Below are 72,089 nucleotides of genomic sequence, written 5' to 3'. Positions count from 1 at the left end.
TGGGATACGTGTAGGTTTTTTTTTTTTTTTTTTTTTACTTTGTATGTTATTATTAAGTTTTAGATCAAGTCATTACACTATATGTGGATTGATGACTACCACAACACTAAACCGAATAAGCCAGGTGAATAATTTAGTATATGAATTTTGTCTTGGATCTTAAATCTAATGGCACATTTGATATGTTATGATTTTCTCATCGGTTGGGATACTAGGCCGATATACATCCATTCAGTTCAAATTTCATTCATGCTTGAAGTTTTGTAAGACGTAATATTTGATAAGGAGCATGATAAGAGACAAGTATTTGACCATACGAATTATGAGAATATGAATAGTATGATGTGATTGGTGATACATATAAGTAAATGATAATCTTTTACGTATAGTAATATGAAAATACAACGGCTTCTTAATACAACGTACATATCTTTTGGACTAATACTTCTTATGGCACAGGTATTTGATGCGACATAGACCTCCAGGTTAAATCTGTTTCCTATATACCTATTCTGATTCAACACTTTGTAATAATTATTTTACTGAAATGTCCTGCTATGTCATTTATATATTTGTCGTTTTTAATTGACTCATCCATTTTTATATGTTTTGCATATAGGTGGGATGAACTATTGCAGTACTGCTTCTAGGGGATTTGATCATCCAATTTAGAATACCCGCCCTGACTACAGTTTAGGTTGTACTTAGTAATACTTAAGCACACATTTTAATTTTTTTTTAATGATCTGTATTACTAAAGCATACTCTTGATTTAATAAGTGCATAGCGTGGTGGATGCTACATATGCACTTAGAAATTAATTAGTTATTAGGCACGTGACATACTGTGATATAAATTGAACCAAACTGATATTCAGATTGTAACTTAGCGATAATGAGTTTCAAATTTTAATCAGTTGAATTTGAGTTTGAGTTAGTCTATGCCATGTGTACAATTTCTTAGTGCCTGCTTATCAACAGTCATATACTGCTGGAGTATCAAATACCTCCTTTTTTATTTATATTTTTCTACATGTCTCGGTTCGATCGGGCGGAATGTAAATGTGTTAGGTGATTGGAACAGTCCAATTTCTGGATGATGACATGATACAACACTCCAGTCAAAATTTTGTAGGGTACTTTCATGTTCTATGTTGGTATAAGAGGGGGCAGTAATTCAAACCGTTGAAATGGTGGGCCTCATCCTTGGGGTTGGAAGATCTCAACTCCTGAGTATTTGGCTGTTGTTTCGGTCAGAATATGAACAGTCACTGTTTTACTTTTGTAGCAGTTTATTTTTGGGTCCGCTTATTGAAGTGTTAGGTTTGTTTTTGTCCTTGGGTGCGTAGACCATTCATATTGGTGCCATGTTATCAAATGGACCATCGCCCCCTTTTAAAGACACGTGAGACTCTTTGATAACCAGGCAGATTGATAGATGATACACAGGCCCTGAGAGATTGTACGCATGGCATAAAAGCAATTCAAATTGAAGTGGTCCCTACTCTGGAAGTATCATGAACAAAACAAAAAATTTTAAAAAATTTTAAAAAAAAATTTGAAGGATCCGGCCATGTAGGACTAGACTAGAGAGATCGACCAAACAAGGGTGAGATGGGATCCTAAAGTGGGTTTGTGCAAGATCCCATGTAGTTCAGGCAACCACCCAAACAAGACAGAGTGATACTGTGGGATGGGTTTGTGGAAACCACCGTCCAAACATCCCATGGGATTTGGATGTAGCAGGTAGTATATGATCCAAAGCGATCCAAACACTGGGACTCAGAACCCATGGAAGCCCAATATTCCTGCAATTCTGCGACAAAACTTGACATGGGTAATAGATGGGTTTTTTAAAACCCATCCCACCTAATTCCATCTATGACCATGCGCCAAACACCCCCTAAGCAGGAACCACGAATCCACTCCCCTTGTTATTGGTTTAATCACCAGCACGCGTATTGGGTATTACCCGACCCATCTCTAGCTAGAAATGGGCATGCTCACCTATGCACCTATGCACATGTGCACCTTTTCACACATGTCATTGGAGTCTAATCCGAACGGTCCATGTGATGCGGAATCCCATGAAATCCTAAGGGATAAATTTTCACCCTGATCTAAAATTCTTGTGGGCCATAGAAAAGAGAAATGCAAATCAAGGGAGGAAACTGTTTTCATTTTTCATGGCCACCAAAGTTTTGGATCAAAGTAAAAATTGGGCCCAAGGGGTTTTATGAGGTGTTACTTCACATGTACTGTTCAGATTTTGGGGTCATATCACATTTGATGAGTTCTCAAAAAAGTTTGCACGAGTTGCTCGTGGGCAACTCAACATTCGGCTATATATATCCGATGGGCCACAATGTTGCATGGGTATCATCCACACCATCCATACATTTTACCATATGATTTTATTGTAAAACAAAAAAAAACAAAAAAACAAAGTAGATCCAAGGCTTAAGTGGACAACACACTAGGGATTAGTTGAATTTTTTTTGAAGTCTTGGATCAAACTGATATTTTTCATTTCCCTTCATCCAATCCATGTGACCTCATGAACATATCGGATGGAAATTACCCATTATGGTGGGCATAGGAATGTTTCAATGGTTCATGTGGTTAACACCGCTGCTTCCTCTGGTTTACTCCACTTGAGACTTGGATCCAAAATGATATGGAAAAATGAATGGATGGTGTGGATGAGACCCATGAATAATATTTTGGCCATCCTTCCAAAACATCACCACCACCTTACTGGTGTGTTGACGTCACCAAGTTCCATGGGTCCCATCATGAGGTATGTGTTATATCTCAGCCATCCTCCATCCTTCAATTCAGTGAGCTCTTCGAAAGGCTTGAGCCAAAAAATAAGACACATCCAAAGATGTAAAAAGCAACGGGGGATTGAGCTTCCACCATTGAAACTCTTTTGAGGTTCACAAAAGTTTTGGATCAACATGATATTTCTTTTTCCTCTTCATCCTGGTCTTTGTGATCCTATGAACATATTGGATGGAAAATAAATGTTATGTAAGCCCTACGAATGTTTTAACAGTAAGAATCATTGCCTCACTGCTATTTGTGGTGTGTCACAATTAAGCATTGGATATGAATAATTTTTGGGTTCATGCTCTAAAATGATCTTGTAAAATCGATAACGGACTGGATATAATAAATACATCATTTTGGGGCCATGTAACTTTCATCTCCTTTCAATTCGATAGGTTCAAGTACCCATAGGTGGTGAAATTCCACTACGGTGTGCCTATGTGAGGGTGTGTGTGCGTGTGTAAAAAAGAAAAAGAAAAAGAAAAAAATTGGATTGCATACTAAGTTACTCAGTTGGCTCTTATCATACTAAGTAAACTCAATTGGGCGCACCTTGAATGTATGTGGTCTATCCATGCCATCCATTCTTTTTTCCATCTAATTTAAGGGGTTGAGCCCAAAATTGAAGCATATCTAAGGATCAAGTGGATTATACCACATAAACAATGGGGATAATGATTTCCACTGTTGAAACCTTATTAGGCCCAACAGTGATGTTTATTTGTCATCCAACCTATTCATAAGATCATACAGACATAGATGAAGGGAAAACAAAAATATAAGATTGATCCAAAACTTCCATGGCTCCCAAGAATTTTTCAACGGGTAGACGTACAATTCAACTGTTTTCTGTAGTGAGGTTCATTTGAACATTGTATATGATTAATTTTTGGGCTAAAGCCCTAAAGTTATCTAGTAAAATGACTAGATGGAGCGGATAAAATATATAAATCATGGCGGAACTCACAGAGTCTACTCGTTAAGTGTGGTGACGTAGTCCGCATCCGCGGCCGAGCTCGTTTTCATATGACACATAAGCCGATTGCGTTTAGGGCCTGTTTGTTTTTTTAAAGCCAGTGTAAATATACTGGAAATGGGTAATTATTAAGGTTTACTATTTTTGAAAATTCATAGGTATTTGTGCCATTGAAACTAGTTTAAAAGAGATAATTTTAATTTTTTGAATGGTACAATAATATATATGATATATCCGTTCCGTCCATCTATTTTACTACAATATTTTGAAGCATGAGAAAAAATGAAGCAGATACAACACTCAAGTAGCCCACATCAAAAGAAACAATAGCCTCACAAAGTTTTTAACGGCAAGTATTTGATTCCCTTTTTCGTATGGTGTGGTCCACTTGAGTTTTGGATATGCCTCATTTTTTTTGCTCATACTATAAATTCAAATGGCATAATAGATTAACGGTGTGGATAAGCGAAATGCATCACAGTGAGACCCATATATATTTTATAATGTTTTCGGTTTCCATGTCAAAAAAGTAAGTAGTCAAATCAGGTACGTTATAAATACATGGAGAAATAATTATTACTCTTTTATCTGGTATTTACCAGTGCACTGGAAAAATAAACAGGCCCTTAGCGTACTCAATAAACTCTGTGAGGTATACCATGATTTATGTATTTTATCTACTCTGTTCATACATTTTATCAAATAATTTTAGGACTTGAGCCAAAAAAACGAAACATATATAATATTTAAATGGGCCACACCGTAGGAAACAATTGAATTGAACATCTATTATTGCAAAATTCTTGAGTGCCACGGAAATTTTGAATCAAGCTTATATTTATGTTTACCCTTCATCGATGTCTTTATGATCTTATGAATAAGTTGGATTACAAATACACATCACTGTGGGACCTAGCAAGGTTTTAACAGTGGAAATCATCATCACCACTGTTTACTATGGTATGATCCACTTGATCTCTGGGTATGCTTCAATTTTAAGCTCTAGCCCATTAAATTAGATGGAAAAATGAATGGACGGCATGTAGATAGACAACAAATATTCAAGGTGGGCCCAACCGAGTTTACTCAATATGATAATAGCCTACTGAGTGACTCAATATGCTATCCACTTCCTAGCTTCCTGAGTTACTCAAGTATGCTCTTATCATACTAAGTAAATTTATTTGAGCCTACCGTGAATGTATTTGTCTTATCCACTATGTTTATCTATTTTTTCATATTATTTTAGTGGTTGAGCCCAAAATTAGGTATATCTAAAGCCCAAGTAGACCATATCATTCCAAGGAAACGTGGGAATAATGATTTCCACCGTTGAAACATTTCTATGGCCCACAGAGATGGTCATTTGTCATCTAACCTGTTTGTAATGTCACAAAGATATGAATGAAGTGAAAACACAAATATCAGATTGATCTAAAACTTTTGTGACCCCCACAAAATTTTCAATAATAGATATTCAATTCACACTGTCCTGTGGTGTGGTTCATACGAGGTTTTGATATGCTTCATTTTTGGGCTAACGGCCTAAACTGATCTTTTGGAATGTATAGACGGAGTTGATAAGATGCATGAATGACTGTGGGACCCGCAGAGTTTACTCAGTACGCCTTCCTACCCGCACCAATCGGTGGTGGCTGGTACACCAGCCAATCCGCTTACCTCAGAGACTCCGTCCATTCCTAGCTTGGAACGCGCGGGGAAGCAGCAGCACCGAATCCGCGTCCTATTACGCGTGCCTCATGCCGTCATTTCCGTCACAAAAGCCGTACGAATGCGTGCTTTTGTCGCTAGCGAATGACGTTATTCACGTTAATAACGACCACGGAATAATCAACAAAAGAACCTCACTATGGTAGGGCATTTCTCTATCTTCCACGTGGATCCGCTATACATCAATCTAGGCCATTCAATGAGTGGTCCCATCATGGATGGGCCTTGTTTCGAAAATCATATTTATCATAATACCATGACCATGATTTATCTTCAATTTCCAGCTCTTAATCTGACAATTAATTCTGTTTTCTTTCCAACCGTCGATTTCAAGGCCACATTTTAGATGGAAATGATCGTCTTATCTATGACTTTCTTGAATAAATTTCCATCCGTAGTGGGTCCCATTAGATTGACTGTCCAGATTGAAAGATAACACTACCAGAGTGTAATATAGGAATATCTCTACCATATTCCGGCTCCCTGTGGCTCTACAGTATCATCAGATTCGTTACCGTTGGATCATCCGCCGAGAACGCCGAAGCATTTGGGAATCCAGTGCACGTCTGGCAGGCTCTGAAGGTTGCAGCAACTTATTCCCTCCTTGCATGTGGCAGATATGCATGTAAATCTAGACCATCCAAATTCTGGGTCCCATTGTGGATGGAGCATGAGTCGGAAGTTTCATGTTTCAAACAATCTGTACCATCTAAATTAATTTGCTAGGTTGAATTTGGACGGACTGATCATTTCCTCCACCCCTCCATCCGATGGTCATTAACTCGATGGTTGGAATTGTTTGATCCGTGTAATTTTTGGAGTTAGGACCACATTTTTCCTGTTGAGTTTGGCAGACATACATGCCACGTGTACAGGACAGTTCGATGGCCCACATCTTTGAACGGTGTACATGTGTTTTCAATCCAGATGAGACAAGCCAAGCTGAGATATCTGTAGGGGTGTATATCGTGTCGAGATGGCCTCGGCTTGAACTTGGCTAGGCTTGGTCCTCGAGCCTGACTGGCGAGCTCGGCTCAGTTCGGACAGTGGCTCGGGCCACTTTGAGCCGAGTTTGAGCCAAGATCAAGCCCACTTAGCCTATGCAGCATTTTCACAAACACTTGGATTGTACCTTCAAAATCTCACTGTATTTGACACAATAGCCATGGTTTCACAGGTATTTTATCAAACACCTTCTAAGTAACATAAAAATCAAGAAAAAAATAATATTGGTTTCATATACATACCTTCCTTGCCACCATCCACACTTCAATTTGAGTCATTTCATCAAACACTTGGTGAGCAACATCAATATCAAAGTAACCACACGTCACCTAATTGGTTCGATCCGAGTTCAATTCAAGCTAGGTTCGATCCGAGTCGAGTCGAGCTGGGGCCAAAAAATTAGCTCAACTCGGCTCGAACTCAACTTTGAACCGAGTCGAATCGAGCTTTTTCGAGTTGAGTCAAGCGAGTTAATCGAGCTAGCTCGATTCGTGTACACCTCTAGATATTTGGCTCCAATTGTAAACAGAGGTAAATGGGAAATAAAATTGAAGGTAAATTATTTAGGAGTAAATGGCTTTTTTAGTTGTCATGAGAGTAAATGAAGTTCATTTAAAATTCAAATATTCTATTTGGATGGGAGTAAATAGGAGTAATTAGAATGCATTCAAATTTTTTAATATATTTATAAGAAAATATGTAATATCTCGACTTAGTGTACTTATATGATATTTTACAAATTGATTTTAATGAGCCCATTGAAATATGTACTTTAACAAAAAATGAGAAAATTTTGAGCATTGAGTAAGTTACAAATGTAAGGATCACAAACAAACAACTTGTCAATGCTTTTTAACCATTCATTTAAATGGCCAACTTTTGGACAGTTTGGATCATTCTAATGGTGTGATTTTAGTGATGTAGCTAGTAATTGAATTGTTTTAGAGTACCATTAAAATGTCATGTGTATGGCGGACATGTATACAGCGCCACCTTAATTCATTTACTTATGCGACCCTCTAAGGGAGCTCAAAAAAGCATTTAACCCGTCATTTACTTCCAAATCCTTCCTCCTAGAGAGGATTTCATTTGCATGCCCATTTACTCCAATTTTATTTCATTTCTATGCATTTATTTCCATCCAAACACATTTCGAGCCTATTTTGTTTTCCAATAAAACAATAGATTGCAGTAAATGGGTAATGATTATTTACTCTTGTGATTGTGTGGTGACATCACCTACATATGATTGCAATGATGATTTTGCTACTTCACCTACAAATCACTATAAAAATTTATAGCTTTAACATGAAAATCTAATAATTATAATTTATTTAAACACCTAGAAATAAAAATGATAGCTCATTTACTTTGCATTTCATAGGAAATTAGAAAACCAAATAAGCCCTTTAAATACTATTTACCTCTATTTACTCTCAATTCCCCTCATTTACCTCCATTTAATTCCATCCAAACACCCCCTCACCGTAGATGGAAATTGGTTCGAAAATATGCATCATGTACAAATCTTAACCTTTCTATTTGTAGCCTACAAATAATCAGCTAGAGTGTAGAGAGAAATATATAAACGTGTGCACATTCAACTGCAAAAGTTTCCAACTTCCACGTATCTTATAATTGGCACTTCACTAAACGTTCAAACTGTGGGCCCCAATTTAAGTGGACCATTAACTATAGTGAATCATCTTTCTAGGTGGTTCGTTGACAGACACTCTCTAAATGGTTGAAATGAAAAAGAATAATTTAACTGTCTAGATTTAACAAATAAGTTCTCATTAATCAGAAGATTGGATTGTTAAATCAACTCGAACTTTTGAGGATGGTCTATCTTATAGTTTGATAGTTTAGAGCATGAATCAATGGAAATTGATGCATTTAGAGAGAAGCGTATGCATCAAATACACCAAAAAGTCACTTTTTTTTAAAAAAAAAATCACAATAAAATCATATGATTTCATTTCATATTAATTTTGATTATTATTGATTAGAAGTAGGGTTGTACACGAACCGAGCTAGCTTGAAAAGCTCGCTCGACTTGGCTCAATGTAGCTCGGATTGACTCGGCTTGGAGGACAACTCGGGATGAGCCAAGCTTCATATAACCCAGCTTGTTTTGAAAACAAGCCGAGTTCGAGCATAGTGTAGCTCGACTTGAACTCGGCTCAACTCGAAGCTCGAGATCAGTGCGACTTCAAAAAAAACTTAAAAGCTAAAGCTAAAACCTAAAAAACCCTACTCGGTCGCCCGTCCCTAAACCCTTACCTTTTCTCTTTCCCTTACCCAACCCGTCGTTACCCGCGCCCGAGATTTTCTCTCTCTCTCTCTCTCTCTCTCTCTCTCTCTCTCTCTCTCTCTCTCTCTCTCTTCTCACTCGGCCACTTGCCCGAGCCTAGCTCAACATCTGCCCGAATCGTCTCAACCGTATGTACGGCATGCACTTGACCACTCGCCCAAGCTCTCTCTACCTCAACACCCACAAAGGTACCTTTATCATCTCTATCTAATATTTTTTATATGTAATTTAATATTTGTTTGATTTGGGGGTGCGTCGGGTGGCTAGGTTGAGTCGAGTGCGGGTTTGGTGCTAGGTTGAGTTAGATGCGAGTTAGGTACTGGTTGAGTTAGATTGGGCGTTGGGTTAGGTCGGGTTAAGCGTTGAGTCAAGTTGGGCTAGGTGCAGTTTGGGCGTTGAGTCGAGCTGGGTTAGGTGCCGGCTAGGTTGAGTGTTGGGTGCTAGTTAGGTAGAGTTGTATTTTATAGCAAAAAATGTAATAAATTGAGATGAGAGCATACTCGACTTAACTCGAAGTAAGCTCGAATCGACTCAATCCACTAGCTCGCCTCGAAAGCTTTAGTAAACAAGCCAAGCTTCAATGTTAAGCTCGAAGGCGAGCTTGAGCTCGAGCTCGAGGAGAGCACGGATGAGTCAAGACGAGCTTGGCCCACCTCAACTCGACTCGGCTCGATGTACAACCCTACCCGCACTTGCTGGACAATTCTTACTCTCAATCGATGGCATCGAACTTAACATTCAATGCCATCGAACTTAACCTTCGATGCCATCGAAGGTGGCCTCGATGCCATCGAGAAAATCAGAACAAATGTCAATTTGTTGCTAGACAGTTTTGACTCTCGATTGATGTCATCGAGCAGGCCTTCGATGCCATCGAAAATTATTAATTTGGGCTATCTTTTCACAGAAGCTCCACACCTCTACTAGCTTATTTATCATATTTCTCTTGATTTTCTAAAGTTAAGGGATGGTCAATTAGGTATTCCTATTAAGCCTAAATCATCTAGAGGTTTAAGGTTGTTTTGTGTCAATGATTAGGGTCACCAAGGTACCTCATTTACCTGTTCATTGTTCCTTGATGCTCCTCCGTCTTCGCTTATGTATTTGGTCTTCACTTTCTAAGGGCTCAACCGACTACTTGATATAAGAACTCATGTGATTGACAAACAGGATGCAAAAATCGCTGCACTAACAAACCTCAGTCACCTTAAGGGTTGTGGGCGAATGCTAAGCCTGGATCTTATTGATCGTAGCATTGATATCCTGATACTCTTGCACGAAGTCCAAGAATTCATGAAGTGTGGTCATTTTGGTAGAGAGGGTTTCATTCAAGCGAGATAGCACTTAATAGTGACGAGAAGTGCAAATCTCTCAACTAATCTTGTGGAGATGATTTCAACAACTCATGAGCATATAAGATCTCATAATTCATCTTGGAGTTGCTGAAGCTTTGAGGAAGCCAGTGGGGACTCAGCCACGGTGATGTCATTATTGAGAGCTTGGCCGAGGGAAGAGAGAACTTCTTCAACAAGAAACATTTTCTTGGGTGTTAGAGGAGGTATTGTTGACATTTCAGTTGGCGGAGGAGGTACTGAAACAGCAGCGTTGTTGATCGTGAGAGATTCAGTACTTCTGCTCAATCAGGAGAAGTTGTGTTCAATAGAGTAGATGGTCGAGATGGTTCTTCTTCTTCGTCCAAGACCAATATGCATCGCCTGACAGCTATGCTATGGATAATTTGTTTATAATGCAGAGTGGTCATCTGATGCAGGGGTGGAATGGAAATATGTAATTTTTCTAGAACTTTGTGGTGTCACCATATTGGGCTCATCATCTTCTTGATTGAGAGCGATCGATGGGGCCCTAGAATGAACAGAAACATGAAAAGTTCCATCGACTGGTCACTTTTCATCCCTTGTGCTTGAGCATTAGGTCGAGGGACATTGCTCATAGTTGCCTCAGAATCGGAGACATTGAGTTTTACCGATGGAGTGATAGGCAAGCTGACTACAACAACATCAGTGGCTCTTTCAAGTTGTTGAGGTTGTGGTACTGCAAAAACAATTTGTTTCTTATCGGTCGAAACTTCCATTATCATTGTATAAATGAAAGATGTCAGAAAAAGTAGAGAACATAAAGCAAACAAATAGAAAAGAAAAAGAAAATATCTACCTAAGTCAGAATGAATGGCAAGGGAGGGGTATCGGTCAACTATGAATTGAATTTTGGTAGGATCGCTGATAGCTATCACAAGAGGATGAGGGGAGATAGCAAAAGGCGATAGATTGGGTCTGTAAGGTTTAAGATATCAGTCGAAAGGGAAGATGAGATAATTCAGCCTTCTCTTTTCTTTCTCCCATTTATTCTAAGCTCGATTAAAGTGGGCCTCTACATGTCTTTTACAAGCTTCTTACATTTCCCAAGAATATTTTGAAGGCAAAATTCTCGGATAATACTTTGTATTATAATATTTTTTGAAGGCAGAAACAACATTGGTAGCAAAGGAGATACCTGAAGTCTTTGCAATAGCTCGACCACTGTTAATCATCATGGGAGGCTTTGTTGGTGCACCTCGAGCAGTATAAGGTTTAGGGATGGGACATGGAAGAAGTCCTATATCTAAAATCCTCCTGAGAATGAGCGGGGTTGTAGATGCTGGGGGTCGGTTAAGCTGGTAGTTCTGTCTTAACGGGGCTTGCAACTATAACTTTCTGACGTTTTGACCTGGAAGATGCTGAATCGAACACCCTTATTATTGCTGAAGGGGGGGATGGTCGAAGTGACCGAAGTCATTCTTCGCAACCGTGTCATTCTCTAACTTGGGGAAATGGTTGGTTTGGATACCGTTGTCTTTTTATTGCCCTCAGTTGTTGGTTTTTTCTCAGCCACGGGTTTTTCTATCCTTATTACAGAAGGAAAGAGTCATGCGATGATGAGTTGAGTGGATTTAGTAACCAATCTCTCATAATATTTCTTTCACCAACTACAGAAAAGTGAGCATCTGGCGAGGACAGCTGGAGAAGAGATGAGGTTCGAGAGCAAAACCTATGATTTCAAAGTTGTTGTGGAGGATTTGGAAAGCGTCAACCGAATCCATGAGCAAACGATGGTTAGACGTTGATTGCAAGTTCTATGGGTGAATGGGTAAGGAATGCATTGAGCTGGGCCAAATTGGCGATCAAGAAGATTGAGACAGTACTGTTCAACCCCAAGTTTAGCATTGACGCGTCTCCACAATGCCTCCATAGTAGAGATCTGTACTTAAGATAACTATCCTAAGCCCTGTTTTCGAGCTCGGTTATCTCAATGATGGTTGTCTCATATTCCTTTGTGAACTAAGACGGACCGAATTTTTTATTACTAAAATGACAAAAAGAATGATTGGGTTTGTTTTGGTTGAGAGAGAGAAAGTAGTTCATATAGTCTGCAAATGAATGAATAGACTTAGGGTAAATGATATTGCGTTGGCCGAAGGAAGTATAAGAATTGGAAAGAATAACAAATTTAAAAAGGCAGAGCAAACATATTCACAAAGTCACATCTAAAGAGGCCATAGAGGCCCTCCTCTATGATAAAAACCTTTGGTGATTGCTTCATACATTCCGCGATATAGATGGCTGAGCACGAATGGAGCAAAAGCTAGCTATCATCCTTGGGCTAGTGCCTCAGCCAGATAAACATATTATTTTGTGATCTGCACAACACCCATACAGAGTTAATAACAGAAAATCCACATCAATAGAAAAGTTGTGTGCTCCTGATCGTCAACGATGACATGGGTCTTACGTTGAAATAACATAAAGTTGTAATAAACTTTATCATTCATGTCTAGAAGGACAAAGTAGTGCTCGATGTCTTGGGAAAAGTTGGGATAGACTGGATTGCCGAAAGGGAGAAGATGAGTGAAAACACAGATATCCATAACCATTGGACTCATGGGACCGCATCTGAAGTGAAAAGTATTGGTCGATCAACTCTAGAAAGTTGGAGTTTTTTACTGGATATTCATGCATAGAGAGATTAATGCATTCATAGATGCCATCCCATTTCCATGTATTGCCACGTTGTTTGGATACACAGTTACACCATTTCAAACATCCTTTCACAGGTCTCGAGCAAGATCTCGAGGCTTTAAAATTGTTGGCAGAGTTTGGAAGGTGATAAGATTAAATAAAAAGTTTTTCACCCAAATATCCCGGGAAAAATTGTTCCACTGTTTGAATTTGCTCGTGAATAATCTCAGGATTAAAGGTTGGTCTAAGCATAAGATACGCCTTATCTGTTTTGACAGGTGTAGTGAAGATGATGTCATTGATGACCCCAGGAGAAAGAGTGTCTAGTTCTCTTGTGAAGTCTTGCTGATGGAATGACACAGGACCAAAAGATGAAGAAGCAGCCATGGTAGCAACGAAAGCAAGTTTGAGAAGAGAAAGAAGAGTCATAAAGAGCAAGAGTTGTAGAAAAATTGAAAATGGATTCAAAATTGCACACACGCACACATATATCGGTTAGGAACGTGGACATTAATGAGAGGATAATCATGACTCATCGTATGATTCAATTGTGTGCAACGTGTCATAATGACGGTGTGAAAAAGAAGCAAAATCGTCATTCAATTTTTGTCTCGGTCAAGGAAAATCAATATGAAGTTAAATGTGGAAGAGAGGTCGATCGCATTTATCGCATTGAACAATAGACCACCGTCGCTTTCACCTTTTTGCCCAAAGGTGAAGTGATATGGCGAGGCAATGTTGTACCTTATTTCTGACTATTTCTGGAACAGACAATCAAGAAGGGGACACGTGTCATTACACGGGAGACATATAACATGCATAAGATCTTTGAGGATATTTCGAGCGTGTGTTGCGAAATTACAGTCGGCACTGATTAGAGTGTTATACGTCATCTATAGATGGAGCATGACCGAGAAACTCAAAAGGAGTCGAGAGAAAAGAGGTACTAAAGCGGTTAAACGGGTGTACAAGAAGAATTCAGAAGATAAAGTGGTGTCAAAAAAATTGTTATCATCGACTGAACGTTAGGAAGAAGCACATCTAGATAACTATTCTAAGGAGATCTATAAATAACAAAGGATTTTAATGAAGCAAGGTGTACCAGCCCAATCAAACAAACAAATTAAATCTATCTTTTCAATTATCCTTTATGTTTATTAGCATAACCAATCTTTTATATTCCTTAACGTAACCAATAGCCTAGGGCCTATTAGGTTTTCCATAATCCAGGTAAATCACTGTAAAGAAGTAATTATTACATTTTTTTCACTTGTTTGGAAATGAGTGAGTAATTTCACCTAGAAAACTGGTCCAAAAATGTTGACTTAAATCAATGGGCCCCACCATAATGTATATAGTATATCCGTGTCGTCCATCTGTTTTATTAGAATATTTAAGGCTTGATCCGGAAAAATTAGGAAGATCTAATGTTCAATTGGCCCACATGAAAGGAAACAATGGACTTAATTTGTCCACCGTTGAAAGTTGATTCTTTTACTGGGCCCATATTGAGGTTTATTCACCATCTAACCCGTTCATAAGGTCACATGGACATGGATAAGTGAAAAAAATAAATATAAGCCTGATCTAAAATTTCTAAGGGCCTCAACAAGTTTTTAATGATAGGCATTCAATTCTCATAATTTTGTGTGGTGTAGTCCAGTTGACCTTTGGATTTGCCTAATTTTTGGGCTCATGCCTTAAATTCATTTAGCATAATGAATGGGCAATGTGGATAAGCCACACACATTATGGTGGGCCCTATATTTATTTTACAAATTCCTTGATTTAAGTGCTTAAAAAGTAACTGGTCAAGTCAGTATTGGGAAAGATGAAGGTAATTACCTTGGTAAATAATGATTACTCATTTACAAGGTAATTACACTTGAGCCAGAAAACCAAACAGGCCCTAATCTTACATTAGTTGTAATCCAATAGCTATAAATCAAGTCTATGCTCATATGCTGGATAATTTTCATAGCAATACTAGTTCTTCTTTCAAAATGTGCTTTACAGTTATTCCACGCGATTGACTATAAATATTTTATTTTGAATCTAGATTTTCTGCTTGTGACAAAAAAGAGATTTCCTATTTGCCTAGATTGTGATTGGGCAATGTTATTATTAACCACTGCATTAAATGCAGGCATTGTAATTGGGACACATTATCATTGATTGCTATATTAAATGCGAGTAATGATGATGTGGCCCAATCACAAAGCATGCAAACAAGAATCCATGTTTGTGACAAACAAATGATCCGAACTATTGCTTTTCCATATGTTTTTATATTTGAAAGTCCTTTTGCACCGAAGCCAAGTTGCAACCGTGCAACCATTCTCGGAAGACGAACTCTACCCTTCCGTAATGGATTCTTCATTTTAAACAACATTTTGTGTGTGGTTAAATATGTAATCGATCCTTTCAAATCTTGATCAAGTATGCTCAAAGTTGTTCTGTTGGAATTGAGCTGCACAATATTCGTTCGGCACGCTATTGCTGTTTTTGCATCAAGAGGACAACAACATGATCCACTTGAGCTTCAGTCTGTTTTATGTTTAGACTCATGTTTTAAAATGATACAGCGAAACAGACAAAGGGCCGTGATATAAAACACATATATCAGGGTGGGCCCCACACACCCCAGCACTCCTTAGTTGGCCTGTGTTGGGGTCACCGCCTAATCCGCTTCCTTTGAACTTCATCATTACTCGGTGTTATCGTGAAGCACAATCATCCCCACATGAGATCCTTGCAGGATGAAATCATCCTCTCTAAATTATAATATATTAGTGAGTCATGACGTGTGAATCTATAACTTATACTTTTAATCTCCCAATGGGTGGCCCACTTGATTGTTAAATCAACCTTATTATATATGAGGAAGCTTCCAGGATGCTTCCTAGACTATGGAATTTATGTGTTTTATATTCACGCACTACGTCCGTTTTTCCACAGCATTTCAGGCATGACGCCAGAAATGAATCGGATCTAAATATCAGGTGTTTACAGTAGGATAATAACACCCACATAAAACCGGTTTAAACCTTCTTAAGGCCCACCGTAATATTTATTTGCCATCTAAACTGTTGATTAGGTCACACAGACTTGTACAAGATAAAGAAACAAAAATCAGCTTGATTTAAAACTTTCTTGGCCTGAAGAAGTTTTTAATGGTAGGCATTAAATCCCCACCTTTTCCTGTGGTGTGGTCCACTTGAGATTTAGATATCCTTCATTTTTTGGCATATTCTCTAAAATTAGCTTTCAAAATAGATGTATGGTGTTGATGTAAAACATATAAATTTCAATGGACCTCACAGCCCCGGAAACACTGGTTCTGGGGCGGTCCGAAGCCATTCCCTTGCTGGTATAATCACCGGTGACGCGGAGCACTACCCGGAAACCGGATTGGCTACTCCCCCTACCACCAGCCAATGGCTGATGGTTGGTTCTCAATGGGACCACTATAATGTATGTGTTTCATCCATGTCGTCCATCTATTTTTCTAGATCATTTTATGGTATGAGACAAAAAATGAGATATTTTCCAATCTCAAGTGGACCACATTACAGGAAACATTGTTGAATGAACGTAGACCATTAAAAACTTTTTGTGGGTCATAAAAGTTTTGGATCAAGCTGATATTTGTTTTTGTTTTTTTTTTTAACTTCATCTGGATTTTTATGGCCAAATAAATAAGTTTGGATGGAAAATAAACAGTACTGTGGGCTTAAGAGGATTTTAACGATGGATATCCAATCTCTATTGTTTTCCTACGATGTGGTCCACTTGAGATTTATATCTTTCTATTTTTTTGGATCAAGCCTAAAATAATCTTTAAAAATGGATGAACGGAATGGATGAAACAAATACATCATGGTGAGGCCACATAGCACCGACCACCAGCCACCGGGTTGGCGGCAGGGGAGTAGTAGCCAATCCGTTTCGGTGCTGCGCCGCCGACACCAAGAGGCATCCGCGATGTATGGGTTTCATCCACACCTTGTGTACGTTTTTCTATATCATCTTAGAATACGAACCCAAAAACAGGTAGGTTAAAGGGTCAAGTGGGCCACACGTAGATTAAACACGTACCGTTGAAATTTTTTTAAGTCTAGGTGACCTTATTCACCCGTTGGATTACAATTAACAATGACGGTTGACCCAGGAAGGTTTCAACCGTGCATGTCATAATCCACACTGCTTCCTTGGTGTGGTTCATTTGAGCCTTTTATTTATCTAATTTTTCAAAATATACCATAAAATAATATGAAAAACTGTATGGACGGTGTGGATGAGACCCATATATCACTATAGACCCCCAAATCCGCTGTCCATTACTAGCTAGGGACGCGCGGGGGTAGCACCCAATCAACGCGCATCCCGTCTTTTCCCTCGCAGAAATGGCAGTCACGCGTATTTTTGTCGCTAGCGAATGACGTGACAGGTTTAGGAGAGTATAAGGACCACGGAATCGTCAAAAGCACCAGAATATGGTAGTGCAAATACCTACCTTCCACGTGTTAGCGCTATCCATCAATCTAGACCATTCAATTAGTGGTCCAGTCACAAATAGCCGTTATTTTAAAAATCATAAGTATCGTAAAACCATGATTTATCTTTACTTTAGAGCTCTTAATCTGACCATTAAATGTCTTTTTTTATTTCAACCGTTGATTTGAAGGCTACACTTTATAAGTACGCGATCATCTTATCTATGACTATCTTGAATCAATTTCCATTCGTAGTGGGTCCCACTAGATTGACAGTCCCGATTGAAAGCTAGGCCTGCTACAGTGTAATGTAGGAATATCTCTACGATATTCGGTTCTTCTTGCTCCACGTATCATCAGATTCATCGCCATTGTATCATATCGGAAACGGATTGGCTACTCCCCCTGACACCAGCCCCGGAGCTGGTGGTCGGCGCTCTGTGGGCCCATCATGATGTATATGTTTCATCCATTCTGTCCATCGATTTTTCTAGATCAATTTATAATAATACACAAAAAATGAGGTATATCCTAATCTCAAGTGGACCACATTTCAGGAAATAGTGTTGAATGAACTTCGACCGTTAAAAACTTTTTGGGGTCCATAAAAGTATTGGATCAAGTTGATCTTTGTTTTCTACCTTCATCTGGGTCTTTATAACCTAATCAACCGATGGTGGGGCCCACAGAGCACCGACCACCAGCTCCAGGGCTGGTGTCAGGGGGAGTAGCCAATCCGTTTCCTATCATATCATCCGCCGAGAACGAGAACGAGGAAGCGGGTATCCAATGCACGTCTGGCACAACTCTGAAGATTGCACCAACTTATCTTTCTTTACACGTGGCACACATGCAGGAAATGTAGACCATCCAAATTCTGGGTCCCGTTACGGATGGAGCTTGGGTCGAAAGTTTCAGGTTTCAAACAATCTCTACCATCTGAATTTTCTTGGTTGAATTTGCACGGATTGATCATTTAATTCAACGTTCCATCCGACAGACATTAAATAGATGGTTGGAATTGCTTGATCTAATTAATTTTGGAAGGTAGGACCACATTTTACCGTTGAGATTGATAAAAGTGAATGCCACTTGTACAGGATAGTTGGATGGTCCACATCTTTGCACGGTGCATATGTATTTTCAATCCTGTTGAGAAAAGCAGATGTTATTATAATCCGTACTTACAACTGTACGGGTGCACACGGTCCGGTTTGGCCTATGGCGTGAAACCGGAACTAAACTGTTTCCAATGGTCGTGGGAAAATTAGAATCAGAATCAGACCGTTTGCAGCCTGAAACCGAATCAGAACCGGACGGTAAGAAAAAGAATTGAGAATTGATTTTGGTTCGGTTCAACGGATTTGGGCTTTTTATAATCTGGTCCAATTGCATGGTTTGTTTTTATAATTCAACTCCATTCTATGAAGTTTTTAAATGCTTCAATTTAATTACGTGAGATAGAGATTTGACAATAAAGAAAGAATAATGCTTTTTTCTTTTCTATTTTTTATGTTTAAAAAAAAATAAAATTTAAATATTTATTGGTTCAAGGATCCGGTTCAAGGTTCAAATCCAAAGTTTGGTTGTACAGTATGTTTCGGTTCTACGGAACTTCAAACCCAAAACTGAATTCAACTATCAATTCTTTGATTTTTGGAATCGGAACAAAAATGGCGCGCTTTAGAATTGGATCAAATTGTACAGTTTGGTTAGTTTGAATTTGATTTATCAGTACTACTGATTACGTGTGCACCCTTAGTTTTACCGTAGATGAATTTTGGTTCAAAAATATGACTACAAATAAACAGTTGGATTTTAAAAAGCTAAAGAAATATATATAAATGGTGCACATTCAACTAAAAGTGAAAGGTTTCTAGCATGGCTAGAATTTCCTAAGCTTGGAGGATTTTAAGGTATTATTGAGTCATTAGTCCAACCGTCAGACTTGACTTCACCGTCGTAAACCATGTATGTCGTTCAAAGAGGTGGGCCACATATCTTATAATTCATTAACTAAAAGTATTTGTCCAAATTGTGGGCTCCAATTTAAGTGGACCGAAAGGTACAATTAATCATTTTTATAGCTGGCTAATCGAGGAACACGCTCTAGATGATTAACATGAAAAAAGAAAAATTCAACCGTCTGGATTCAACAAGCTCCCCATTAATTAGAGGGTAGGATTGTTAAATCAATTTGAACTTTTGGATGCTAGTTTAGACCATGGATTGGTGAGAATCGGTGACAATTAGTACATTTGGAAGGAGTATATACCGGAAGTGGATTGTGTCCTGCCCCACGCTTGGACCCAATTGGTCCAGGCAGGGGTCCTTGGGGTTCACCATGACGTATGGGTGGGTCTGTAGGGCCCACCGTGATGCATGGGTTTATCTCTGTTGTTCAGGTCCTCGGTCTCGCTCCGGTGGTAGACTCTTAGGGTCCGTTTGGCCGGTCGGATTGGAAGGGATTGGATGGTATTGGAAGGGATTGGAAGTTAAATCCCGGGATTGGCCGGGCGTGCCAAACAGAGTCGGTGATCTGATCACAATCCCATGAATCTTAAGACAATCCACTGACAACACCATCATTACCTGTAAATCCCATCCAATCCACCCTAATCCGTTCAAAATTCTCTGGGATGTGTTTGGTTCGAGGGATTGGAAGGGATGAGAAGGTTTAATCCCGGGATTGGCCGGGCGTGCCAAACCGACTGGATATAGCAATCCAAGGATAGAGCAATCCCATTGATCTCAAGACAATCCACTGACAACACCATCGTTACCTAGAAATCCATGCCATCCACGCTAGTACCATTCAATCCCTTCCAATCCACCCGCCCAAACAGGCCCTTAGGAGTTTAAACACCTGGTCAAAGGTTTGGGTACCCATAAGTGGTGAAATCCCACTACAGTGTGAGTGTGTGCGCGTGTGTTTAAAAAAATAAATAAATAAATAAATCTATGTGCTACATCATTTTTTCATGTCATTTTAAGGCATGGGCCTAAGAATAAAAAAGATAGATCTAAGTTTTGAGTAGACCATATGGTAAGGATTGAATGCCTAATGTCTAAAACTTTTAGAAGGCCACGTAAGCTGACATTTGTGTTTGCACTTCATTCATGTCTTTGTGACCATATAAACATATTTGATAGCAAATAAACATCGTGGTACGTCCTAGGAAGAATTCAATGAAGTGTGTCATTATCACTGCTACTTCTTGTAGTGTGGTGCACTGGAGCATTGAACTTGCCTCATTTTTCAACTCCCACCCTAAAATGATCCGAAAAAAATAAATGAATGGGGTGGATAAAATCCACACATCATTGTGGGTCCCATCAAGCTGCTGCTTCTATATATTCACCAAATGCACTATATGGCCTTTTAAAAAAAAAAAAGAAAAAAAATCACGATAAAACAGTATGATTCCATTTCACGTGAATTCTATTACAAAAGCTTTTTTCACAGTTGGCAGCCATCTTTCTCTTTCAAATACAAGCTGTCAAATATAATTTAGTAATTTCAATGGCCAATTCATCAAATTCTAATAAAATCAAAATAGAAGTGGTTAAACACAACTAATTACTGTAATTCACATTAATATATTGGTAATTACTAATGCACATCAATGCATATTAAATACAAGCTGCCAAACAGTCCTTAATTTGAGTTGATAATGCAGATTGCATCTTCCCCTTACCTGGACCAACGTTTCGTTGCAAGAGCTCTATGATAAGCTCTATGAGGCCCATCATGATGCATGTGTTTTATCCATGCCATCCAACCATTTTTTAGATCATTTTAGCATATGAACCCAAGAGTGATATTTATGTTTCCCCTCATTCGTGTACACATGACCTTAAGAACGGGTTGGACAGTGAATAAACATGGCCATGAGAAGGTTTTGACTGTTGGTGTCATAATCACCGCTGCTTACACGTGGTGTGGTTCACCTGAGCCTTGATCTGCCTCTTTTTTCTTTTTTTAACTCATGCCACTAAATAATTTATCTAAATGGAAGAACAACACATATAAAACACATACATGCATGGAGCGAGATGTGGTTGGGTTAATGATGTAGAGCAGGTCGAGAACAGTTTCATGGCTAATATGGATTAGAAAAGGCCCGGTGGTAGACGACAGAAGTGATCCAGACCATCAGACCTTAAATTGGGCGTACCTCGCAATTCAAAATGATTTATCGAACGTAAAATATATGATTTTGGGTTAGAACGAGCTACTTTAGCCACCCAACCCGCTATGCCGGGTTGTACAAGCAGGATTTGCGAATTCTAAGAGTTTTAGTTGTAGTTTGATTCTAATATCTTTCCCATAGTTTAGTCTCCTTATTTAAAGGGTTATGAACTCATTTATTTCATTCATCAATTAAATTACGAATTTTATAGAATTTTTTAAAAATATATTTTTCTTACTTTTTTCTTGTAGATTCGAGAAGTCTACATGAGGAGTCCAAAGAAGCTCCGTAAATTCGGAGTAGTTATCCTTGAGGAAGACAGTGATCGACCTCATCACATTCATCCCTGCGTTAGTTGATGATCGATGGCTAGTGGTTGGTGCTACGCGAGCTCCACTAGAATATATATGTTTCATCCATGTTGTCCATTCATTTTTACAAATGATTTTAGGGCTTGATCCAAAAAAATAAGGTAGATATAAATCTTAGGTGGACCACCCCACGAGAAAACAGTATTGACTAAATTTTCCATCATTAAAAACCTCCTAGCAGCTACTGTACTATTTATTTGACATCCAACCTATTGATTAGGTTGTACAAATCCAGATAAAGGGAAAAAACTAATATTAATTTAATTTGAAACATTTGTGCCGAGGAAGTTTTTAATGACGGGCATTCTATCAACATTATGTAGCCTACTTGAGATTTAGATCAATCTCATTTGTGAGATCATACTATAAAATGATCTGAAAAAATTAGGCAGACAGAATAGATGAAAAAATACATTAACGCAAGGCCCACAGAGCGCGTAGCCATTGGCCAGTGGCAGAGTCACTAGCCAATCTGTTTCCATATGGAGGGAGTTCCAATGTTAGGAATAGTGTAAAAGAAATAGATTCAACAGAAAATAATCTGTGCTAACCCACACCTGAAATTTAGATCTCAGTTTGTGGGATCATCAGATGTTGCCCATGCCCACATTAAGGGGTCTGACGCACCTAGGTGTGGATTCGGGGATCCACCGAAGCCGCCCCCAAACAAACCGCCTTTTCGAAAAGTGGAAAACTCCGGAAGGTAGGTTGTGAAGGACGATACGGAATCACTTAAAAATTACTTTGAAATTGCATATCTCATGCTCTCAGCATAAATTTAATCTAATCGGAGGTCCCACACTTTAGATGTATCTCGAGCGGAAATTACTCGGAAATTACTTTTATTTGACTGTGGCCCAATCGGAATGGTAGACATTGATTGGAGGATTAAAAATGAAAGCATTCAACGGTTCTGTTTTAAAAAGCTAGTGTCGATGGAATGAGAGGTCAGGTCTTCAACCACTCCGATTTAGACACTTTTACATAATACATAACAGTATACAATGGATTACACAACTTAGTAATGTATGCCAATAATTTAGGAGTGATCGAGTATGAACCAACACAATCTGCCAGAGCATGAAATGAACTGATAGATTCTCTCTCTCTTCAAGACTCCAAAGATAAAGGCAGGATCCGGGCAGGATTTTATGGGGATCGTTGTTTCTGGGCCACATATTTTCTGTCTCATTATTACCTTGTGATTATCTCAATCATGGGTCCCCACAGACTTTTGGGTCCAAAGTAGGTAAAAAGGAAATTTCAAAAAGACTTAAACCCTCTTGAGTCTTGTCCCATTTTCAAGCTTCCAATTTTCTTCTCCGAAAGAAAGGAAAGAGAATGGGGAGAAGAGGATCAGGCACCAGCAGCAATGCCTCTGCCAGCGAGAGAGTTCCTCTGCTGAATCAAGAGGCATGTTCTTAAACAAAAACCAACGTTGGATTCTTTCTCTCTTGCATGCTTTGGTCTCTGGATTTTCTTTTGATTTTGTGTTCTTAACGAATCCTTTTTTTTTTGGGGATTTCTAGTGAAGCGTTTTTTAGAATTTGGGATTTGGGATTGTGGGTCTTGTCTTGATTTTGGGAATCATGAGTTACATGTTGGTGTCAGATGGTTTGGATTTTGGATTTTGGTTTTGTTATTGGAATCGGTCTTTTTAATCTCTCTCTCTCTCTCTCTCTCTCTCTCTCTCTCTCTCTCTCTCTTATTGTCATCCATTTAGGATTCTTATAGTTTTAGATTATTGCTAATGTTGGTTTGATTTTTTATTTTTTGGGTTGGTTGGTTTTGTTCATTTATATGGAATCAATATATTGAAAGGGCTTAAGCTTACTAGTATGTCTGCACTCTTTTATTGAAAAAGAAGCTAATGATTTTTTTATTTTTATTTTTAAAATTTCAATTTGGCAATTCTATAGGCAGATAGCAAGCGAAATGATGTTCCATCTTCTAATGGTCCTACGACGGATCTTGAACATGGTGAAGTCCAGGTAACACGTGTTTCGATTTTCCAGTCTCGTGGAATTACCAGGCCATCACTCATTAAGGTGGGGCCCACATTTCAGCAATCTAGACCATTCATCTAGTGGGCCCACTATGGATGGTTGATGCTTCATAAAGCACCAACGTTGGGCTATCCTATCCATGTGGTAATTGGAAAGCAAATGGATGGTTGAAAACATAAATGCAGCCAATGGTCCATATGCATTGACCAATCAGATGGCTTGGATTGTTCATCCACACGGTGACACCCATCCACAGGAAGGCCGGCCAGATGATCAATCTGGATTCTGATGATGGACCTTCACCTGTACTAAATTCTGGATGAAACGCAAATGCTGGTAATTCAGGCGGATCGGTTTCTATTATTTATTTCTTAGTGAAATCATACTGACAATACCAGTTTGTAAAAATCAGGCTGCCCATGTTGGATTTTGCAGAGTACTTCTACTGGTAAATGGCATATTCTTTGAGCTAATTTTCTAAGTGCATATGAAGCCATTTTATTGAAAGATAGTAACATCTTGTCCTCGTACAGGCAAAACCAGATGCAGGGAAGTTGATTGTTGCTACTATTGCCTTGCTCATAGCGTCCACATCAAATCTTCTGATTGTAGGTATTTCATGTATTGGTTTTCATGCATCAAATGGCTCATTACATGAAAGCAGGCATAAGAATTGTATTGGTGTACATTACTGCAAGCTTCATTTCATGCAAATCAGTGAAGATGGCTATATGACTTGGACCTTTAGGCTGTGTTTGGGTGCTCAATTGCACTGAATTGTAATAACATGGCTCAATAAAATGCAAGAGATAAAGTGGAGACTGAGATCCAGAACCCTCTGGCTAAAACTTTTGTTGTAATTAGGGGTGTACATTGAGTCGTACCAAGTTGAGCTGGCCTCAGCTCGAATCGGCTCGGCCACTAGCTGACCTCAGCTCGAACTCGGCTCGGCTCGGTCCTTGAGCCTGACTGGCCAGCTCAGCTCGGTTTAGTCAGCAGCACGGGCCAATTCGAGCCAAGTTCAAGCCAAGATCGAGTTGAGTTCACCTGTGCAGCATTTTCACAAACACTTGGACTGCACCTTCAAAATCTCATTGTATTTAAGATAGCAGCAATGGTTTTACAGGTATTTTATCAAACACCTTCTAAGCAACATAAAAATCAAGAAAAAAAGGTTATTGGTTTCATATACATACCTTCCTTGCCACCAGCCACACTTCGTTGGGTCATTTCATCAAACACTTGGTGAGCAACATCAATATCAAAGTAACCGAGTCACCGAACTGGTTCGATCTGAGTTTGATTCGAGTCTAGTCGAGCTGGGGCTAGCTTGAACTCGGCTCGAACTCATTTTCGAGCTCAAAAAATCAGCTCGACTCGGCTCGAACTCAGCTTCGAACCGAGTCAAATCGAGCTTTTTCGAGTCGAGTCGAGCGAGCTAACTGAGCTAGCTCGGTTCGTGTACACCTCTAGTTGTAATTAAATTACAAATTTATAATACTGTAAAATAATAAAGAAACCAAAAAAATAAAGGATAGGCTGAAGCATGTGTGATCACGCTATCCTTAAAGCGTTATTCACCCATTCTCAAAATAATTGAGAATGCTGACAGGTTACAGGCAAATCGCTTCTAGGATACGCGAGCCCGAATGTGGTTCTGCGTTCAGCAAATACAAAGAACCACGAATGGAACTCTGTATACACAATTTTGTCTATCTGGTAGATAAACAAAAGCAAAAATCCCAAATTTAGAAAGAAGATTAGAGAAGTGCAAAGTGCGCTACTAGCGCCTCTACAACCACACTGCCTCACATGCCCACGCCCTCGCACTGAGCCCGAGACCGTGATTGTGCCCATGCCTGAGCCTGTGCGCATGCGCAGGTGTTCCAGTGCAAAGCACTGGAACACACAAGTCCCGGTACTCCACGGATCAACCAAGAAAATATAAAGGTACTTCACACCCTATATATAAACAAACTTTTTCCTTAGCTCCTTTCTGATATGGGACTTCCCAAAAGGCCAAAAATGTAACTTTTTCAAACAAAACTTCTTCTCTCTCTCTCTCTCTCTCTCTCTCTCTCTCTCTCTCTCACACACACACACACACACACACACACACGTTATTTTATAAATATTTTTAATCAATATTTTTTACAATAACTTTCATGCCATAGCCAGTGCTAGAGTCGCTCCAATAAGATAAGCAGCCTTTCCATAAATGGCTCACCACTAGCAAGTAACTGATCACATTATTTCTTTCTACTCTCCTGTGCTTTCTTCTGAGGATTGGTTGAGGCCTAAGTTGGATAACTTGGAGTTCCCTAATCTCTCTGTTAAGGATGCCCTTTCCCTTGAAGCTCCTTTTTGGGAGGAAGAAATCAAATTTGTGGTATTCTTCCTTGGCAGAGACAAATCCCTTGGCCCGGATAGCTTCCTTCTTGCTTTCTTTCAACATTTCTGGGAAGTCCTCAAGTTAGATGTTATATCTTTTGTTTTATTTCCATTCCTTTAGTCTATTTCTCATACCATGGGGGCCTCCTTCATAGCCCTTATCCCCAAAGTCAAGGACACCTATGAGCTTTAGGACTTTTGCATGATCAGTTTGTTAGGTGACCCCTATAAGATCATCATCAAGATACTAGCTTCTAGACTTAGGCCTGCCTTGGCCAATATTAATTTTGAAGCCCAGGGTGCATTCCTTGTTGATAAACAAATTTTGGACTGCCGCTTGCTAGCTCATGAATGCATTGACTCCCGTCGCATAGCTAGTGAAGGGGGCCTGGTTTGTAAATTGGACATCGAAAAGGCCTTTGATCATGTAGATTGGAGTTATCTAGACTATATGTTAGGTAGGTTTGGCTTTGGGTTGAAATGGTGAAATTGGATTCAAGCGTGTTTATCCTCCGTCTCTTTCTCCGTTCTGGTCAACGGCTCCCTTAAAGGATTTTTCCCCACTTCCTCTAGGTGCCTAAGGCAGGGTGACCCCCTCTCCCCTTTCTTGTTCGTCATATCCATCGATGGCCTTTGTCGCATGCTTTTTAAAGGGGCTTCTATTGGATTTTTCAGTAAGTTCAAAGCTTTCCCCTTCCCCCCCCAAAAAAAATAAAAAAAAATAAAAAAATAAAAAAAAATCGATGATGACACTCTTATTTTGTGAGGCCATTACCCCTGCCCACCACAAATTTCACCTACTAAGTTGGTCCACATCACATGGGTACCACTTCACATGGGTGGGGCCCGCCTCACATAAGCTGCCCGCCTCACACGGGCCGCCCACCCTGAGTTTGTCCCTGCATCCCACAGGCTACCCCACTTGAGCCCGGCGTGAAAATGCCCCTGCATTAATCACCTCCGGTGAGGAGTCTCGAATATATGACCTCCCACTTTTATACCACTTTGATGTAGGACAATTAACTACTTTCTCTAAAAGCTTGAACTGTTAAAGCATGGCGAATTAATCCCTTTATCTCATAGCCCAGGCCCCACATTGCATGGGTTAGTACCTCGGTCAAACCCCCCTCGTGAGCCTTACATCACATGGGTACCGCCTCACACGGGCTGCCCACCCCGAGTGTGTCCCCGCATCCCACAGGATACCCCACTCGAGCCCGGTGTGAAAATGCCCCTGCATTAGGCCCGCTCTGATGTTAACTCTGTCCTCCTAGGAAAATGGCTTTGGCTCTTTGGATTGGAAATTGGTAGCTACCGGAGGCAATCCACTACAACCAAATATGGTATTGAGGAGAATGGCCAGTTCGCTAAGTCCTCCTCCCTGTACAGAGCTTCTTCAATTTGGAGAGCTATTGCTGGTCTCAAGGATACCTTCATGAAAGGTGTCTCCTTTAGCCTGGAAGATGGCTCTCGTATTAGCTTTTGGTTGGATAGATGGATTTCTAAAAGACCACTCCTTTCTCTCTTCCCCAGCCTAGCCAGAGTTTCCTCTAACATGTCTGCTTTTGTCTCTAATTGCTTCTCCTTCATATTAAAAAATCGAGTCTCTTTTGCATCTCCTCCACCTTCTTCAATGGGTTCAGTCTAACCTGGAGATAGCTGACAGTCTCTAATGGTCTTTCTCCGCTTCTGGGATCTTCATTACTAAAATCCTTCTACAACGCGATCAAAGACTTAATGTAGGGGCATTTTCACACCGATCTCGAGTGGGGGTGCCTGTGGGATGCAGGGGCACACTTGAGGTGGGCGGCCCGTGTAAGGTGGGCCCCACCCGTGTGAGGCGGGTGGCTCGTGTGAGGCGGTACCCATGTGATTTGGGGCCCATGAGCGGGGTTCGACCGAGGTCCTAACCTATGCAATGTGGGGCCTGGGCTATGAGATAAAGGAATTAATTTGCCATCCTTTATCAGTTTGAGCTTTTAGAGCAAGTGGTTAATTGTCTTGCATCAAATTGGTATTGGTGCAGGAGGTCTCGTGTTCGAGACTCCTCACCGGGGGTGATTAATGCAGGGACACTTTTACACCGGGCTCGAGTGGGGTTGCCTGTGGGATGCAGGGGCACACTGTGGGCGGCCCGTGTGAGGCGGTACCCATATGATTTGGGGCCCACGAGGGGGGTTCGACCGAGGTCCTAACCCATGCGATGTGGGGCCTAGGCTATGAGATAAATGGATTAATTCGCCATGCTCTATCAGTTCGAGCTTTTAGAGCAAGTGGTTAATTGTCCTGCATCAAGACTCCTCTTCTCCCCTTTCTGTTCTAGTCCTACAAAGCCCCTCCTAAGGTCACTGCCTTCTTTTGGCTCCTGTTTAGAGAGAGAACTTTGATGGTGGACAATCTGTAGTGCCACGGCCTAATTCTTCCAAATGTTTACCTCCTATGCTATCGTTAGGCTGAGTCCGTGTCTCACCTCTTCCTCCACTGCCCTTTTGTGGGAGAAATTTGGGCAGTAATCTCAAGGCGTTTCTCTGTCTTGGGTGATGCCTGGTTCTATCAGTGCCTTCCTTCATACCTGGTATCTCCCCAGCTTGCAAAAAGACCTCCAGAACCTGTGGAGATTGGCGGGAATGGCCTCCTTCTGGGCCATTTGGTGCGAAAGAAACATGCGCTGCTTTCGGAACTCTTCCTCTCTTACTTCCTCAGTGTTGGTCCACATTTTCAGGGAGACTAAGGATTGGTCTATCAGTCTGAACCTCACAGACAGATCTATCATCCCCTCCTTCCTGGATTACTCTGCTAGTTCTGCACTCCTTTGGATCTGCCTATTGTTTCAAGTTGTATAGTTGCTTTTTAGGTTTCTTGTCCTTTTTGTTTTCTTCCTCTCTGCTTCCTTCTCTTTGTTTTCTTTGTTTGTCCTCTGTTTCTGGTTTCTTTTGAATTATTTTTTTTTGCATCCTTCAGAAAAGAAATAAAAATAAAATGCAAATTCTGCCGCACTGCAACTATAACAAGGGATTAGCCCACGAAATAGCAATTTAATCATTTCAATTCTCAAGATCAACTTAAAGCGTATGGAATTAGCATTAGGAGCTGTGGGCATTACAAAGAAATTATTCGATCTCCACTTCAGCCATTTCGTCCATGTTTTAACTGATTCGTTGCAATTCTGTCCAACTGAGCATCCAATGGAACCCAAAGCATTCTTGTCATTGCTCCTATTGATTTGGATCTCTTGATATCTTCCTTTTCATTAAGTATAGTTTTAAACTGGGAATGTTGAATTTCACAATACATGCTTTTCTTTCTAATGCATGCTACCATTAACAAGAGGCATTATGTGTTGCTCGACTGAAGGTATTTTGTCTCTGTTTAACACAGTACTGGTGTAGATGGGTCCCACATTGATTGATCATGCCCGATTATCTGCGCCACAGATGAGCCTAGCCCCCAATGAAAATGGACAAATACATTAAACGGTCCACATCTAAAGTGAGGGCAAATCATATGGTTAGGAACATACGATGGGGATTTTTTGGGCATCTCCCATCCAACATGTGGCCCACCTTAATGATGCTTTGGATCACCCAAAGGTGGACCTCACTTGTACAGTTTACTGGGCCGAGCTAATGCTCTATCAAACATATATTTCCTCAACTTACATAGCATGTTTCCATTATCATTCAGTAAAAGAGGCAACCATATGGTTTTACTGTTTTAGTTTGTAACTTACATGTTCTTTTTTCCTTTTTCAGTTCTGCCTACTAAATTCCTCACCTTTCAAAAAAGTACTCATATGTTCTGTTTATTATCCAATGCACTCATTCAAATCCTCTAAGAATTGTCCACCTTGCACGGGGAGATTACCAATCTACGAGAGTGCCCTTCATGCGCGGAAGTTTCTTTACCCATCGTTGCTGCTTATGTTTCATGACAATCTGAGAAAAAAACACCCATGTTCTTGTTCATGTTTCAAAAGTTACAAGCACCATTTTGGATGCACCCTAGATTGCGGGTGAAGTTTCTATGCGTCATGAAATGTGTAAGTTGCCATCCTGCATGTTTCAAAAGTGAAGGTGAATCCTCCACTGGCACAAGGAGAAGTGCATAATCATATTTCTCCATGTGTTTGGAGCAGACAATAGTGATTTGCTCCAAATCCATGGTGAGGTAAGAACAGCTTGTCTTACCAATCTTGTCTTTCCTATGAATTGGGATAAATCACGCAGCTGTAGGAGAGCACTGAACTTCCATATGTACTGTAGAGCATCTTATTTGATTTTCTTTACATCATTTTAATGTGGTGTCTCATGTTGCATTTCTTTTTCTTTACTAAACACTTTTTTCTTTTTTTCTTTTTTCTGTTACAGCCAAAATTTGGTGGAAAGATAATGGACATCGTGTCGAGAGATCTCAGTACACCCGAACAGCAAATGTTAGCTGTACATGATGTCAATGGCACCATTTTGGAAATTGTGGCGGTAGTTATCGTAGGGTATGAGACCTTTCCTGACATGTTTTTGTAGATGTGTTTTTTGTGTGTTTCCAACAATTCCCTCTCTTTTTTCTTCCTCTCACAATTACATCTTTATGCAGACCAATGAGACCATCATCAGATACCAGTTTCTTTCCCTAATATCTCAGGGATAGATTATATGTTGCTTTCACCATTTTCCAAATGGTGGTATCACATCCATTGAACACATATCAAACATGTACGGTGTTCTGGACTACCCAAATCATGGGCCCTATTGTGGATGGAGCATAGCCCCAAAAGTTCACTGATTGGGCAATCTTGGGAACATATTAGATAGGAAAAGTCCCGAACATATCTCACCCATGTTTTGGTTCTTGTGAATGGTGTTGACGAAATTATTGATATTTCCCAGTATGCACAGTGTCAGAGTAGCCTCTAAATTCCATGTAGTTGTTTGAACTTGATTACTTTTTAAAGCAAAACAAGAAAAATGAAAGTCATTTGAATCAGTTTAGTACTCAACTGACAAGGAGACATTCAAGTGGACTCCTATAACTTCCCTAGTTTGCATTTCTAACCATTGTATTTTACTGAACTGCCTGTATATATCCAGCAAACAAAAGTTTCCTGGTGAAACTCTGCTCTTTAACCTAGAGAAAAACGAGATCATTCAGTATCTGTCCTGCAAATCTGTTGGCTTCGGAAAATATAAATCTGAAGCGAGAACTTAACAGCAACTTATGGTTCCCAGTTACGGTTGACAATGGGTTGGACTGCCCATCGTGCTTCCAGTCCAACCAACCATAGTCCAGGCTTGCTTCATTTTTGGCCCACGGATTAGGCCCAGGCCTGAACTTGAGGCTGGACTAATATAAACAGGCCAGTCCTGGAACCCCACCCAGGTTTGAAAAGTTTTTTAGTGAGACCCATCCTGAGAAGGTCCAGATCCATTTACTACTTATATTTATCGGGCTCATGTCTCAATATCATGCCTGATTAACAAACAAGTGGGTCGCCACGGCCCAGCTAAAACTTTGTCCTGTTCCTACTGTTTGTTGGAAATCGTGATTCAATGTCACTTGAGTGTTCTTATATGTAGCGTCATATCACAGTATTGGTGCTGCTATTCACCAAAGGATCTCATTCTATGGTGTAATTGCTGAGAATATATTGGTTTAGTGGACGACTAGAAATTCTGAAGTATGAGACATCTTCAAGGACTAATTGAGCATGCCCTTCTGTTCAGTTCAATTTGCGCAGCACTACGGGCATGGTTGTTTTCTTCCGCGAGTGAAAGGGTCGTTGCTCGATTGAGAAAAAACTTATTCAGTCACCTTATTAACCAAGTAAGGCTAACCTGTTTATGCTATTTTGGTAGGTCTTGTAGTTTTATCAACTTCCAGATGCACAAACCTGTCTATGCGTTAGTGCTGACAGCTGAAATGATTTATCAGGAAATAGCTTTCTTCGATGTGACTCGAACTGGGGAGCTCCTAAGTAGGCTATCTGAAGATACGCAGATCATAAAAAATGCTGCAACCACTAATCTGTCTGAAGCCCTTCGTAATCTTACTACTGCAATTATCGGTCTTGGCTTCATGTTTACAACATCATGGAAATTAACATGTGAGTGATCAGTTTTGATGGCTGGACAATGCTATTTATTCAATAGGAATCTAACCACAGCACAATACCAATTTCCTTGTCTGGTGTGTTACAGTGAGATCGGAGACATGGCACATTGCCCATGATCTAGATCATTCATCGGGTGGGTTCCACTGTGGAGCAGACATTATAGAAAAATTCAACTGATTGGACATCTTACCTATTCAATCATTGACCTACAAACGGATGTTCATTGCAGAATGGAAAATGGTCAACCAATTAAATGATAAGATTATACATGTCGTAATTCTCCATTAGTGGTCCATCCATTGTGGGATCCACCCTATGAACAGTCCAATTGAAGTGTAACACACTGGAACAGTAAGTTGGCGTACTGCAGCCTATATGGATTTTCCCTGATTTAATTCAACAATGTCTCATTCCATACTGATGGAGTAATCTTAGAAAAATGGAATGCTTCTATCTGGTTAACCATCCATATAATTTCTGTAACTTGGGATAGCCTTGAACTTTGAACCTGAAAACTAAGAAGTCATATATTACCGTTGACTCCAAATACTCACATCTGTTGATAAAAATAGAATGTCTTAGCAGGTCTTGGTATAGTGTGAACTTTAGATTATTGGGTGCCAATGATATAACGAGTTTTAGGTAGCATTTATAGCTACAGGTGCTAGGATGGCTCTTTGTTATTAGTTTGATGTTAGGATTTGTATGTTATGATTCTTCTGCCATTGGGTTATAGTTAAATGGATTTTTACATCTACTTTGTCAGGGATATTTCAAAATGATGTTCTTCTTTGTTGTTGGTTTGATGTAAGTAATTATATCTTAAGAAGCTTATTTTCTTGCGATGGTTTATAGTTTAATTTTACTATCCACTTATATTTTCAAAAGTTCATTTTATTTATTTTCTTTTAAAAGCAACATTTAAGGGTATCTTGATAGGAGAAGGACGGTTAAAGATCCCTTGAGAAGGAAGAACATTGATATCATTGTGAGCCAAGAACCAAATCTGGAGATAGTAAATGATAGAGTTATAGTGTAGGTTTTGGATTTTTCAAATAAGGGGTATGGTTTTTCTCTGGTGAAAGGTACAGCTAGGAGGATCATAGTTATATAGGACAAGGACAAAATTATAGTTGATGACGTGATTGGTGAATTGGTAGTGTCAACCTGTTGGGTGATGGGCAATGATGATTTTTTATTGTTGTTAATGGCAGTTATATGGTCCAATGTTCGAAATATCAGTATCACGCAATGTATCACACTCTTGGGATACAGATACATATCGGTTATCGCATGAGATATGTTGTTTGTATCAAGTAATTTATCGCATTTTTTGGGAAACATAGGGAAAATGGTTGAATTTTTCAATGAAACTTTAGGTATTCTTAAAAGGGACCGTAATATACACTTTTAAATCATAACATCTCAAAAAAAAAAAAGAAAAGTGCACACAATAGGTTTCCTTTGTATAGGGTCATAAGCTATGCATTGTTTGATTGAACTAAGGCAACTATATTCAAATATAATGCATAACATCTGTAAATGTATCAAGACATGTATGAAAACACAACCAAAGTATTCAAATGCGAAAGATATGGTAGAAATTAAAAAACATACCCATCAATGATATGACTGGCTATGACCTAGACCCACATACAGTTGCGCGGTGGCTCGTAATCATCGTCTCCATCCCGACGGAGTTGGGAAGAATACTGCTCCACAAATCAACAGTATTATGCCTAGGTTATAATAGCATGATACCAATTAAGATACTCCCTGACATAACGTTGGTACTCATCCTCTCCGAACTGAATTAATACCCCCATTTGTGGGTACTGTGTAATAGTCACAGTCTATAGATGATATGGATCTAGGATGGGCATAGATGGAGCTATTGGGTATCCATACTGCCCTCCATATCCATATATCTGCCCGTATGCGGAAGTGAAGTCTTGACCGCAATCGAAAAATGATGATCAATAACTGCTGGAGTCGCTCTCCGCATATCCACTAGCTCCACATCCATACGCACACTGTGGCACGAAACTTAAGCCACTCTCCTGTGGCTGTGTCTGTGATCCATATTAATGTTGTGTCATGTAACTCGGGCTCCCCTCCCTCGTTCATGAATCAAAACTAGAGCCACCTCGTTTTCCACGAACGTTTGTCCCTCATGCATTTTGCTGGTAGCTCCTCCTTAAAATCAGAAAGCTTTTGTGTTTATTTTTTCTTCTGTAGCCTCTGGAGCTCGTAGGTCTTATTGTAGATAAGACTGGGCCGTGGTCCTCCTAGACGAGAATCATGGTGAGGGTCTTGTGTGGCATGATCAAAATCCTCTTCCCCAGTGAAATGACTAAGGGGCCTTTAAGACTGAATCCCACCCTCGCTGCCACCATCCCTGTCGTCATCATCACCATCATCGCTACTCGCCAAAGTCACCATCACCCCCATCACTGTCATCTCCATCACCAGATCCACTCGTCGCATCACTCTCTATCTCGGTATTGGACAATGTCTTCCCGCCAGGTGTCCTGCGTGATAGTGACTATCGCGGACTAACCACCAGACTCCTCGTCAATGGGTCAAATACCTCATCAGGAGATCTTTGCTGCTCCACATGTGCATCGACATTGATCCCTTGTCCCGCTGCCCTCACCGCAACACGTGACTTTGGTCGCCTTCCGAAGTATCCAAGTCATCCAACCTAACCCACAGTAAATTGGGTCCTCGTCCTCATCCTCGTCCTGAATAAATGAATGTTGTCCGACCGCTATCAGGTCCAATGGGTCCTGTGCTTTTCTTCTTCTTTGGATCAAAGCAACCTCTCTTGTAACTTCATATTATAGTGGCAATACACTTGCTTCCGAAGCCAGTTGTATCCCAGTCCGTTGCTCTTATTTGTGTCAATGAGGGAAAATGTGCTCCAATTTCTTTCACAGGGTAAGAAGGAGATTGTCTGCGCGAGCACACAGAGAAACAACCAACTGCTGTAAAACCTCGCAGTCAGTCCTATACATGGCCCACCATTCGTCTATGAATTTCAAAGTTATTTCTTTACTTTCAAATTTCGTAAAATAATATGAAAACTAATTTTAAATGTAGCAACTCACATAACATCATGGTGGTCCTCAACATCTTCGCGGCCTAGCAGCCGAACATTCTAGCCGCGTCGCGGAATTTAATAATATGTTGATGGCATATATCAGCCAAGGGTAAGTATGGAATCATTAAGATGTAAATATGAAGAATGTAAGTGCGAAATATGTTTACCTCAATACCGAATGTGCCTTTCCCCGGACAGTTGGGGAATAAGTGCTCGTACACTTCATATACAACCCTCTTCAGTTCATTGTCAACATAGAGTTTCTTGCTGTAGTGGTATTTTAGATTTAGGAAATACATTGAAGACCAACTTGATTCAAATATTTAAACATTAATAGCAAAGTACCGATGCATATAAACAAAAATAAAATAAAATCATCTAAGTACTTACTAGCCCCATGTAGTGGGTGGGAAAGTGTTATTTTCTAACGGTCGTCTATTATTGCATGCATCCACTTATATGCGTTGGGGGCTTTAGCCTGGATAGTATCATTCATCAATTGTATGATAGGATACAATGACCCCATCGATGAATTCGTCTTATTGTCCACCATCCTCAACATTGCATAAATGGGCTCCAGAAAACTAACTACATCGCGCATGCGATCCCATAACGAGTTGCTTAACACAAGTTCTTCGATTCTCCAGGTTACTCTACTCCCCTTCTTCACCCAAACTGTGTAGTCATGAGAGGTGAAAAGCTCTCGCAACCCCTGCTTGTGTTTGAGGAGGCTATTTAGGGCGATATAATTTATGGGGAACTGCGTTGCCTTGAGCGCATTATATCCCTATCACACTTCTTGCACATCACGGATAATAACCATGCGTGGTTGTATATGAAGGTTGTGATGAGTTGTGCATCAGTATTAACGGTCTTCACTGACGGCCTATCCCCGATCACCTCTAGCATGAGATTGATACAATGTGCTGCGCAGGGGGTCTAGTACATATTATACTTGTGTTGTATATCCTTCCCCACCTTGGGGCCCATTTGGCCGGGTGGATTGGAAGGGATTGAATGGTATTAGGGTGGATGGCATGGATTTCTAGGTAATGATGGTGTTGTCAGTGGATTGTCTTGAGATCCATGGGATTGCTATATCCCTGGATTGCTATATCCAGTCTGTTTGGCACGCCTGGCCAATCCTGGGATTAAACCTTCCCATCCCTTCCAATCCCTCAAACCAAACACGTCCCAGGCAAATTTGAACGGATTAGGGTGGATTGGATGGGATTTAAAGGTAATGATGGTGTTGTCAGTGGATTGTCTTAAGATCCATGGGATTGGGATCAGATCACCGACTCTGTTTGGCACGCCCGGCCAATCCCGGGATTTAACTTCCAATTCGACCGGCCAAACGGGCCCTTGATAAATGTGCTCTCATTGTTGTAACAAATTGCACAATGTTCATCCTCCCAACCACTTTGATGACACGGTACATTAATTTGTAAATGTAGTCCGCATATTTAATCTTATCGCTCGCATTTACGGACCTTAAGAACATTGCTCGTCCTTTACAATAGACTATAAAATTTATGACCGACATCCTCGTCGGTTTGGTCCGACGTCATACATAACAGTTCAGCCGTACATCTCCCGTGACGGCTTATGTGAATCCACATCTCTTCATCTCCTCATGTTCTTCATCCGAATACTTGCCTATTATCTCAAAGGGTTCGGGCAGCTACACACCCTCACCCCTACGCTACACTTCACTTATTATATCCTTGAAGTGCAGGCTCGTTGCCGCATTCATGCATTCGCAGGGATTTGATCTCATAGATATATATATAGATATATATAGATATATATATATATATATATATATATATATATATATATATATATATATAGATATATAAACTTCGTAATAAACTTCCTAATCTTTTTCCTTGCATCCCCTCCACTAAACATGTCCTTTATTTTTTTTTGTCCATCCCGCCTCCTTGTACATCCTCGGATCTGACAGTAGATCCGACACTCGCATGCTACTGCTCCTCCCCATACCCCTATAACTTCCCCCACCAAACTCATGTGTAGACCCCTCAAATCTAGTCCCACTTTCTTGCCACCTCCTCATATGATCCCTATCACATTCATCCCGTAGGAACCCCTGAACTACATGTCTAAAATCGGGATCATCATCGTCACTGATATCTACTATATCCTCATCCCCTACATATAGCGGCCGCCCCAACTCCTCCCCAATCTTCCTCTCTTGCGTATGTCATTCATCTCTTATCTTTACGTTTTTTTTTTTTTTTAACAATACATCCCTTATCTCAGCTTGTATGTCATGTGGACACTTAGGGCAATCCACAACATTGCAATGCCCTCCCGTTAAATGCTCTTTTAAGCGGTTACCCTCCACCCTTCGACACATGACCACAAAAATTGCAGATACTCCCAAATCGATTATCGGGAGTGGGTCAATCGTATTTCCATCCTATATTAGGTTGTCCCCCTCCTCTTCCTCCTGACATATTTTACCTGGAAAACAACATTCTTTTAATAAAGGCCAGATACAACATCATAAATAAAAAAAATTTAAAAATTAATAATTTTATTTAATTTTTAAATAAAAAATAAATTTTTATTACAAAAATTGACAAAAACCCACTATAGATGTTTAAATCAGCCATCATATATATGTTTGGTATTAAATTTGGTGTGCAGCATTGCAAGCAATTTGGGCAAAATTGGAAAATTTTCAAATTTTCCCCAATTTCCCCAAGTTGGCTCACTTACACTCGAATTTTGGAATTAGAGTGTATGTGATCATTTCATTCAACACGCTTAAATACTTCGAAATTAGTCTCAATTCACGAGTCACGACTGGTCGAAGATAATTATTTTTTTAAAATAATATTTTATTAATTTTTAATTAAAAAATAAATTTTCTTTTTTGAAAAAATAATTTTTAATTAAAAATAATAACTTTTAATTTGATAAAAACTTCACAAATCGGTAGATCAGGCCTTATGCATGCTTGATTTCATGTTTGGAGTGCAACAATGCAACTAATTGGGGAAATTTCGAATTTTCCCCAATTTCCCCCAAATCGGCCCACCTACACTCGAACTTTGAAATTATAGTGTATGTGATGTTCGATTCATCATACACTACTAAATACTTGGCAATTAGTCTCAATTCGCAGCTGATTGAAGGAAATTTTCCAAAAAAAAAAAAAACTTTATTGTTATTTTTTAATTAAACGTTTTTGTTCCGAAATTTGATAATTAAAAAATTAAAAATTAAAAAAAAAACACAAGTCGGTAGATGAAGCCTCATGCATGTTGGATTTCATGTTTGGAATGCAACATTGCAACTAATTTGGGCGAAATTGGGGAAATTTGGATTTGTCACAAATTTCCCCTAATTCGCCCCACTAACACCCAAATCTCCATTTCGAAGATGGAAATCCTTGATTCTCCATGCATTCCATGAAGAATCAAGGATTTCATCTCATTTTACACTCATTTTAGAAGATTTAAACCAAAAAAAAAAAAAGAAAGAAAAAAAAGAAAAGAAGAAGAAGATCATAATGGTAAAAATCTCATCGATTCAGCAACGGCCCCAAATCCGAGAAGATGTTGATCCCGGGCTTTAAACTCTTCTTTTCCTCCCAAAATCTTCGGCAAGATGGACCAAAATCCACCTAAGAGTAAATTAGAAGAAAGATTTTCGAAGGGAAAATGAGATTTTTTTGAAAATCTAGATTTTTTTTTAAGAAGGGTAGAAAGTTCCCACGTGGTTTCGTCGATATCGACAGATATTGACGATATCTGGAATTTATACAATGTAAGGCCAAGCGAAATCATGCAATAGATCATAGATATCGACGATAAATTTCGATATCTGCAATATATCTCACAATATCAAGATTTTATTTATTTTATTTTTTGTATCTACTGCCTTGTTTCATATCACTGGCGCGCGATACCTATCGGCCGAATTATTGATATTAGGAACTCTGACATGGTCCAAAGTGGATGAACCAAAAGGGGAGAGGTGTTGGCAGAGTAAATGCAATAAATAGTAGATGGAAATTACCTGAGAGCTCAGTATGGTACTCTGCATGACTAGAAAAAATATACAATTAAAAGATTAAGCATATGATACTATGCATGACTGCACAAATCTATTTACACTTCCCCTCAAGCTGGAGCAAGAATATCACCAAGACCTGATTGTGATGTCTGATGAAGTTGATGTCAACCAATTCCTTTTCTTAAAAGAAAATAGCAAGCTGATCTTAGAATTTTGATAAAATATGTTAATCTCTTTTTGAGTTGCATTTTCGCAAAGGAAATGGCATTGTACTTCAATATATTTTGTACATTCATGGTATACCGGATTGGAGGAAATATGATGGCAACCATGCTTCACTAGGAAGTCTCATCGAAAGATTAACAAAAATCCCCAACTCCGTCAACAAGATCTTCACCCAAAGAAATTCACAAACTCCATGACCCATAAATGTGATATTCACCCTTGGCATTGGATTGAGCAACAACCATTTGCTACTTCACCATGTAACGAGATTACTACCAACCATGGTACAATAACCCAATAGTAAGTTGTCAATCTCTTATCTGTATGTGACACAACCCAATCAACATCCGTAAAAGCCTCAACATCAAGATTTTCATGTTTGGATTATAAAAGAACTTGACTTGGAGAAGTTTTAAATACCTCGTCTGCAGAACTTTTTAAAATGCTGAGATATGATAAACAACCTCTAAATGGCATGTGTGCAGAGTATGCATAGACTAGCTAACAGCTCTGACTGCATAGGATATATATCTAATCTAGTAAACGACAAATAAATGAGCTTACTAGCTAATCGCTGACACAGACCAACATTTGGCAACAAATGTCCACCATATAACTGATGTAAGTGATTCTGCTCAATGGAATGTTGACTAGCCATGCACGTAGTTGTCCAGAGTCACACAATAGATCTAGAACAGTTACAAAATAAAATATAAATGTGTTCCCGACACCTCATACAATGACATTTTGGGCATCAAGCAAGTCTATCACCTATACCCATGCCCGTAGCCAACACCTGGGTGTGGCAATGGGCCAGGTTCAGTTTATGTCAGGTGGAGGTCAGCTTGAGCCTGAGTCGACCCAATCCATTTAATTGTAATTAGGTTGGGCTTGACAGACCCCACACGACCACAATGGTTTAAGAATGGAATATGGGGCTAAAGGCATGTCCAACCTTGTCTAATTAGTTGATAATACAGGCAGACGTACATGTGTGTATATACTTGTACATATTGTCTATTAATTTATTTTGGGTTTTGGGTCGGGTCGGACTAGGTCATCTGGCCCAGCACATTGATAAGCTATATGGGCAAGCTGGTTTGGGTTACTTGTGTATGGTTCGACCAAACCCAAGCCATTTACTCAAACAGGCCACACATTCTAACCGAGCCCAACGCACAACCCATTTTGGTTGGTCCAAGCCCGACTCAGAAGCTGGTTGGGCCAATTGACCTGTGGATCACCCATTGACACCCCTACCAATACCTGCATTCATGCTAGAGAAATATAGCTTTTGTTTATTTGGTAGGTGATACCAGCACTTCGTGTGGATCAAGTTATTCTCTTTCAATTTTTCATATGTTTTCTGTTCATGCTTTTGCATTTCTGATCCCACTTTGTGCTCTTATTCCAATTTTGTAATGCTTGGGGCCATTCCAGCTTCCATTTTGTTCTCAATGTTACAAATCAACGTACATTTCAATAGTTTTTATTATTATTATTATTATTTCATAGTGTTAAAATGTATATGTTTATGATGCTAATCATTCTCATTCTTGATCAGTGTTGGCACTGGTTGTTGTGCCACCTATTTCTGTTGGTGTCCGTAAATTTGGACGTTTCCTTCGTGAGCTTTCCCATAAGACGCAAGCTGCGGCTGCTGTGGCTGCATCAATTGCTGAGGTTTGTCCACTCAATGGTACCCCGTAAGGTTTACTTCATAGGATTGAAAGAAGAAACTGATCACTGGATGTTCTTCAAATGCATATATTTGTTGTATTTGTCATTAGAATAAGGTTTTATTTTCCTTTCTTTCCACTACCTATAATTTATGGGAGGAATGCTAATATCACATGAACAGATCATCAAACATGCCCTGCCATGGATGGACTATAGCCCCAATGGCACACCAATTAGGCAACGCTAATTGCTCAAATTGAGTTTTGGCTATTAGTATCAACCATTGGTTGACATTACCACTTTCCCTTTTTTCCCTCAAAACTATTCTGATCAAATGGTTAGGAGCACCTGACTATTGTGATTATTAGGTTTTGGCCCATCCATGATGAAGCCTACAAAGTGATTGGTTTGGATATCGTACATGCATGCGTGAGGTGGGCGTGAAAATTGTGCGATATTAGCATTCCTAATTCATAGTCTCTGGATTATAAAGCATATCATCGCATCGTCATCAATCCATCATCACCATCATTATCATCATATCCTTGTCCCACTTGGGGTTGGCTTTATGAATTTTGTTTCAACAAACAATCCTAAGGTCCTATATTCAATAAGTGAATGGGCCATCATATCCCTTCTCAGACCTCGATTCAAGTCCTTTTATGTTTGTCCTCCCATGATCTTTTTGGGCCCTTCAACCCAAATCAATGATCTTCTCCTTACCGGAGCCGTCTCTAGTCTTCCTTGTACATGACCGGACCATCTCAATACACTTTCCATCTTTTTATTGTGTATTGGAAGTTGGAACTACTAATCTGCTTCGAATGACCTCATTCCTAGTTGTATCGTTCCTATTCTTCACACATCCATCTCAACATCCTAATATCCCCAACACTCAAATCTTTGCCCATGTTGCCTTCTGACTAACACTTTGCCCCATGTAGCATAGGTTGGATAGCTCTCTTACATACATATATATATATATATATATATATATATATATATATATATATATAGACACACACATGCACGCATGGAGAGGGATGTGTGTGTACACACGCACGAGCGCGTGCACACATATGCGCTGGGAAGGACGGCACCTCTTGGGTGGCATAGCTAATGTTCTTCTTGGGAGCGTGACTAGGCAATGGGTCCTTCAAGTATGCCATATTCCTCTGAGGATTCGTGGGAGGAACAGATTGAGCGGGAGCTCCCTGTCCTTGGGTCCTGGCATACAATGTGCACATTTTTACCTACAAATATCCTTTTACGCGTTGAATGTATAGAAGTGCCTTAAGATATTCTGCATTGGGTTGTCTTTCCAAGACCCGTTTCCTGTCTTTTTCTATAAGCCACTTCCCTCCCACATGAATCAAGGGATTGGATGTTTATTTTCACAGTTATACTATTCTTAAACCACATCCCAATGCTTTGTCAAGAAAATTTCTATATCAACTGACTACTGAATACTCTATTCTGCTAAAAAGCTTGTTCTGAGATGACCAAAAGATGCATTGAAATGCAGCGTACAATCAGCATGCTAATGTTATTCACTGCATTAGGGTAACTGCTTATGCATTTATTCCCCCTTACAACACAATACTTCCCCATCATCTCAGTTGCTTTTCCCACATGCTGTCCTTTTTAGAACAAAGAAGAAAATATGAAATTGGCATGGGTTACACAATTCAAGTAAATCATTCCAAAAATCATTCTTTTATATGAATTTCACAATATTAAAATTCCATAGAACTACTGAAAGCTATCAGGCAGTGGTTACTATTGCGCATATCCTGCTAAACCAAGTTATTGTTGGTATTGTTGCCAATTCTTTATGCATGACTAAAGCGATGAGCTCTGCTAGTCCCACATGGGATACATGCCAGCATGGAAAGTGTGCAGGATATCCAAGCCATGCATCAGGTGGGTCTCTCCATCCAGATGACCTGGCCAAAAACTCAGGCTAGGCCACTCATCAGTCATACTTGTTTTTTTATATGGACCATTGTCAAATTCTTGATACCCCCCATTGTTTTTGTATGTGTAGCCCACCTGCTAAGTTGACTGTCTGATTTTTCAGGCCAGCTTATCTACAGGATGGGGCCTACCTGATGCATTATTCTGATGTCCCACATGGCAGCATGTGGAGGTTCGTGTGGGCTGATCAGAAGTCCTAAAATCCTAATGCATTTAAAAAGCTAAGAAAGAATCATAATATTTTTATAATGAAAAATTTCATGCTCAGGAATCTTTTGGCGCTATACGCACAGTGAGGTCATTTGCTCAAGAGGATTATGAAATTTCACGCTACTCTGAGAAAGTAGACGAGACCTTGATGCTTGGACTGAAACAAGCTGTGAGTTCCTTCAATGTGTTGTGATTCCTACATGCATACATATGAGGAAGTTGATTGCCTTAGAAACTTCATGTCTTCTGCTACAGAAAGTTATTGGTGTTTTCTCTGGAGGATTAAATGCAGCATCCACATTGTCGGTTGTTGTCGTAGTGATTTATGGAGCTAATTTGACAATTAAAGGCGCCATGACCACTGGTGCTCTGACCTCATTCATTCTTTATAGCCTGACAGGTATTTTACGTGATGGCTTGGATTATTATGAGCATTTTCCACTATTTCTATGTTGGTGGTGACTCATCCACCATACACATGCATACATGCATAAAGCCGGCCCTATCAAATCATGAGCTCCATTGTGGATGGAGATGGCCAAAGATCCTACTAATCAGATGTTCTTAACCATCTAGTATCAGCCATTGAATCTGTATGAGAACCATTTTCTTTATAACCACCCATTTGACATGCAACAATGGGATGGTTAGGATCACCAGATTGGTGTGCATTGGAGGATCAGTTACCACCATTGTTGAGTGTGTAAAAGGCAAATATTAATATAACTTGTTTGGTGAAATATTTTGTATGCTCGTCTCTAATGCTTTTTCATGACTCTCTCCTGCCTGCCCCTGCAGTTGGTTCCTCGGTATCTGGTCTATCAGGATTATACACTACTGCAATGAAAGCTGCAGGGGCAAGCAGGAGAGTTTTTCAGCTTTTAGATCGTGTCTCATCCATGTCGAAACCAGGGAATAAGTGTCCTTTGGGGTTAGTTGATCGGAACACACATCTGGCTTTAGTTGTCTTTTCAGTACATTGGGGAATTGGGACTACAAATCCCATACTCTTACCGGTGATGGTGTGTTTTTGTGGCAGTGATCAAGATGGAGAAGTGGAAATCGATGATGTCTGGTTTGCTTATCCTTCTCGTCCTAACCATATGGTACTTAAGGTAATATTCTTATATGTGCTAAAAGAATTCCATTTTTGCCTTGTTGTACTTATTTATATATTGGAGCATTGCTAGGCTCAGATGGGCATCTGTGCTAAAAATCCAAGTCATGCATCAGTTGGGCCCTACTACATAGATGACCTGGCTCTTATGAGACCAATCAACTTGTCAAATGGCCACACATACAAACACAATCTATGATTTAGTAAAAATTGTCAACAATCAATGTTCTGTTTCCAAGTGTGGCCCCGCTGACCAGTTGACCGGCCTGGTTTTTGGGCCAGATTATTGCGCACTGGATCTCACCTAATGAACGGATCCAATGCCTTCCGCTTGTGCCAAGAGGTGCGTGTAGGCTTAGCATAACTCTTACTATTGCAACATTAGGAATTTTGACAAGCATGTGAAACTGGTCATCATACCAGTCTCACCCATGTAAGCTTACAAGCACACGTGCTGAAGTCACCGAACATCCAAGTCATGCATCAGGTGAGCCCCACTATGTGCATGACCTGCCCCATTGATCAGGTTGATCTATAGTTGACGAAGCATTCAATGAAGCAGCAACAGATTTGGGTGCAGGAATGGGGAAGCATCTGTTTCAGAATGTACACAACTAGAGCTGTACATGAGTTGAACTGAGTTGACCTTGGCACAGCTCGGCTTGGCCCGGCCAGCAGCTAGGCCAGCAGCCAACCCTAGCTCGAACTCGTCTCAGCTTGGTCCTCAAGCCTTATTGTCCAGCTTGGCCCAGTTTGGTCAGCAGCTCGGGCCAGCTCGAGCCAAGTTCGGCTGGCCGGGCTGCCATGGACAATGGCTAGTCGGGCAAGGGGAGGGGGCAAATAGAGAGAGAGGAGGAAAGAATGAGTGAAAGAGTACCTTGGTGCTCGCCGAATTGAAGCGGAACTTCGGTAGAGAGAGGGAGAGAGAAATGGCCCAAATGGGCGGGGTGGCCAGGTGGATTAGGATCTTAGGGTTAGGGTCCGGCCGGGCGTAGGTCGCTGGACAGAGAGGGGAAAGGGGGGTGGGTTCCCAGATGGGCGCTACTCTCTGGATAGAGAAAGGGAGGGTTGAAATTAGATTAGGGTTCTGGATAACCGGGTATTTATACGTGGTCAAACGAGTCAAACCCAATCCGAATCGAAACGAGCCAAGGACCAAACTGGGTTGAGTTGAGCTCGGACTTGGCAAGTGAGTTAATCGAGCTGACTCGGTTCATGTACAGCTCTGTACACAACCATACATAGGTAAGAAAGTAGGAGCTCTAGCAAGATTCCAAAGCGCAATTTGAAGCAGGAGCAACACATAATTAGAAGGATCCCGCAACTTGAAACTTATCAGCTGGGCCACATGTACAAGACAATGGATGATTAAGAAATTGTTGCCAACAATCCACAGTCAATCTACATATGTGGCCCACCTGATGAGTTGACCAGCCTGGATTTCAGGCCAGATTATTTATGCACTAGATCTCACCTAATGCACAGATCCAATGTTTTCCGCATGTGCTAAGAGGTTCGTGCAGGCTTAGCAAAAATCTTACTGTTGCGAGTATTAGGCCTTTTGACATGCATTTGAAATTGGTGGTGACGCTATTGTTTGAACTAAACTATCATTTATGAAATCAAAGTATGCCTTAATGAAAAAGAAAGTGAAAGGAAGTTTCCAACTCTTTGGGATCTTGGAAATATCGAGTGGCCATCCACATTTCAATCTAGAGGCACGTCTTTAACAAATATGCTGCTGTCTTGGTTTAGACCTTCTTGATTAGGAGAGTGAAAATATTTGTTTTCCCACTGGTTGCCTAGAAACCAGTATTTGGAGAAGGCTTGGAGAAGGCTATATTATTTTTGCTGTCTTTGTTTTTAGTGAAAAATGATTCGATAATTGTGTTGATACATAGAACCTTTGTTACTGAAAATTATTGATATTATGGGGAAATGGCATGGAAGGTTCTCCACGCAATGGACAAAATGGAGGCTTTTAGGCCCTTGTACAATTAAAAAAATGTGAGGATTTCAGAAAAGTAGTGAAAGTCTCAAGGCATGGTGTTGGTGTAATATTGTTTGCAGACAGTATATGGAGTGCAATTTTAGCAACAAGATGGGTGGGAATGAGGAATTAGTTAAGATTGTTGACCAAGAAGTTTCCCAAAATGACCATATTTGATATCTTGGGTTGATAATTCATGAGTGGAGAGATTGAGAAGGATGTTACCCATGGAATTCAAGTGGGGTGGAAGAAATGGAGATTCACCTCTAGAGTTTTATGTGATCATCATGTACCACTCAAACTGAAAGGGAAAATTTATAGGATAGCTATGAATAGGGCTGTACACGAACCGAGTTAGCTCGGTTAGCTCGCTCGACTCAACTCGAAAAAGCTCGATTCAACTCGGTTCAAAACTGAGTTCGAGCCGAGTCGAGCTAATTTTTTGAGCTCGAAAATATTTCAAACCGAGTTCGAGCTTGCCTGAGCTCAACTCGACTTGGATCGAACCCAACTTGAATTGAACTTGGATCGAACCAGTTTGGTGACTCGGTTACTTTGATATTGATGTTGTTCACCAAGTGTTTGATGAAACGACTCAACGAAGTGTCGGCTGGTGGCAAGGAAGGTATGTTTCATCAAACAAATACCATTTTTTCTTGATTTTGATATTGCCTACAAGGTGTTTGATGAAATACCTGTAAAACCGCTGCTGTTGTTTTACATACAGTGAGAATTTGAAGGTGCGGTCCATGTGTTTGTGAAAATACTGCACAGGCGAACTTGGCTCGATCTTGGCTCGAACTCGGCTCAAAATGACCCGAGCTACTGACCAAACCGAGCCGAGTTCGAGCTGGGGTTAGCTAGTGACCGAGCCAAGTCGAGCTATGCCAAGCTCGACTCGTGTACACCTCTAGCTTTGAGACCAGCCATGCTTTATGGAACAAAATGTTGTGTAGGAGCGTCAATGGGCCGGGCTCGGGCCTGAAAAATCAGAATTTTGTATAAGGTCAGCCCAACGGCCCAGCCCGAAATAGTTCAAAATCTGGGCCAAGACCTACCCCAGGGCTGGCCCGTTGACAGCCCTAATGTTGGGTAGGAACAACAATTCATAGGATGAGCATAGCCGAAATGAGGATGTTGAGTTGGGTTAGTGTCAAGACAAGGATATAATTAGAAATGGATGCATTCAAGGGCCCTCAGGAATAGCATCAATCAGTAATAAGACGAGGGAAAGTAGACTTAGGTGGCTTTGGTCATGTGCAACAGAGACCAAGAACTGCATGGTGAGGAGTGAGTTGGTACAAGTTGAAGGCGCTAAAAAGGCAGGGGGGAGGCCCGAAAGGAGGTGGGTGGAGGTAGTAAGAAAAGGCATGACAACTTATGGTCTAACTGAAGTTATGGCACTTCATAGAGTGGAATGGCAGAAAAGGATTCATGCAGCCCACCCCAATTAGTGGGGATGAGGCTTGGATAATGATGATGATGGTGATGGTTATGGTGAGGTCCTATCCTAATCTATGTTATGGACACAGAACATGGGTCTTGGATAAGTAATGAAAAGAACCTAGAACTTGAACATCCACTTTATTACAAATTTTAAATTGGTTTGATTTCAGATATGAACTGTAGGTCCTTGACTTGATAGAGTGGAAAAGTGGAAAAGGCTTCATGTAGCTGGCTCAAAATAGCTTCGGAGTTTGGAGTAGCATGGTTCTTGAATGTAACCAGTAGATTCTTTACTATCTAATTAAAGAATCCCATCACCTTTATTCATTTAGATTCTTGTATGCATGTAAAGCATTTAAGTTAATGCTTGAGCTGAAGTGATAGAATTTGTAAATTTTGAAGGTCTGGTGGTCTACAATATTTTGACAGTGTTTTAAAAAATATTTATCATCTAAAGTGTTTTTTACATTTTTAGGTTTTGGTAACTGACCCAGTACCTCTTGAGCATGGGAGTTACCCTGCCTCTATATTCTGTACCATACATGTGGCTTACGTGGATAAGATGTACTTTATTTCATTCCACTGATCAGGAACAATTGAAAAAGCCAGACCAGTACAGTCTCTCTTGGAATCCTGAATATGGTGACACCACCAATCAATTCAATCTAGAGCATTCATCTCTTGCGATCGACCATTGATTTGACGCTATCCGAAAATTTGCCTTACAAGATGATCTGAACCATCTTGCTTTTTTCCCATTAAATGTAAGACGTTGATAAATTGCCTTTTAGTGTCCATACGTGCACCAATTAAGCAGATAGGATCATCCGAATTTGTGTCTTCTTCAATATCCAACCTGCTAAATGTACATCTGGATTTCATCCACGTGTTCCATGTGTGCAGTAAACGATGTGGAGCCATGAACTCCCATGGGCATTAGATCAGCTCGTTTTTATTTTTTTTTAACTTCAAATATATTTTTCTATTTTTAGATTAGTCTTTGCATGCAAATTTAGGAACAGTGTGCTGTATCCAACATGGATCCCACACACAAGTACCTGGCTGATTTAGGATCCAGATTTTGTTGTGTTGCTGACCTGTCAACAAGTCCCTGGCCTACACAAAGGTGCCGATTCACATGCTAGCAATCATGTCATGACAAATCACATTTTATCAGCATGGGGCAAAAATATCAATGTCATAATATGGCATTTCAAAGCAATTAAGCTATTCCCAAATGTCACTTGCAATACTGAAACATCGAAGATGGATTTGTTTTCTTGAAGAAGCACCTACTTCTACCCAGTTTGTTTTATCACGAGACAAGATACCTTTACAAAATATATGGATGCCAAAAGACAAAATCAGAAGTTTAACTAGGTGGAACCTTTTTAATTGAAAATTGTTAGCAATGTCATTGTTCGAGTCGCAGACATACACAGAGGGAGGGAGGGATGGAATATCAATGAAAAGGTTAACATGAGAAGTCCTTAATGGAGATCATAGTTTTGCTAATTCCGTATGCATGGAGGTCCAGCCCCTTTACAAGCCACTGCAAGTTCAAAGCTGGTAGATGTGTGGAAAATGCAAGTTGTGCATCAGGTGGGACCACAACAAAGATGTTCTGGCCAAAGAATCAGGCTGATCCACTCATTGGGTGAGCCAGAATATAGGAAACAAATGGATGGCTAAGACTAAGTTGGCCAGGTCTTTTGGCTGCTAATTCGTTTCATGCACTGGCCCACCTGATGACTGGACTGACCTGAGTTTTTGGCCAGGGCATCTGCATGGTGCATCCCACCTGATGGACAGGTTGGATGTTCCAGAGTTGTGCCAACTTGGACTTACACGTGCATGGAATTAGCCGACATCAAGAGATCATTACCTTGAATCGACACACATCTGGGAGCACTTGCACAATATGGTTTGGATGCTAGAATCAAGGGTATCAGATCTCATTATGTAGAGACTTCGAACTGATTGTCATTTCCTGTGCTGCAGGGAATAACATTAAAACTGAGACCTGGATCGAAGGTTGCTCTTGTGGGTCCCAGTGGCGGTGGAAAAGTAAGCTTTGTTCTTTGCTAGTGCACGATCCAGCTACAATTTATTTATCTAATTTGCATTGTCTAATTAAAACTATCTCCCGCAGACTACAATAGCGAACTTGATTGAGAGATTCTATGACCCTCTCAAGGGAAAGATTTTACTAAATGGGGTCCCACTAGTGGAAATATCACATCAACATCTCCATAAGAAGGTACGTTTCATGGTGCTCTATGTTTCTGTAGCAGAACAACATATGGCATGCTCACATGCAAATTGCAAGCATATATGTATTCTTATCTACATAATACAATGGCGTTTAAGAGTATTCAAAGCATATTGTTCTGTAAGTATAAACATAGAGATATTGCAGGGTACTGAGCCTTGGCAGATGTGTAGTTTGCTGAATTGCACAGATTTATACATTTATGGCCTACAGTTCAGTAATCTTGACTATTCTGATGGGCCCCAACATGTATGGGGATGCCCCAGAAACTTCCAAGATCGGAAGATCTTGCAGTTGAATCATTGGCATGTTCTCAATTGATTGGACTACTGCTGTATTATTTTCTAAACTGTCTATTTGTGGGCCACTGATCGAAGGGTTAAAATTTTCCAATGTGGAATAATTGTTGGGCATCCCCCGCGAATGGTCTCTTATCTGATCAGGTGCATGATCGTGGGCTGCAAAATTGTGGAACTGTATGTAAGGACCTATTTTGTAGCAATCAAAGTTCTATCCTGGAAAGTCCAACTTGGACAGTCTGTTGTGGACAATGGTTGTCAAACAACTGGAATAAGGAACCAAAAAAAGGGTGGGTGGGGAGCTTGAAGATGAATGTTGACACATGCATCGAACCTGGCGCATGTGCACAGTGACACATGATGGCAGAACATACAGAATGTGGCACATGTGGGGTGTTTGGAGATGATGATGGCACGTGTATGGACTATGAATGCCATGTTCCAGCAGCTACTGTTGCAGGAACACAACTTTTACACCTTCTTTGTTGGAACAAGCTATCCTCAATAGAAGTGGACAGTTGCAAACAAGCTTTCCATATTTGTTCTGGTTGCTGTGCAAAAACCGGGTTGGCAAACTAGGAACATGTTGTCTGCCCCAGATGAACTATCCAGGATGGAACTTCGCTTGCAACCACACATCTGGAAAGTCCAATTAGGATACATCTAGCATGTAATAGTAAAATTTCAGTCTCTGCTGAATATATATATATATATATATATATATATATATATATATATATATATATATATATATATATATATGTTTCAAGTCCAACTGGTTGGATCACAAGGTACAGTCCAACCAGCGGATCCTTCCAATAGGTTGGTCCCACCTTGAGGATCATTTATGCAAAAACCATCCCTATCTAGTATCAGGTGAGCCACACCATATAAAACAATTTCTAGCCATTAATAAATAGCAAAAAAGCAGTGTGGTTCACTCGATGAGTAGATATTTTTTATTTTTTACAAGGTGTCCTCATTATAAGGCCAACATATTGGATGGGTTGGATGTCACACATACATGAAAGGTAGGAAGTTATTGGTTGGGTGGTTGGACTTGAGACCTTGTCTCACACACACACACACACACACACACACACACACACACACATATATATATTGATGCAGGACAATTAACCACTTGCTCTAAAAGCTCGAACTGTTAGAGTGTGGCAAATTAATCCCTTTATCTCATAGCTCATGCCCCACATCTCATGGGTTTAGGACCTCAGCCGAACCTCCTTCGTGGGCCCCAAATCACATGGGCCGCCCATCCCGAGTGTGTCCCCGCATCCCACGGGCTACCCCACTTGAGCCCGGTGTGAAATGCGCATTAATCACCCCTGGTGAGGAGTCTCGATCACGAGACCTCCCCCGTGGGCCCCAAATCACATGGGTCACCCACCCCGAGTGTGCCCCTGCATCCCACAGGCGACCCCACTCAAGCCCAGTGTGAAAATGCCCCTGCATTAATCACCCTCGGTGAGGAGTCTCGAACACGAGACCTCCCGCTCTGATACCAATTTGATGCAGGACAATTAACCACTTGCTTTAAAGGCTTGAACTGTCAAAGTATGGCAAATTAATCCCTTTATTTTATAGCTCAGGCCCCACATCTCATGGGTTTAGGACCTCGGCCGAACCTCCTTCGTGGGCCCCAAATCACACGGGCTACCCCACTTGAGCCCGGTGTGAAATGCTCATTAATCACCCCTGGTGAGGAGTCTCGAACACGAGACCTCCCTCGTGGGCCCTAAATCACATGGGTCACCCACCCCGAGTGTGCCCCTGCGTTCCACAGGCAACCCCACTTGAGCCCAATGCAATCGAGCTCATGGGAACTTCCCATGAGGTCAAGCTGTGTGGGCCCCACCGTGATGCTTGTCAAACATCAACACCATGCATTTGATGGGTCCCCTTTAAATTATGGGTTATCCCAAAAATCAGCTGTATACGGAACTCAAGTGGGCCGTACCATCTAAAATCATGTGAAGACATGCCTAAAACATATAAAAGCACTTGGTGGGGCCCACCTTAAATTTGGATGTGTCTGAGGTCTGACCCCTCATCCAAGTGGGACACACATAATGGATGGGCTGGATTTGTGAACCACATCTCGGTGGGCCCAACAAATGATTATGAATGTTTTAATGGAAGGGTAACCCCTCTCAACTTTTGTATGTGGTGTGGCCCACACAAGTCACGGATTGACTTGAATTTTAAGCCCAAGGCTCACCATGGAATGGTGCATCTGACTGGTGGGGTAGATGTTCAAAGTGCATCACGGTGGGGCCCACACAGCTTGACCTCATGGGAAGTTCCCAAGAGCTCGACCACATAGAACCTTATATATATAGGTCAAGCAATGGATACCAAAGGTTGGAAATTCTATTTACAGGCCATGTTTTTGACATTTGAATGCCTTTTTTCTACTTTGGTTTTAGAAAAGTAGCTATTCTACTAGAAAAGTAAAAAAGAGGAATTTTAGGTTCTTGCTCATCAGCAAATGTACGGTTTATTGTTGCACACGATGTGAATTTGGGAACTTAGTTTGGAGATCAAGGCCATTGATCTGATAGCTCTCACTCACTTTGGATAGGGGATTCCTCAAAAATCAACCAGTTTGGATATACCTAACCCTTTGATATTGAACCTTTTCTTGTATGAACCGTTACTGTATTTCTCTGGAACCTTTTTCACATTATAGCTATTTTTGGGAGGGTTAATCTACCAATCTGTAAGCTTTTCAAGTAATCATCCATTTGGTGCGGACTATCAAGTAAAGGGTTTGGATCATCAACCTATGGCCCCACATGTATGGAATCCTGCAGGTGGGCAAACATCAGATAAGAACCCTGTATTTATTCAAGTGAAAAGAGAGGTGTATGCATAAAAATGGTATGTTATAATATTAACAAAATTCTGACTTGAAATTTCACCTAAGACGCAGAAAGTGAGCCAACTTCAGGATCATAAGAAGCCAGCAAATGAAATCCTAGAATAGAGTGCATTCATAAGAGCTTGCATGGCTTCGAATTCTAGAAAATGGCATTTTGAGTGCAAAACCTGGTGTCAATTAGAACATGACAGATTCGGATGTACATATCCATGTATGTAAATATATGTGACAAATACATGCGCATGTTGACATATACATAGATTCACAAGAGCTTGCATGTATGTATCAATGTTATAAATGTAAGTGATTCGGATTCTTGGCCAGAGCTCTTGCTAGAATATCTTGTTATGAGTAATTCATGTGTTACTACTACTATGCAGCTGCTGACATAATCTGACATAGTGATAGTTTGCTTGAATGTGCATCTACTACTATGCAGCTGCTGACATAATCTGACATAGTGATAGTTTGCTTGAATGTGCATCTGCAGTCAGTCATCTAACCAAGATGCTCCACATGTGCCAATACTGCACAGGTGTCCGACCTCCACTTTGTTTATCAGGCGGCCCCAACCATTAATTTGCCATGGCCCAGAAATATACAGGGCATCTCATCAGGTGGGACCACACTTTAACAGAAAATGGACAGTTACGAAAAATATAGCCAGCCATGCACATTGAATGTGCATATGTGAATAAGTGGGCCAGGAGACACTAACAGTGGGGTCCATCTGATGAACAGTAACATTTAAGATGAATTTAGATTGGTTGTACTTTAATCAGCATGTCATATTAGATCAGCATTCAGCATCATGAATTTCAACTGATTGTTGTCTCATGAATCACCATTTTTTTTCTTGTGTGAATCTGCAGATCAGCATAGTAAGCCAAGAACCTATTCTTTTCAACTGTTCAGTAGAAGAAAACATAGCTTATGGATTTGATGGCAAAGCCAGCTATGCTGAAATAGAAAATGCAGCTGTAAGGTTCGACATCCTTTGCAATGTAATCATCTCTTCTGTGTACATCTTCGTATTTCTAATTTCCGCTACTACCGCAGAAAATGGCCAATGCGCATGAATTCGTATCAAAATTCTCAGACAAATACAAAACCCATGTCGGAGAACGTGGGGTAAGGCTGTCGGGAGGCCAGAAACAGAGGATTGCGATTGCAAGAGCCTTATTGATGAACCCGAGGGTTCTCCTATTGGATGAAGCCACAAGCGCTCTTGACGCCGAGAGCGAATACCTGGTTCAGGTGAGATTTTGACAAATGATCTTAAATTATGTAGAACTGAGAGAGTAAGAAAATGCCACCATTTAAAAAACCCAACTGGAGGTCGAAATGGTGGAGCCAACAGATTCGGTCCAAACCAATTCGACTGCTGGTTTGAACCATGATGTCACGACCACTCATAAATAGTGTAGTATAGAAAATTTTTGAAAGTCATAATGTAGTATACTCTTTCTAAAAACTGCCTGTTCATACTAGTTTTGGACCAGTACTATCAGGTCGGATGGCCGGATCCTTTCCAGGTTCTTGTGTAGAGGATTGGCGGTTCTCTGTAACCTGCAACAAGCAATAGGTTTGGCTGATTCCCCAAAACTAGCTGAAATCTCTTGAAATTTTTAATAGGATGAAAATTACTAGGACTTCATATTAGGTAGTTACTTTTTTAAGAGGTCCTGTTTTGTATGTTCAACTCAGCAGCATTTTCTCTCACTGTGAGTTTGGATGCAGTTTCGAATGAATTGCAATTACTAATCTAATGGAGCGGAAATAACCAAAATTGTAATTTGTTTCTTAGCAATCATATCGAGGGTCTGGGTGTGAGTAAACTTGAATCATCAGTAGCTTTTGGAGTTCCTGAATAGTTGAGTTTTTTTTTTTAAGAATGTGGGTTTCCAGGCAGATTTTTAGGAAGAGACAGGATCCAATTTCTATTCAGTACCATTCACTTAGTATCACCCGTATATAGCACTATATCGAGCAATCCAGAGTGTCCATACCACCTCATGGATGGGCCAATGCTCAAAAATAGCAATTGTCGTGTTTCTACCTTTGTATAGGACCAACCAAATATGGGTGAAGGATTGGATGGTCGTTAGCTTGCAATCATTGTGATTCCTGGGCTGTGGCTTATCAAAGAGGCTCCCCGTAGATTGGGTGGTCCAGAATCAAGATCCTTTCCAATGTGCACCAGTCCAAAATTGAGACAGTAGCATGCTAAATGCTACCAAGGTGAACCTACTCCTACCTTGTAGGAATTTCACTAGTACCACTAGATTTTAGTAGATCTTGGTAGATTTCTTTTTTATCTAAACAAAACACCAAACTTTGAAAGTGCTCATTTATATAAATTACAAAGAAATAACGTACCTGATTATCTGGGTTTTTCTCGAGGCATTTTTTTTAAAACTCCTGCTGAGTGGGTTGATTTGGATACATGCAACCATACATGTATATCACAATCCATGGTCCAAATCATGGGACCAATTTTAGATGGGGATTATCCTCAAATCAGATTGTTTGGATCATCACATCTTAGTAATTGGATACACGTTTACTGAATTTAGAGACTTGACTAGTTTTGATGATAACCATCCATATATTTGCCACCAACCTGATGGTTATAGAATTATAGTGATCCTTCAATGTGTTTTTTGCATTTTGATCTGTCTACATCGGGTCCTATTATTTGAATGGTTCTGATTAGGACATGAAAGCCACTTGTATGGCAGCCATGAACTTGTAGGACCATATTCTGCCAGAGTATGAGAGTTTTATATCCTCCCTCTCATTCAAATTTCAGATAAACAATTCATTTCATGTTGTAGGATGCCATGGATTCGCTGATGAAGGGCAGGACCGTTCTTGTGATAGCACACAGGCTTTCGACTGTTAAAAGTGCAGACACAGTTGCTGTCATATCCGATGGTCAAATAGCCGAGAGTGGGAGCCATGATGAGCTCCTCGACAAGAATGGCATCTATACAGCACTGGTAAGGAGGCAATTACAGGGGCCAAAGACTGAAAGTTAAGTAGGAGGGGTCCAAACAGCTTCAAGAGTGAAGTTTAGCAGCACTATAATTAGCAGACTCCACATTGCTAATGAATTCCGATTACTTGATGTGATTGGTGCCAAATGTATGTTGGAATATCATCTAAAGTTTTTAGTTTCTGATTGGAAAAAAAAAAGGAAAAGAAAGAAAGAAAAGGTTCTTACTTTCTGATTCCATGGCGCAAGCTAAAATAATGGCCCATTGTTGTACGATTTTGATCAGTGAGCTCCAGTTGGCTGCATTCATGTTTTCTTTTGCCTGTACTTTCTTCCACAGTTCTAAAACTCATTGGCTTGACTTGAAACTCAGTCGAGTTGGCTATGGGATTGTGAGCCAAATCAAAGGGACACTCTGTAAGTTCTATGTTTGGGATGGACGATTTCCTCTAATTTTTTTTTAAAAATTTTTGTGGATGTTGGAAACTGTACTTTCTTCCTTGTTGTAGAACTTGTTGACTTGACTGGAAAGTGGGCCGAGATGACTGATGGGATTCCAGCCGAGTCGAAGGGAGATGTGCCCATAAGTTGTATGGTTTTGATTGAAATTTTCCTCTACTTGGCCCCTCTTTTGAATCTATAGTTTCTTCCATAGTTCTGTAACTTCACTTGGCTCGAACGCAGTCGCTGACTTTCAAGGATAATCAACGGGAAACATGCCTATAAGTTGTATTGTTTTGATCGGTTACTTCCAAAGCTGCCCTTTCTTCGACAGTTATAAAACTCTGTTAAGGTCAACTCAAAACTTGACTAAGTTGACTGATGAGATTTCGAGCCGATTCAAAGGGAAATTTGCCTAGAAATTGTATTCTTTTAATTGGAAATTTCAGCAATTTCCTCTGGTTGCTTGTATTTCTGGTTTCTTTTGGAGCTTCACTTTTTTCCATATTTTGAAAACTCAGTTGTGTTGAATCAAAGTTCACGCTGAGTCAAAGGTAAAACTCACCCATTAGTTATATGGTTTCAATAGGTGGATTACTCGAGTTTTGGTTGAGTTCCCTGTTTTCTTTTGAAGCTGTTCCAAAACTTGGTGACTTGACTCGAATGTTGGCTGAGTTGCAAGATATTGAGAGGTGAGTTAAAAGGGAAAGTCAGCCATCCTCTAGCTGATTGCATTCATTTTTCTTTGGAACCTATACTCTCTTCCAAAGTTCTAAAGCTTGGTGACTTGACTAGGAACTTAGCTGAGTCGACTCAATGACATTTTGAGTCGAGTCAGAGTGAAATTCACTCAGAAGTGTTAGCTGCTGGGGACTCAACCAGATCACAAAGAAAACTTGGGCAACCTTTTTCTTTATAGACAGGTATATAAGACTCAGAGAGATTCAAGTCTAGTGGTCAATGGCACAGGCAAACCTCGATACCACTGCATCATAACTTATTCTAAGCCATTTAACAAATGTTATATGACCATTAAATATCAACTTGAGTCCAGTGACTACAACTCGGTTGAGTCTTTGAGTCGATCCAAGTCAGCTGGATATCCGAATGGAATTGAGATTTTGGTTTTTGATTTCAGGTTTTTGAATTATGCTTTCTTTGACTTTAAAGAACATGGTCAGTTTGGAGCATTGTTACATGGGCATGCTTAGATTGACGGTTTTAGTAGTTTTTTAACAAGAACTTGTGTTGAAGCATATAGCTGTTTAAGAACTGCTTTCACCATGGATGCTTCCTAGAAATTGTGTTGTCCGCAGCAACATGCATATATGGTGATCAGAACTGTTCAGCCCCAATGTGGCTGGAAACTAGACTGATTGGAAAACCATCCGATTGGTGTTTTGCCAGATGAACATGGATATTTGCTTCTGTTCTTTCTGCGATGGGGCCCGACCATGTCCGGCCCACCAAATTAACAGCCACCATCATCTTGTGATGGAGATGTTTGCATTCTGCCTTTTTTCCTATTAACAAAAAATTGCTTCATATCAAATAAGAGTGGACCAGCAATTTCAGCATAAGGATTGTCCCATCGACATCTTTGGTAACGGATGTTTTAACACAAGAAGACTTCCTCAGTTGCATCAACAAAGTTCAAAGGGACGTATATGACGACTCCCTCCTTGTAAAATGGTGCTCCCCATAGTTTGTAAACACCACTTTGTTCGGAGAGTGCAGAAAGGAGAAAATCCATCTAACCGGCTCCCAACGGCAATTGAGCTCGAAAACAAGCACAATTAGCAGCTGGGCATTCCACTGGTGAAAGTTCACCCTAAAATTTCCGGCGCTGATAGTGTAGGGTCAATAGCATACAACATGGTTCCAAAAACTCGACTGAATCAACTCAGTGCAATTTCAAATAGAGTCAATAGGAAGCTCACTCACGAGTGTGAGTCCAACCATGTCGACGAAAACCCAAACTTTTTATTAGTTAACCACTATATTGAAAAGGCTTGAAAATGAATGGAACCTCAATCTCTCTGGGATCTCTCTACCACAGCTGGCCAATGGAAGCGTTGCTCTGGTGGGCCACGACATTGGCAAACCATGGCTTAACATCATTGTGATTAGATATTCCTAGCCATCTGAGCATGGTTTAAATGTTAATAATGACTGTTTTTGCTCAACCTGTTTTTTTTTTTTGGCATTTAAGCTCAACAATCAGATTATTAAGATGGTCCGATCATCGTCATTTCTTCATCTATAGCCTCTCTGCATGGTGCTTTTTAGCACAACCATTTTGATTGCCCTTCACAAGGCGGGGCGTTGTAGACCAGAGTACATTTTGATTTAAATGTGGTCTATACGATGCCTATGCAATATGTACCAAAGAGTGTAACTGGGTTTTGGTATTGTACTGTCATTTGTAACATTAGTCTGCTCATCCCTGATTTGTAATCGAATTCAATACAACCCTACCTCAGGTTGTGCGGAGGAACATAAATTCTTCAAGATTAGAAGATCCTAGCTCTTAAAATTTTCCTCTTAACTGTCTATATAGAGGAAACTGATTTGAGTGTTGGTTAGGAACACCCCTGTTCTAGGCAATTTCTCTTGACTCCCTTAATCAAAAACTGGCATTTTCTTTGTAATTTGAAGCAGCATCCTTCTATACCTAATAGTCTCTAATATACTTGTACTGTAATACTGGATTAAGTGTTTGATCCCATAGTTTAAAAACCCAAAATCTTGACTCAATGTTCAGCAGGGCCAAGTCAACTCAAAGACCCAACCTAACTCTACTTGATATTTAATTATAAAAAATTAAAAATATTAGTAGAGGCAATAAATATTTAAAATAGTTACATCTAATATAAGTATATTATAAAACAGAAATATAACAGCAAAACAGAACATGACTTGCCCGTTAGGAGTACTACTTTCCTTCATATAGGTTGGGGGGTCCATGTCGATTCAACTCACCAAGTTTTCCAAGTCACTTCCAGTCCTGAGTTTCCAAGCGAATGGGCTTGAAATCTTGCCTGTTCAATCTGACTCGGCTGAGTTTCAAGTCAGAGTCAGTGAGTTTTAGAACTATGTTAGACTCATGTGCTACTGGCACCGTGCAACCATAAATGGCATGTATGCATCATGTGTTTCATGTTCCTCTATGTAGATGTGGTGATCAGACAAGCATACCCGTCTGGTTTCAACTCCCAGCATGATATTGCTTGGCTAAATCCTGTAATAGGTGCCTGTGAATCACGTACGTGCTACTCTTAGAAACTGAATAATAAACTAGTTAGATATTTTTTAAAAGGCATCGGGAAGGGATGGTGTTTTTCTGCTTTTCATTCATGAAACAAATAACGAACAGAATATTTTGCCTGCCCTATTTCTTGAGGAGCTCCATGGCGTGCCCCAAGAGCTTCAATTCGTGGATTTGGAAGGAACGTTCCATTTCAGCCCTTCCTAAAGGCTATACTGGTCGAGTGGTTAACTTGGCAGTGGGTTTAAAGGCCATCGAGACGCAAGTTCCGCAAAAGGGTTTCCCTGCAAAAGCAAGTGCATATTGACTCAGTTGATTTTCCTAAAAACCAAAGCTATTGGTTCTCAGCAAGTGGGCTTTTTCATGTAGGGTATTGGATTGTGGAATTGCATAAAAATGCACAACAAATGGGGTTTGGCTCAAAACGATGTTTAGGCGTCAAATTCCCCCGAGGGAGTATCCAAACAGACCCTAAAACCTTTCACAAGGAGTAGCCAAGATCAAATGGAAAAAAATTGGAAGGTGGGGCTCTCTTTGTATTGGATTCAATGATCCATCATCATCATCTTTTCTCCAAAGCTCATTGCCATGAGCTTTTCTGATAGTGATTTCTCTTTTCTAGTGAAATTTTGATTACCATTCAAAATTAAGAATCAATAGTAGATTTATGCCAGAAAATGTTCACAATGGGGGAAACACCATTCTCTACAAGTGGTGCAAATTTACAATGAAGATACAATGCCTAGAAAAGAGCTATAGATGTTGAACAAGGGGTGTAAATAGCGGTTTGGAGCGCCACCTGGGGACCAAAACTTGCCCCAACCATTGGTTTCAGTCCTGTTTTAGTCTCATCAGCCTAGTCTAGTGACTCATTCCATTATCGTACCAAAACCAATATGACTCAGGTGATACTTAAACCATGGGTGATTCTTACTCATTTTTTACCACGTAAACTTGAAAGAGATTTGCTAGCACCATATGCACCTTTACGCAGAATGCATGCTACCCTAGCAAGCGAGTGGGATATACGAGCAATGCATAGGATGGGCCACCACTTTTCAAAAGAAAGGAAATTTAAAAGAAAAAAACAAAGAAGGAAAGAAAGAAAGAAGAAGGAAAAAAAAAACGCTTGCAAACTGTCCACATTCAGCATACACATGTAACCCACCTAATGAGGACCATCATATTTTTGCAAATGATCATTTTCACAATGGGGACCACCTTATGCCATAGCTCAGATGCCCCAGAAACTTGCCAAGTTGGCATCTGTACTGTGTAATGGTTTATATGGAGACGGGTGAATGTGCGGTGAGTGAACTTGTACTTGGAAACTCAAAATACCTTCCCCCAAGCATCCCTTCACATGCTGCATGATCATTTCTAGCTTCAAATCCAGAAGAATTGAGCCTCTCAAGAGACAAGCAGATGACGTAGAATGCATTCCAAAAAGCAAGCCATGGAAACCGAGGGTAGCCCATCAAATGACATTTTTTCCTCCCCAGCTCTCAACATATTAATCTCAGGAATCTACGGTGTGATGATAAACTTACAGCCTTGCACACCAAACCTCAAGCTGGAAATAGACAGTTGTGAAATGCAGAAATGGCTTAAGCTTGGATGGCGAGGATTTTCCAACCTAGGAGATTCTCGGGTCATGATCCGCCCATGCTCTGGCCCATCAGATCAACAATCTAGATCACTAGACATGGACCCCGCTTGTACAAACTGAAACCCCAAGGCTTCAAGGATGCTATGTATATCCTTCCAAATGAAAATCATAAAGTTCCTCTGCAGTTCGGACCCTTGCCAGTAGCATGGTTAAGCCACCATCTCATCTGAACCTTTCATTTCAAGATGCATTGTCCAAGATTTAATGGGAGCAACAAAGAATGCTCTAGTTTGCAAAACCCACTCTATGAAACCAAAGCTTCCATGAATGACCTCATGTTCTTCCAATCCTCTTTCGAATCAGGGACTTTTTTAGGCTTAAACAGCTTCCACAATCCAAGTAGTGTCTACTTCTTGACATCTCTCAAAAATCTCCTGAAAATCTTCTCACATTGCAGGTAAGGCTTAAGGAAAAGGTTTTAGAACTTAAGATGACTCGGCTATATCAGACCCTTCAACCCCTCGTAAAAAACCGAGTCTGCCAATTGATCTCAGATAGTCAATAACAATGTATGGAGGATGCAAGGCCAAAGATTTAACGGGTGCAAGCAAGGATGGTCTAATCTGCAAAACCAGCTCCACTAAACCAAAGCTTCCATGAATGACTTCATGTTCTTCGAGTCCTCATTCACATCAGGGAATTTTTGTCATGTGAACAGCTTCCACAACCCAACTGGATGTCTTGTTCTCACTTAAACGTCTCTCGGAAATCTCCCAAAACTCTTCTCACACTCAGATAAGCTTCACAAAACGATTGTAAAACTTAAGCTGACTCGGTCTTATCAGTCCCTTCAACCCCACATAGAAAACAAACCCACCTATCGATCTCAGATGCTTTTAAAAAAACATTGTATTGAGAATGAATGGGCAAAGATTGGATGTTCTAGTCTGTCAAACCAACTGCACTAAACCAATGCTTCCATGAATGACTTCATGTTCTTCAAGTCCTCTTTTGAATCAGGGAATTTTTGTGGCTTAAACAGCTTCCACAACCCAACCGGTTGTCTCGTTCTCACTTCAACATCTCTAGGAAATCTCCCGAAAATATTCTCACACTCTGGATAAGGCTTCACGTAAAGGTTGTAAAACTTAAGCCGACTGGGCCTTATCATACCCTTCAAACCCACGTCGAAACCAAGCCCGCCTATCGATCTCAGATACTCAATAACATTGTACCGAGGAACTATCTGTTTCTCAAAATTCACACCTAAATACTCCGGAACTTCGAGGAGACAATCAATCCCAAATCTCATACTATATAACAAGAAATCAATCTTCTTCTCTACATCCTCCAATTCATATATGATCGTTCTCGGCTCTCTCTGCAACACCTTGAAAGCTTCCCTGCGGATCAAACCATGTCTGCACAAGCAATCGACTCTGGATTTCACTTCCATGCCTGCTTGAAAAATGCCATTATGTGTAATTTTCTCCTTAATGGGTAGCCTACATTTCAAATTTCGAAGAAATTGAATGTAGTAAGAGAGCTCCCCGACTTCCATACTAAGAACTCGTGGGTCCCGGATGACTGCCTTCCGAACCTCAATCCAACCAAAACCCAATTCATCGAACTCTTCGAACAACGATCTCAACTGATTTTCAATGCGCAAACCTAAAACCCCTGGAAACAAATAGCAGATCCTATCGAATTCATAGCATCTGACCCCAATTCCCTTGAAAAACTCGATCCAATGGTCAAGATCACATCCTTTTACCATAACTAATCGCGGGCATTCCGTTAGAACCTTGATTAAAGTCTCATCACTAAGACCAGCATCCTTCAGAACCCGTAAATTCTGGAAAAACTCATCCGGATCGATCTGGAATCGTCCAAATTGTTCTAGAACATTCTGAATTAGAGACGGAGTAGCATTCTGAAATCCTAATTCTGAAAAACCCATCTCCCATTTTCTCAGAAACCCTAATTCTAAAACCCTAGGGCAAGAAATCAGGATAGAAACGAGAGATTTCTGCGATAATTTGAAAGATAGGAGAATGCCCAGAGACTTTTCAATATCCGACGGATTGGATTTCAATAAAAATCGATTCTTTTGAAGGAATTCGTGAAGGCGAGATGAAGGGAGTCCGTACCTTCGCAGGAGATTGGAGACAGGTATCAGGTGCTTAATTTGAGGATTTTCTTGAAATCTGGAGGGAATTTTTGGCGGGAGATTTGGAGTTTTTGTAAAAGATTGGATTTTTTGAATTGGGTTTGTTTGGATATTGGGGAACTTGGAGAGAATGGGAGATCTAGTGAGAAGAACCCTAATCGCCATTGCTAGGGTTTTTGAGGTTTTGGGAGTTTTTTTTTTTTTAAGTTGGACCTGGAGGGTATTTTTGTCATTAAAGCTCAAGAGCATTCTCGTAACCTATTACCCCGGGCAAAGATATATTCCTGTGCCCGTGGCTCTGTGGGGTCCACAGAGATTTCCGTGACAAATCCACTCTGTCCATCTGTTTTAAAAAATCATAATAGTACGGGATTCTAAGAATACAACAGATCGAAAACTCATGTGGGCCACACCACATTAAAGAGTGTGGATTTAACGCCTGGGGATGACAGAAGTTTTTTTATCAGGATGATATTTGTTACTACAGTTTATCTGAGTGGTAATAACCCTATGGACGGTTTGGATGGCATATAAACATCATGGTCAGCTTCAGAAGGGTTTCAACGGTGGACGTTTCTGTCTCACTTTCATTGGTGTGGCCCATATGAGTTTTTTATGTTACTGATTTTTAGAAACAGATTCTATTGTATTCTTTCAAAACAGATGAACGGAGAGGATTTGTCACAGAAATTTCTGTGGATCCCAAACATCGCCGAGCACAGGTACGGGTCACAGGAAATCCGGTTCCTCTCATGAAATGAAAAAGACGTATCGTACAGCACTAACACTGGGGTACTAGTTCTACGTACCAACCGGGGTTACTTTCAGTAACTTGATAGAAGAGACTTGCTGTGAACAAAATCCACGCCGTCCATCACGTTCACCACCTCTTTTAAGACGTTGATCCCAAAAAATCAGGATGATTCAACGATCAGATGGACTATCCAAAAAACTATACTTAAAACCTCTAAAATCACGTGGCATGGACAACTTAAGTTTTAGAATACTAGAAATTTTAGATGGTTATTTCATCCTGATGAGGCACATCCGGTGAGTGGATTGGATGGCTTATAAACACCATAGTAGCTCCTACTAAAAATTAACGGTGCACATTTCATCCCACCTTTTCTTATATTGTGGCCGACTTAAGTTTTCAGTAATTATGAGTTTTTGTTTCAATAGCTAAAAGGAGGGATCGCAAGTGATTTACGGTGTGGATCTTATGAAAGTTCCACCTACATATGATTCTCGGTTTTTGAAAGTAACCCAAATAGGTAACTAGCGTGGCTCGTTATACGATGCTCGGGGCGAATGATCGTACCCTACCGTTCTGGCTTTTAGTTTGAAACCGGGGCCATGCTTCAATCATCGTAAGCCATTGCTCTCATGGGAATATATCCAGTGCCTCAAGAGGCAAGGCCTTTATGTGGGCCCATGTTGTTTCTGCATTGTGACATAGAAAGTTAAATTGGTACGTCCAATTCCTGATTTAGGGCAACTCAACATAGGCGAATTTCCTGCCAACCCAGCAGCAGCCAGCCAGTGTCAAAACTGTGGGCCCCACCACCATGTATGTGTTTTATACATGCTGTCTACTCAATGAACTTAAAAATAAGGCAGATCCAAATTTCAAGTGGACTACACTACAAGAAGATAGTGTTGATTGAACGTCCACTATTAAAATGTTCTGGGTCTCACTATAATAATATTGTTTATTTTCCCTCCGACCCGTTGATAAGGTCACATGGACCTAGGGCTGAAAGTTTTGCGGGTTCAACCCAATAGACCCGTGACCGACCCGACATTGGGTTGGGCTTGAGTAGGATGTACTAGGTTCAATCTTGGTCTTAGGTTGTACAAACATTGACCCGGTAAAATTTGTGTCGGGCTCGGGTTGAGGTCTTGGGTTGCCCGACCCGACCCAACCCAACCCAACCCAACCCAACCCAACCCTAACCCCAACCCCAACCTGATCATATATAAGTGATAAATTATAATTAAATGTGGATCGTGTGTTGAAGGCACGAGAATTTTCGTGCCATTAGGTTTCATTAGGCCATATCATTTTCGATGACTCAAAGCAAAGGAGACAATATGCCAGATTTCTCTCTCCCAGATAGGTTGTGCACTACACAACACAACTTTTAAAGGAGTTATTGTCCTATATTTTAGCTTATTTGTTTGGAAAAAATGAAGTTCTTTATAATAAATAACTACATCGGTAATTAATAAAATTACAAGTAGAAAAAATAATACTTGTATTGAAAATGTAATAGACTAATGTAATAATGAAAATATTAGCATCGACTAACCCAACCAAGCCTGCTTGGGTTAGGCTTGGGTTGAGAATTCCCAACCCGAGGTTGGGTTGGGTTGAGTACCAACCCGACCCAACCTGCTGAACTTTCAGCACCACACGGACCTAGATGAAGGGAAAATACAAATATCAGTTTGATCCATAACTTTTGTAGCTCCCAGAAACTTTTCAACAGTAAACATTCAATCTCCGCTGTTTCCTGCACTGTGGTCTAGTGCCCCGCCTCATTTTTTTGGCCCCGTTGTCTTAAAACGAGCTGACCAAGTGGATGGATAAAGTGGATAAAACACACACACACACACACACACACATATATATATATATATATATATATATATATATCATGGTGGAGCCCACAGAGCTTTGACCTAGCGAGCTAGGGTCACTAGCCAAACCGTCCTAACCCAAAACGCCTGGAGCCCAAGGTGATGTCTGTTTTATATCCACGCCTACCAACCGTTGCCTAAGCTCATCTTAGGAGGTGAGTACAAAATTCAGGCAAATTCAAAACTCAGGTGGGCCGCACGACGGGAAACAGTGGATTATTTTTTTTTCGTCCTAAATAAGTTTTGGATCGTGTTATTTTCTGTGATTTCCTTTCATCTAAGTGAAAATCATTTTATGAATTAGTTAGAATATGTATAAACATCATGATCGGCTCTTAGAAGGCTTCAATGGTGGACGCTTCTATCTCCACTGATTCCTTTGGTGTGGCCCACTTAAGTTTTGAATATGCAATTTTTTTAGCTCGCCACCTAGCAGAACCAATTTACAGATTGATGGGCCCCACAGAACTTCAAGTTACAGGAACTCCCTGTAAAGGAATCACATGAAATTTGCATCCATATCTATTCCTAGCATTTATGGGCTGCTAGATAGGCAAATCACAAGGATGATCCACTGGCATCAAAACACATTTATGAGGAGGAACTATTGTTGTTCTGGGCTTTTTCTTGGATTTGATGGCCAAATGGGCCCAACTCAATGGCTCATAATGATGATAGAAAAAAGTCAGATACTTGTTTGGCGATTACTCAACTTGTAAGCAGATCAATACAGATATTTACATATCACTATTTACTTATAGCATGTTCATATTTTAACAAAGTAATAATATTAAAAGCAATTCTGTTCTGATTGAAGTTGACATCGGTATGGATGACAAGGTTAATACGGTGAATGTTGTTGTTGTTAATTGAGTTTGTATTTTGTTAAAGCCAATAAACATTTGTTTTTGTTGATTTATGCTATATAGCTTAATGTTAATAGCGCTATGACCATGCTACACTATGTAGTGTATGCTACGGGCACTATTTGAAATATATATATATATATATATATATATATATATATATCATTTTTGTAAACATGGGAATGCAAAGAATGTATTTTGGTAGACTCAGAACGCTTAGCATCACCTTTTTTGTAAGGCAGTGTGCTCGATAAGAACATAAAAGACAGACGAGATAGGGATTCTATTACAAATCTAAGTCTAAATATGCTCGATAAGGCAATCTATCATAATCCTTCTAAAATAGGAGATCTTTCCAAAGACGTTTAGTTCTCTCGCAGTGATTACGAATATTCGAGAATAGGATTAACATCAGAGCAGATGAGAACTAGTGGATTGGGTCTTGATCCAGATCCAGTGAGACTGGCCGGGCAGATTGGATGGGATTGGAAGCAACACTGGCAAGAGATTTAAAAAATATTTTTGATATCCCAAGATCTCTTGGGCCGGATTGGGATGATCAGTGATTGTGAAGAATCCTTGATCAACAAGGAAACTTGGATAGGATTTCGCCACCTCCCAAAACTATAAAAGGAGAATGCTATGAAGAGCTCCATGCCTGCACCAAACATAATCAATCCATACAATGCAATGCCACTTTTTTATCTTAGCTTAGTTTTTAATCCCTCTTCTTCTGTCCCGCCGCACTGTAGAACATTTGAGGTTTAAATTAACTTAGATTGCTACTATCTATCATCATCACTGCAATATGCATATATAGGAATAATATAAATATTCACGACCTTCCGTCGTCAAATCCCCATCAACCGAGTCTTTACTTATAAGATCAAATCCTTCTCATATCCTGCCAACCATTCACATATATTGTTTGTCCACATGGGCGGTTCATGTATTTATCTCTCATTTTGCATCTCTTCTTTAGTTTATTTGTTTTTGTATCAATTGTATATAATATCAATTACACATAAATAAAATCGGCATTATTTTTAACATTTTTTATTTTGAATATGTCTATTTTTATTCCATTGAGAAATACATAGGTTGCAATTACTGGTGAAAGAACAAGTCCTTAAGACACAAGGTAAAAAGAATCCATTCGTAAGGACTAACCCTTACCCTTTTACAAATCGCATGATCATTATTTCAAGCAGTGGTTGGGAGGGCGGCTGAGATATTCGAATTCAATCTTAAATAGTCCATCTCAGCGCAGGGGGCACCAATGTTCAATTAAGCTTGAGTCGAGTACGACTCTGGCATGCCCACACTATCCTAATCACACACGTTAACCAAATACAGGCCTCACTAACACACATGACCTCATGTTTAATTAAATTGCACAAATAACTTGTATTAAGTATTTACCTTAAATTTAAAAAATCTTAATTAGATATCATTTGATATCCAATTACTCAATTATCCAACATGTATCTAACTTCTTTGGATCACATTTGACTTGCACCAAAACAACATTTGAACTCACATTTACATTTGATGGCCAAGTCCAATATGAGATATGGACAATGCCATATCCCATTAATGCACACCTTGTGAATTATATATATATATATAGTTGGGCTAAGCTCATTATGATTCGCATGCATGCTATTAATATTTAAAAGTAGAGAAATGCTCCCAAACTAATTAGTTGTGCTTCCAACTAGTCAGTGTGCGCAAGGCCCAAAGATGGTGTATGTATGACCATTTAACCTTCCACCATGCTACTCCTACAATAAAAAAATGAAAAAGCCTACAAAAACCAAGTCGATCCAACCATTAGATGGAACTTATATAATTATGAAGTATTTGAGTAGATATTGTTTATACTTGATTTGACTGTATACGATCTAGCGACACAGATAATGTCATGCGGCAGTGAAATCTTAATAAAAATAAATGAAGTATCTTTTTTTCAGGGCACTCTAACTGCGGAATTTAATCAGAATTCGAAAAATCATGAGTAATTTAAAATGGGTAAATTCAATTGTTAATTGTTATGGGATGTGTGTCACAAATCTCGCTCACATGATAGAGTCAGTTACTCACCTTAGCAACCTCACGATCGATAAAGGGTAAACGACCGAAATACGGTCATGACTAATGACAGATTCGGTCGATACACCATAACATCGGACATAAGATACCCTTACGGCCAAAATCGTTTAAGAAGTTATCGAGTGGCGTAACAATGATACCAAGTTAGCCAATTTTCATAGTGCACAACACATTTAAGTGGAAAAAAAGAGCTGATGGTGTGAACGCTGGGAAATCGACGCCTATGCTGATTTATTGTTTTATGATGGGGGGTGATTAGGCTAATTTGGATTGATGATGCAATAGATTTGGAGTCGTTACTTAACTCGAAATCCCGTAGTCGTCTAGAACTTATAGAATACGTAAGCTAGAGAATCTGAAGACTCTCTTACTTTAAATTGACTCCTGATCTGCGACCTGGGATTCCGAGTAAGGGACCTCAGTTATAAAGAGGTAAGGTGTTAGGCACCCTCTCTGCCCGTATAGGTGTACGGTCTTTACTTCGTGTGGTAAGCTAATCTTAGGGGATAAAATGATAAGATGTAAACTATTAAAATGAGATTAGGCAAACTCAGATTTTTGATGTGGCAGGGTCCAAAATTTCGGCAAGTCATAGAGCATACATCTAGAGAATGTCTAGAAATGAGATTTAAGAAGAGATATGATGATGCTAGAATGATATGTAAGAGGACTAGACTACCATGAGTTTCTGATATGACAAGATCTAGAGTTTTGGCAAGTCACAGAGCATACATTCAATGGCAACCCAGAGAAGCAGGGAGGTTGAGAAGGGAAATAATAATGCGATTGATAAAATATGAATGTCAGTAATAATTGCATGATCTTTGGCTTGCACTTGAAATGACTTAGATGTTTAGGTGCATCATGGTTGAAATGATTGACCTAAGTGTGGTTAAGAGACTAAGAGATGGTTGGATGAGACTAGAGGGGGGTTGGAAAAGATGGGATTTTGAGAACTCAAGGACTCCCTCTCACTCTCACTCACTTTCTCTCTCTCTCTCTCTCCCTCATTCTCCTTATCTTTGTTAGTTGGTAGTTGGTGGTGTGAAATGATGAGAGGGGGGTATTCATAGCCCCTTGGGATGACTTTTGTGTAATTTGAGGGTTTGTGAAAGGTAAATGATGAGGTGGCGGCTTGTGATTGGTTAAGGAGAGGGTAATGCCACGTGACATTCTCTTATAAGTCCTTGGGTTTGGTAGGATGGTAAATAAGATAAGTATTGGGGTCAAATTGGTGGAAGAGTTGACTTTAGGGAGGGAGCAATAGCTGTAGCTTAGAGGGGTACATCTGTCGAGGTGGGGCGGTAATCAGACTACCGCCTAGAGCAGGCGATAATCGGATTACAACTCGGGTACAGTTGCTCCCGCAATTTGACCGCTCGAGTACGGTTGCTCCACAATTTGGCCGAGGGGCCTTTTTTTAGGCCTTGAGAGCGGTATGAAGCCCGTTTTGTATATTTGGCTCGAAAATGGCTTAAAATTGGCTCGATTATGACCTAAAAGTAGCTCGAAAAATGGATTGATTGTGGGTGCATGTTTGGGTATGCTTTGGCTTGGGTGAGATGGCTTGAGTTAAGTGAGGGTTTGGTATAACACCCCGCACCTCTGGTACACGGGTGTTACCGTTGAAACCTTATTTAGTATAATTACGAACCTGATTAATAAATGATTCTAACCTAAACCAAAATGGTGAGAACAACCTTCGACCGATTATCGAAACCACTCATCAATGCCTGTACAAGTCACCAGAACTCTTAAGGTCTAAACAAAATGTCCGCTAACCCTGACGACCAACCTCCCCATTGTAGCCATTGAATTATGGGACCCAACGGTAAAACGCTCAAAGAATAGACATTTCTAGGACTGGACAGATAGTCCACGTCAACAAAGGTGGACCCTACAAACGAGTGAACAAATGGCCAGGTGTCTAGGTGTACACATATAGTAGTGGCTCACGGAAAACATAGTTCTAAGTACTCTCAACAAGCAAGGTGGTTGGGCACGGACACACCCATGATTCCAGGATCTTTCAAGCCGTTGATACCTGAACCCAGAAAGATTTGACCCTCAGATCAGTAGAAATCCGTAAGTAAACACTTCAATCATAGCTTATGGGCCACCCGAGCGTCGGATCATTCTGATCATCGGCCCGACGCCTCGAATGAGGTCCCCTAAGAGAATGAACAGCGTGCATTGCATAGTTCTATTGTGTGGGGGCCACACTAAGTTGCAAGTGCACCACGAACGGCATGCACGAAGTGCACCGGACCATCAG

The 72,089-nt window shown here is 40.2% G+C and overlaps 2 protein-coding genes across 5 annotated transcripts; one reads left to right on the top strand and one right to left on the bottom strand.

The window, feature by feature from the left end:
• The first annotated feature begins 23,160 nt into the window (after nt 1-23,160).
• Nucleotides 23,161-57,335, top strand: LOC131219393 (ABC transporter B family member 25). Of its 4 annotated transcripts, none has more exons than XR_009158162.1 (17): nt 23,161-23,347; nt 23,854-23,921; nt 24,349-24,384; nt 24,470-24,544; nt 30,695-30,819; nt 32,048-32,147; nt 32,256-32,427; nt 41,379-41,497; nt 43,740-43,850; nt 43,937-44,081; nt 44,480-44,612; nt 44,721-44,796; nt 50,236-50,301; nt 50,387-50,494; nt 54,580-54,692; nt 54,767-54,964; nt 56,545-56,684. XR_009158162.1 is itself a non-coding variant. In XM_058214504.1 (17 exons), exons 1-17 carry the CDS (start codon nt 23,272-23,274, stop codon nt 56,746-56,748), a joined length of 1,920 nt encoding a protein of 639 aa, XP_058070487.1. In that variant the 5' UTR covers nt 23,181-23,271; the 3' UTR covers nt 56,749-57,335. The 4 variants fall into 4 exon arrangements, 3 of the variants coding, with proteins under 3 accessions (XP_058070486.1, XP_058070487.1, XP_058070488.1); XM_058214504.1 differs by having other exon boundaries at nt 23,181-23,347; nt 54,580-54,687; nt 56,545-57,335; XM_058214503.1 differs by having other exon boundaries at nt 23,173-23,347; nt 44,480-44,796; nt 54,580-54,687; nt 56,545-57,335.
• Nucleotides 57,336-61,060: 3,725 nt separating this feature from the next.
• On the bottom strand, nt 61,061-64,384 carry LOC131219392 (transcription termination factor MTERF15, mitochondrial). Its single transcript, XM_058214502.1, has one exon. It carries the CDS (start codon nt 64,356-64,358, stop codon nt 62,988-62,990), a length of 1,371 nt encoding a protein of 456 aa, XP_058070485.1. The 5' UTR covers nt 64,359-64,384; the 3' UTR covers nt 61,061-62,987.
• Nucleotides 64,385-72,089: the final 7,705 nt, after the last annotated feature.

The sequence above is a fragment of the Magnolia sinica genome, chromosome 11, assembly GCF_029962835.1.
Source record: "Magnolia sinica isolate HGM2019 chromosome 11, MsV1, whole genome shotgun sequence".
Taxonomy (NCBI): Eukaryota; Viridiplantae; Streptophyta; class Magnoliopsida; order Magnoliales; family Magnoliaceae; genus Magnolia; species Magnolia sinica.
The sequence above is the reverse complement of the archived record's forward strand: the minus strand, read 5'-3'. Positions and strand labels throughout refer to the sequence as shown.

Coding starts and splice junctions, on each gene's coding strand:
- LOC131219392 (XM_058214502.1), bottom strand. CDS start 64,358: ATGGCGATTAGGGTTCTTCTCACTAGATCTCCCATTCTCTCCAAGTTC.
- LOC131219393 (XM_058214503.1), top strand. CDS start 23,272: ATGGGGAGAAGAGGATCAGGCACCAGCAGCAATGCCTCTGCCAGCGAG. Junction 23,348..23,853: donor TCTGCTGAATCAAGAGGCAT/GTTCTTAAACAA, acceptor TTCTATAGGCAG/ATAGCAAGCGAAATGATGTT. Junction 32,428..41,378: donor AACATCATGGAAATTAACAT/GTGAGTGATCAG, acceptor ATTCTTGATCAG/TGTTGGCACTGGTTGTTGTG.